Genomic DNA, 72,089 nt, shown 5'->3' on the forward strand with positions numbered 1-72,089 from the left:
AATATCATATCAACAACCTATCACATTACATCTTAGGTTGTGATCTTGATAATACAATGATAACCTATCACTCTAAGTCTTAGGTTAAATTACAAGACAATCCATCCTTGTAACACAGTCTGTAGAAGCAATTTCTGATAGGCTTTTATTGTCCGTTGCAATGCAATCCCAATAAGCAAGCGAAAACAATTTTGCCTTCAATCACAATCTGAAATTTTTGATGCCAACTACATTTAAAATGAGTTTATTATCTGTAGTCTGCACACTTAACAAACTTCATCAATGCATCAAAAACAACAATAAAAATATCATAAATATGCAAAACAACCAAAATCTTAACCTAGCAATCATTACAATATCTAAGGCAAGTCCAATCTTTGTCAAACATACTTATCAACTACAAACAATTGAAATTTCAAATATTTATTTGAAATACATTAAGAAATATTTTGACTTTTCAATTTTCAAAACATTTTATTTTCTAAAATAAACAACTTTTGTATTAATTAGAAAATCCATCTTTTAAACATTTATACCGTAAGCAACAAGACTTATATAATTCACTGAGAATTATAATTTTTAATGCTTATTAAATCTCTTGTGCAATTAGAACTAGTTTGACATACAAACTGACACTTATTACAAGAATAAAAATAAAAAGAAACAAAACAAAAATAAAAATAAAAAATAAAAATAAACTAAGCTACTTTATTTATTTACAAGAAATTCTAAGTTTTTGCAGATTAGATCAGATTAGCATTTACATAAGTCTGCAAGTGAGAAATAATTCTCTGATTATTAATTATGAACAGTGATTCAACCACGATTACCGGTATATTTGTCCTCTTAAACACTCGATACTTCCAGTTTCCTTTGAGTTATGACATTTTCGACATAACCTGGCCAAGGACAGTGACCATGTAACCCGAGTAGCCTAATATACCATTGAATAGTTTGCGAACTTATGTGACCCACATTCAGATATACTTCCATAATCGATACAAGCACTAAGATAACAAATATTCAATATAATAATCAAAAACATCCTTAACAAAACATGAGACACTTTTTAGATAACAGAATTCAATTACTTTGTGATTTAACGTATTTGCTTTTGCATTTCATTAATTATAAGGAACCCGTGATTTTCTATGAGACCCATGTAGCGAACTTTCTGACAACCTATCCCAAGCTGGACGCTTTAGGTAGGCTAGGCATACAAAGACTCCCCGAGGACATACTTGTCCGAATCTCAAAGACCACATTAGCCCCTTAATTTTCATTCATTTCATTTGCATAAACAATATCACATTTAACTTTCATGCTCATGATTGGTAGAAGTTTTTGCCTATATATTGAACAAATCTTATAGTAATGCTAGATTTTTCACAAAATTTAAGGACCAGATCAATTCATTATTGAAAAGCAAGCATTCTCAGCCATATATCTGAATATGTTTCCCACAAGCACATTGTATAATTTAAATTCAGATTAAGGAAACCTTGCTACTTTGTGTCTACCAATATATCCCAAATTGTAATCACTGAACTAAGCAGTTATATTACGAGGTTCGGCAGTCTCTCTTCTTCTTCTTCATCTTCTGAATCCTCAATAACATTAACCGGGACTTCAGAAGGACAACCATTAACATCAACTGGAGCAGAGGTAGAAGTAGAGACTCCAGTAGATGATGGTACAAGATTTGCGGGATCATCAACATCCTACATAAGAGCATCCATATCTGGATCATCCTCCAGATCTCCAGCATACAGAGGAACATCATTGAGTCCCTCAAACTGATCAGCTCGCTCTTCTTGAGGATCTTCTTGAGCCTGATGATTAGCAGCAGCTGCAGCAGGCGCTTCATCTTCCCAACCTTGTCGAGGAGCAACATAGCCAGGATTTATAAGATGTCCGATCAATGGTGGATTGGCAACATTATCAGGAACACCATGACCTGCAAAGCGCTTCATACTCTCAACAAACACCTTATGAGTCAGACTACCCAAATTGAAAGTAGGACCATCAAACGGTAAATCTGCTATTCTGCGCCAAATGATTATCATAAGAAATCTTGGAAATAAGAAGAATTTCTTATCATTTCCAAATGCTCTCAACTACTTTACAAAATTGTCATATATGTACTGAGAAAAGCTGTAGGGCTTGTTCAGCATAAGAGCAACCACCTGAGAAGCAGTAAAAATGTTCATCTGATCATGACCTGCACTCCAATGACTAAGAGACCTCAATAAGTAGTAGGCAAGCAATCTCCATTTGCCTAGAAGACGATTCTTGCGATAAGGATGAGTAATATCACCAACATATCCCATACGCCTGAGAGCACCGTCACAAAAGCTTTCTTCAAACTCAACAGGACCTTGCTCCATATCATCAGTTCCTAAGTCTAAAATGGTCCTTAAGTCTCCAGCAGTAAACTGAATGTTACATCCAGCAACAGTAGTGCGAATCATAGTGTGATCACCAACTTGCACCAATCTGGCTGAGTTCCAGAATTCAGTAATAAGATTTATGACCAACGGAGGATTCTCGGTCAAAGCAAAACGAATACGAGAGTGTGCTAAGTACTGAAGGACACCATAAAACTAAAGATTCAATCCTTAGTTCGTTCGTGGTACTGTTAACGCGAAGAACAAGTCAATCATTGGGCATTATAACGACTTATAATCGTCAAATTTCCATAGTCAAAACATCAATGATCTATCGTAGATCATGAATTTACCAACAAATCTGAGTGAAAAACACGAAAAGAGGGTGAAATCAATCGAAAAAGAGACGAATGAATAGTGGCACGAGGTAGACGAAGTTCGTGTGGTTATTTAGGGTTAATTTTCGATTAATGGTAATTAATGAATAGTAATAACCCATATATATATATATATATTCGTGGGCTTCGTGATGACATCAGCGCGAGGCATGCTGACGTCAGCACGAGGTGATTTCGAATTTTCATGCTTAAAACCACATAAGTTTCATTCGTTAGCCAAATTTTGCGAATTTTCCAGAAATTTAAACAAGGAAAAATTCCAGAAATTCCAGAAATATAAACCTGTAGATACTCGTTACTAAAACCTGTATCTACTCGAATATGCAATCAAAAATCATCCGTACTAACTTGTCTTCACAATAATGTATCAAATAAATCTTACATTATCATCTTGACACAAAATCGATCATTTCTTCATTGATGTTTAACTCAACAATGCAAAGCATTTTAATGTATAATGCATTACAAAATATCATATCAACAACCTATCACATTACATCTTAGGTTGTGATCTTGATAATAAAACTATAACCTATCACACTAAGTCTTAGGTTAATTACAAGGCAATCCATCCTTGTAACACAGTCTGTAGAAGCAATTTCTGATAGGCTTTTATTGTTCGTCGCAATGCAATCCCAATAAGCAAGCGAAAACAATTTTGCCTTTAATCACAATCTGAAATGTTTGATGCCAACTACATTTAAAAATGAGCTTATTATCTGTAACCTGCACACTTAACAAACTTCATCAATGCATCAAAAACAATAAAAATATCATAAATATGCAAAACAACCAAAAACTGAACCTAGTAACCGTTACAGGATCTAAGGCAAGCCCAATCTTTATCAAGCATACTTATCAACCATAAACAATTGAAATTTCAAAAATTTACTTGAAACATATTCAAAAATATTTTGACTTTTTAATTTTAAAAACATTTCATTTTCTAAATTAAACAACTTATGTATTAATTAGAAAATCCATCTTTTAAACATTTATACCGTAAGCAACATGACTTATATAATTCACTAAGAATTATAACTTTTAATGCTTATCAAATCTCTCGTGCAATAAGAACTAGTTTGACACACAAACTGACACTCATTACAAGAATAAAAATAAAAAGAAACAAAATAAGAATAAAAATAAAAATAAAAATTAACTAAGCTACTTTATTTATTTACAAGAAATTCTAAGTTTCTGCAGATTAGATCATATTAGCATCTACATAAGTCTGCAAATGAGAAATAATTCTCTTATTATGAGTTATGAACAGTGATCCAACCACGATTACCGGTATATTTGTCCTCTTAAACACTCGGTACTTCCAGTTTCCTTTGAATTATGACACTTTCGACATACCCTGGCCAAGGACAGTCACCATGTAACCCGAGTAGCCTAATATGCCATTGAATAGTTTGCGAACTTATGTGACCCACATTTAGATATACTTCCATAATCGATACAAGCACTAAGATAACAAATATTCAATATATATTTAAAAACATCCTTAAACAAATCATGAGACACTTTTTAGATAACAGAATTTAATTACATTGTGATTTAACTTATTTGCTTTTGCATTTCATTATTTATAAGGAACCCGTGATTTTCTATGACATCCATGTAGCGAACTTTCTGACAACCTATCCCAAGTTGAAAGCTTTAAGTAGGCTAGGTATACAAAGACACCCCGAGGACATACTTGTCCGAATCTCAAAGACCACATTAGCCCCTTAATTTTCATTCATTTCAATTGCATAACAATATCACATTACTTTCATGCTCATGATTGGTAGAGGTTTTTGCCTATATATTGAACAAATCTTATAGTAATGCTAGATCTTTCACAAAATTTAAGGACCAGATCAATTCATTATCGAAAAGCAAGCATTCTCAACCATATATCTTAATACGTTTCCCACAAGAACATTATATAAATTAAGTTTAGATTAAGGAAACCTTGCTACTTTGTGTCTAACAATATATCCCAAATTGTAATCACTGAACTAAACAGTTATATTACGATTAAGCAGACTTAAAAGCTAAGTATCCTCACTTCTAATCAACTTACATCATTAACTTAAATCTTCCCATATTTTTGTCATTTTCTCATTTTCACATTTTTATGGTTTTTATGACACTAAGAACTCTTTTTGTATTTTTATGACTCTAGCTATTTATAGACACAAACTTACAAAATTAGTTCTTTGAGAGATTTAATATGAATCAGCATTCTTCATCCCATTGAGAAAAATTAACTTCTCAAATCGAGTCTTATCAAATGCTTGGTATAAAAATCAGCTAAATTATCATCGGTTATAACCTTTTCCAAATGAATTAACTTCTTTTAGGCACAATCACGCAAGAAATGATGCCTAATATCAATATGCTTGGTGACCTTATGCATGACAGGGTTATTTCTAATGTCTATAGTTGACTTATTGTTTATTCTAATAGGAGTATCAAGAAAATCCATACCGTAGTCACGAAGTTGTTGCTGAATCCACAATACCTGGGAACAACAGCTACCAGCAGCCATATACTCTGCATCACATGAAGACTGAGCAACACATGTCTGCTTCTTGCATTGCCACGATACTAATCTTCCTCCTAACAGTTGACAACCTCCAGTCGTAGACTTTCTGTCATTGTTACAACCGCCAAAGTCCAAATCAGTATATGCAACAAAATCAAACGTTCCTCCCATTGGATACCATAGTCCAAGCCCTTGGTTTCCCTTAAGATAACGTAGAATACGATTTGCTGCAGTCAAATGTGACTCTTTCGGACTAGCTTGAAATCTAGCGCAAAGACAAACAGCGAACATGATATCTGGACGTGAAGCAGTCAGATACATCAATGAGCCAATAATAGCACGATAATAAGTTGCATCCACAAGTTCATCTTTCGGATCAAGAACTCCTAAACCATGATTTTGTTGAATAGGAGTACCATATGTCTTGGACTCTAGCATTTGAAACCTCTCCAAGATGTCATCGACATACTTAGACTGGTGAATAAAGAATCCATCTTTCCTTTGATCTACTTGTAGTCCGAGGAAAAATTGTAATTCCCCCATAGCACTCATTTCAAATACATTTTTCATGCTCATTTCAAACTCTTTGCACATCTTTATATTAGATGAACCAAAAATGATATCATCCACGTAAACTTGTACAATCAGATAACCTCGCTTCTTCCACTTGATAAACAATGTGTTGTCTATCAATCCTCTAGTAAATCCATTTGTCAACAAATGTGTCGACAATTTTTCATACCACACTCTTGGTGCTTGATACAATCCATAAAGAGCTTTATCCAATCGATATGCTCTTCTTGGATAATTCGGATCTTCAAACGCCGGTGGTTGGTAAACATACACTTCTTCTTTAACTTCACCGTACAAGAAGGCACTCTTAACGTCCAACTCATACACATTTATACCTTTGAAACTTGCAAAAGCTAAAAATAACCTTATAGCTTCAATCCTAGCAACTGGTGCAAAAGTTTCGTTATAGTCATATCCTTCTCGTTGTGCAAACCCCTGAACAACCAAACGTGCTTTATTTCTAGTAACGATCCCTTTGTCATCTCGTTTGCATTTATATACCCAACGAGTTCCAATCGGTTCTTTACCTCTAGGCACATCTACTAACTCCCAAACTCCAAGTTTTTCAAATTGAGCCAATTCTTCTTGCATAGCTTCAACCCAACATGGATATTGAAGTGCTGCCTTAACATTCTTAGGTTCTACTTGTGAAATGAAACCAGAATATAAACACTCAGTTATCAATTCAGTATCTTTCACTTAACAAAACAAACTAGTCGGATCCTTATTCAACTGATTTCTAGTTCGAACAGGTTCTGTAGCATTTCCAAGAATATTTTAAACCGGGTGATCCTTATTAATTCGATATTGAGGAACCGAATCAACATTCAAACTTTCTCCTAAATTTGTTCTAATCTGAAACTCAGGAGAGCTGAAATCATCTTCCGATTCTTCAGAAATAGGATCATCATCAGGCAGTGTAACCTTCGATGGAGTAAGTGGTGTAGTGTTTGCGGGTACATTATTTTCTGAATCTGGTGTCTTATCCATGTCCTTACCACTTTCATCAACATCAGTAGTAGACTGAACGTTGGTTGGAGTGTTATCAACATTCCGAGTAGGCGGAGATATAGGAGTATTATCCATGTGATCTCTTAAAATAATCACATCATCAATTGTCTCAGGATCTGAATAAGAATCAGGACCATGTAGTGAACTAAACACACTATCATAATCGAAGTTTTTGCCACTTCCAGAATGTATAGCGGGCTTATGACTGACAATCTTGACATTTGTTCCCAAATCAACTTTGCTGGTCTGTTTGTTGTCAACCCGTCGAATTGATGTTCCCGGTTTATAACCCATGAGAAATCCCTCTTCAACCTTTGAATCAAACTTTGACTGAGGTAGATACCTCAAGAAAATACACGGTACACCAAATGGTTCAACATTCTGTGAATTCGGTTTCTTTTTATGTAGAAGCTCATAACAAGTCTTATTATGACACTTAACTACAGTAACCCTATTTAAAATATGACAAGCTGTATTCACCGCTTCCGCCCAAAACATAGTAGGAAGCCCTGAATCTGCAAGCATAGTTTTGGCTGTCTCGATTAGAGTCCTATTCTTCCTTTCAGCAACTCCATTTTGTTGTGGTTCATACGGAGAACTGTATTGATGTTGAATTCCCTTTGACAAACAAAAGACATCCATCACATTATTCTTAAATTCAGTTCCGTTGTCACTCCTGATTCTCTTAACACGAACTCCATAAATATTTTCAGTTTCGACAAAGAAATTTATCAAAATCTATGGAGTTTCGTCTTTCGACTTAAGAAAGAATACCCATGAGAATCTCGAGTAATCATCAGTAACCACCAAACAGTAATACATCACACCGATACTTCTTACACTTACTGGACCAAATAAATCCATGTGAAGTAACTCGAAAGGATTGGCAATAGAATTTTCTTGTTTCGGTTTATGTGCAGACTTTTGCTGTTTACCTTTCAGACACGGTACACATTTGTCTTCCATTCCAAACCGTTTCATGGGAATGCCGTCAACCAAACCATGTTTGACTATGTCATTCATCTTTCGGAAATTGATATGTCCCATTCTTCTATGCCAAAGTAAAGATTCAGATTCATTTGCTTTTGATAACAAGCAAACAAACTCTTCTGGATTATCAACACCTAACACAAGGCCATAGATGTCTCTCTTCCTAGGAGCTTTCAGCAGGATCCATTCTTCAGGAATAACATATCCCGGTTTCAATATAAGTGCTTATTTCTCATTAAAATGGACAGTATTACCCTTGTAACAAATCTGAGAAACACTTAATAGATTATATGATAACTGTTCCACATAATTGACTTTCTCCAGCGTAATCTTCCCATTGACAACATCACCTTGGCCCGAGATATTGCCGCCCTTGGGACCTGCGAAACTAACGTACGAACCATTTACATCTTCATAGTTGGACAAAACGTTCTTGTCCCCTGTCATGTGCCGAGAGCATCCACTGTCAACATACCAAAGACTAATAGGCTTCCTTGGTTCTCCCTGCACATTAAACGATAAGATGGTTAGTTTCTGAAGGGAACCCAAACCTTTTGAGGTTTAGGTTTGCCGAATTCATCTCTAATGATTAATTCGGTCCAATATCCATCGCTCTTTAATGGAGCCTTGGATGAAGATGGTGTCATAGACTGTTTCTTAGGTGAGGTGAAACGAGTCTTAGGAGGAGAATTCCTTGGTGAGTGGGTACCAAATCTAGGTTGACTCCCTAATCGATCATAGAATTTAGACAAACTATTAATTCTAACAGGAGGGGATCGATTTTGTTGAGTCATCTTCCTAGGTGAATTACTCCTTTGAGGTGTACGAGAACGACTCGGACTTTCACTACTAAACGTAGTATTCTGTGAAGGTCCCTGTCGTGTTGGAGTTTTAGACCTATTATTATGACCAACAATATCTAAGTCACTAGATCCACCGGAAGACATACCCTTATCAGGACATCTCCGTTTCCTATTTGGACAACAACTATAAACATGTCCTACTTCATAACAATAGAAACAAGATTTTTTAGCTCTTGCTTTCTTAGCTTTAACATCAAACTCAGCTCTGAAGTGATGCCTAAACATTCCTTAAGTTCAATTGTGGCTGACTCCTCTTTTGATAAACCAGTTGACTCATTTTTACCCGAAAAATGTACTTTCTTTTGACAATTTTTATGAGTCTTGTATGGAGTTAAGGGAACTTCACTAGACGTAGATTCATCCTTATTCCATACTTTATCAATCTTGTCATGATCGATCTTTTCAAAATCAATTTCATTTGATGTGAAAATAGTATCACATCCTTTGATGGTAAAACATTTAATGTTCTTATCTACAGGACAAGTTGATTTTACTTTACTAGATCCTTTAGAAGTACTAGCATCATAAATTCCATTCTTAGGATCCACTGGTTTAACAAATGAACTTTCAAGCTTATGTTTCTTGTTAAGCTCCTTAATTTTATCAATTGAGTTTTTCGAACTTTTAGGGGTCTTTGGATCAACATTTTGTTTTTCTGAAATTATTTGATCAATTTCACTACTGTCAATCTTTTCAGTAAGCTGTGTTAGAGATTTTGTATAATTATCATTGAACGGACCTCTAACTTCATTATAACTCATACCCAAACCACTTTTATCTTTTGAATCCCGTAGTACAGGTTTTTGCATTTGCATTGATCGTATTAAATCAGATCCCCTAATTTGATCTAGTCTTGTATTAAGCTTAACTATCTCCAATTTTGCGTCAACTAATTCTTTCTCCTTTTTAGAAAAATCTTTAGTTAGTTGTGCAAATTTTCTTTTAAGGCAAGAATATCCTTATCAGATGCACGAATCTTATCTTGATAAAGACTTTCTTGTTTTACCAATCCAGAATTTTTGGCAAATAAAGAGTCGTTTTCCTTTTTAAACATGTTGTTCTGACTAGTTAAGTTAATAACTGACTTATTCAAAATAAACACCTTAAGTTTTAAGTCCGACACCATTCTACATACATCAATTATAGAAGATAAAGAACATGATACCTTCTGATCTGCAGCCTTGCAGTCTACCATGTATGCAACGAAGTCTTCGGTTGTCATACCTTCAGGTATCTCAAAGTTCTTCATCTGTTCTTCGATGCTCTGCATAGAAATGTCATCAACAGGATTTGATGACTCTTTCTTTTCTTCAGATGCTTTAACTGCAGTCATTTGTTCACTCTCAGATCTTACTGTCTCAGCAACATTACACATATTCTTCTGTACTGTCTCAGATGCACTTTCTTCACTTGAGTACACAGCATAATCAATCGTTGCGGCTACCTCATCATATAATTCTACCATATAGGCATGATTCGAGGTATCATCGGATTGTGTATCCCATTGATAAGTACCATCTGGATTTTGAACAACAACAGCCTTTGAATCCGAAAATGGTGACGAAACAGGCTACTGTGGAGTAACAGGATATGTAATCATTGCTTGCGTCTTATGATTATTTGGTGTAACACCGCCTTGATTATAATTTTGATGACCAGCAACAGTATTATCAATCCTTTTAGGCCTTTGACACTCTCTTGCAAAATGACCAAATCCATCGCAATTATAACATTTCACCTTGGATTTGTCAAAACCTTTAGTGCCATTACCTATAGGTCTACCAGTTCTCTGAGTGAACCTTCTGACTTTAATTGTAAGCATAGCAAGCTGCCATTGTAGATCCATTTCTTCCAAATCATCAGGATCTATTTGATTGTAATCCTCATCAATTACTGCAGGATCAGTAACCTTTCCCCCAATAAATGCTTCATGAGCATTACAAAAGGTTGAGTAAATACTCATTCTTCCCTCTGCAGAACTCAAACTCATTGGCATAGAATGGAAAAATTGTGCATTGCTCTTAATATTTGAATTTGTATTGTCATAAGCAACATATCCGGCAATACCATCAGCATCTACTATTGGTGTAGCTTCTGCACCACTTAGAAATGCATTGTTTGCTGAGCTGGAACTTGCTAAATTAACAGACTTAGCATGATATAAGGATGGATCTTGTGTAAAATCCAAGTGAGTATCCTTAATCCTTCTCTTCATATCTCTGTTCTTTAGCTTGGAGACTACCTTCTCATCAAGAGATTCCCCTTTCAGTCCATTAAAGGCTTCATATTGACGCTTGAGAAGCTTGATACGGTTTTTCTTCAAAGTTACATCGCCCTCACAATATCTTTCGAGAGCATCCCATAAATCCTTTGAAGTAGTGTACTTTTTAAACAGATGTACACTATCTTGAGGCAAGGCCATAGTAAGAGTAGACAATGCCTTTCCCTCAACAGCGCATCTTTTACATTCTTCAATAGGCATATCAGCATAAGTATACCTACTAATCACTCCATTCTTCTCATATGAAGGCCAATCAAGACCTTGAGTTATCACTAGCCACATTTCCATGTCAGTGAGACAAATGTAGTATTCAAAACGTCTCTTCCACATCCAATAATTTTCCATACGGAAAAGCTTTGGAGGTGTATTACCCCGACCAACCTCATGATCGTGCATGATCATCTGGCTGATAAGTAGGGCATTTGGTGAGTTTGCAACAGCTGGTAAAGTCGTCATTTTGAATCTTTTGGTGACAAATTAAACGAAATAACAACGTAGATCGTGTGGCACGAAGTCACATGAGGAGTACGTGACACGAAGAACACGAGGTCACGCGAGAAGCACGTGACACGAAGAACACGACGTCACGCGAGAAGCACGTGACACGAAGAACACGAAGTCACGCGAGAAGCACGTGACACGAAGACACACGAGGTCACGCACCTGAGCATGAAGATCAGTTCGTGCAGACGTGGCACGAAGCTAACACGAAGTCAAGTTAGTGCTGACGTAGGCACTAAGCAAGGATCACCTCGTGCTGACGTAAGCACGAGGTCGCGCGAAGTTAGACACGAACACAAAGAAAAACACGAATTTCGAACGAATTTGCAATCAATAGCAAATCAGACGATCTTAAACCTTCTGGTAATCAACCTTAGGGCTCTGATACCACTTGTAAAGTGCCCTATTGTTGCGTGGATCGTAATAAGATCCAATTCATTATGTCAAGAGTGTGGAATCCTCTTGAGATAACTAGATTGCTATTGCCTTTTGTCAATTAATAAGTAATTAATCAACCCAAGGAGATGCACAAGGCTTGTGGTTCATGTAGGAGAACACACGAAGGAACAAATAACCTTAGCTCGTAAATTCGTGAATATCTATCAAGAATTCGTAAATCATTAACCTAATTTCGTAGATTAGGTCTTGTATTTATACTAGTTAAGTATTGGATCGTGTGAGCTTAGGCCTTAATTACGTATTAGGCCCGAAATAATAAACAACCGATTTGCCTCGTGCTGATGTCAGCACGAGGTTGTTCCTACATGCTGATGATGTCAACACGAGGGACGACCCATTGTTCTTTGTTTGACTTCGTTTGACTCGTACATAACATCCAATCACCGTTTAATTGTTCTACGACACTTATAAACCTTGATTCTATGTTCTTGTACCTGTAAAACAATATATAACACACAAACACAATACAAAACACAAACAGATATAATATTGAAGTTCAAACGTAATCATTAAATATCAACACAAGTTCTTATTTAAATGGTTACACACAAGTTCCTAAAAAAAACATAAACGATAATCAAATATATGTTGCGATTGTCACAACGAATCTGCATCTACACAGGAGTGTTTGAGTAGTGCACATGCACGTGTGGAGAAGCAGGAATAGGAGGTGGTGGTGGGGGATTATTGTTAACATGGTCAGTAGTCTGTTCAGTTTCAATAATGGGAGGAGGTCTAGTATTTAAAGGGTTTCCTTGTGTATTCTCTGGGTTGGCCATCAAAAAAATACAGATCTAGGCAAGTATATTAGCCTTCTGCTCTGATACATATTCTAAAGTCCCTCACTCGATGGTTTAACCCACAAGTGTAGAATACAACAAGTCAAGTAAGCACTAGATAGGACTAGTATAAATGCGACAAGTAAGCACTAGATTGGACTAGTATTACGATAATATAAATGCAAGAATATATATAACGTAATACTATACTTAAGCAATATAAATAGATGAACAAGTAAAGTAAATGGTGAGACACAATGTAAATTTTCAAGTTTATTTTATTTATTGATGTTTAATAAACTACAAGGTTGTTGCGGAACAAGATATTACAAAGTAAGTATCTAAACAACCTATGAATTACAAGTGATCTAATATTGCTAAATAAACTCCTTCATCGAAATACTTAAAGTTGTGAAGTATAACTGTTTAGATCGAGAGTATTTGAGCAAAGGCACCAAATTACAATAGTGTGTGTGTAATTTGGACGAGGGAAGTGACTTGGTATTTATAGGCAAAAAGAATAAATATAATATTATTTTTGCCGTACAAATATGGTTACATGCATTTAAGGAATTTACTTTAATTCCTTAAATGCATTGATTAAAGTACAAGAATAAAGTCACTTGATAGTGACTTGTCTTCTAATTAACCAACCACCTTTACATGCGTGTAAGGCTTTTAACAAAGGACAAATGGATTGTCCGGATAAAGGCATGTAAAGGCATAAAGTCAATTCCTCGTAATCAGTGTTCAGACTTGTAAGGTCTAGAACAATGTCAAGGACTCCAGTCAGGAGATCTGGTAAGTCTGCCAGTGAGCTCCGCTATTTGTCAGACTTCTTGCCTCAGACTTCAGTCTTTGACTTCAGTGAGAATGTTCTTCAGTGGAAAGATCTTGATTGGAGTGAAGTCCAGTGAACAAATCTGGTGGAATCCAGATTCCTGTACAAGTGAGTTGTTCACTGGTCTTCACATAATTTCTGGACAAATCTTCAGAGGTTCAAGTAGTCACGTCTGGAGCGAATCCAGTAAATCTGGACCTAACAAAGGTTTTTCGGATTATCGCAAAATAGCCAACAAAATCGCAACAAAAAATAAAAATCGCAACAACAAACGCGAAATCGCAACAAAAAAACGCGAAATCGTAACAAAAAATGCCAAAATCGCAACAAAAAATGCCAAAATCGCAACAAAAAATGGAAATCGCAACTCGCAATTTGCAGTTCGCAACAGTTTGACCTCGATTTTTTTTAAAGGGTACTAGTTTGAACTCACAATTCGCAATTCGCAACTCGCAAAACTTCAAATAAACCCTAAACTTTCATTAATTTTATAAACACAATACAATTAAATAAAACATAACATTTATTTAAAACGTTAAGAAATTAAAACACACAAAACATTAACCTACAACACAGATACATAAGAAATATTGCAAACTTAATAAAGAGAAACATACATAATAATAGTTCATAAAACACATTATTAAAAGAAAAACTTATTTCTTCATCTCATAAACTGCTTTGGCAGTTATGATGAAATGCTCCAAGGTGGTAACCGCACAGTCAAGTTGTTCCAGAGCAACTTGGGTCATGTCGATCTTCCCCTGCAAATAAGTAAAGTATTGACACTCAAGCTCAGTACAATACTCGGTTTGTATGTATCTGATTTGTTCAAAACACCATTGTTTCTTCGCACTTAGCTTTCGCATAACTGCAAGTTCCTCTCTGAACAATTGGTGGTCAAGGATATCAGCCATGATACTGTCATCCACTTGATCGATAGTCATTGGTGGTTTTCGGTTAGGGACATTTGATGAAGATGAATAAGCCATTTAAGATGTATAAAACTTTGTGATTTGATCAGAAATGTTTGATGAGAAGCCAGTATTTATAGGTAAAGTAAAAGACGTTCCTCCAACGTTCAAAATCAAAATATTTACACTTTCAGTCCCTTTAACGTTCGAATTCAAAATATTTACACTTTTAGTCCCTCCAACGGCCAAACATTCAAAAACATTTACACTTTCAGTCCCTAAACGGCTAGTTGGATTGTCACTCTATAAATAACAAGCTATAGCACAATTCAGTTTCATCATCATTCAAATTTTCATTATTCTAAAAACTTACTCACTCTTTCTAAGCAAATGGCGTTTTCATCATCAAAAAAGAATGTTCACCGACCTCGTTTGACAGAAGATGAGATGAAAACAAGAATCAAGGTTGATATCAAAGAGGACACCCTCCTTCAAACTGACCTCTCTGGCGTCATGGGTTACCTACGGGAGAAAAGGCGACAATGCGAGCAACAGGTTGAGGCAATACAAGCACCAGGACGCAAGGTCTCGAAACACAAAGAGACATATTTTTATTTTGTAGATGCAAATTCGTTGTAACAATCACAACATAGATTTGATTATCGTTTATGTTTTAGGAACTATGTTTGTAATCATTTAAATAAGAACTTGTGTTGATATTTATTGATTATGTTTGAACTTCAATATTATATCTGTTTATGTTTTGTATTGTGTTTGTGTGTTGTATATTGTTTTGCAGGTACAAGAACATAGAATCAAGGTTTATAAGTGTCGTAGAATACTTAAACAATGATTGGATGTTATGTACGAGTCAAACAAAGGACCAAAGGCACACCCCTCGTGCTGACGTCATCAGCACATGGGATTATCCTCGTGCTGGTGTCAGCACGAAGTGTATTGGTTATTGTTAAAACACGAGGAAACCGTCAAATCGTGATCTAAACAACTACAAACGTGCAGAATCCGATTGTAATTGTCTTTGAGGATTCTGAATAAACATGAACATATATGCACGAATTAAACAAAGAACAAGAGATATAAAACGAATTCCTTTATTAATCAGTCATCTCGATTACAATACAATGATAAATCCGTATTGAAAATATCTCAATGATTATGGATTACAATCAAGGAGACGACAATAATAATGAATTACATGGGCGGACACGGTGTATAGATCTCTACACCGATCCTATGAATAGCTTTCTGACTAGTCTAAAACCATTAACCCTAAATTGTAACCTAAGTCGTGTATATATAGGTTATCGAATAAGCTGGGCTTCTATCATGTTTGTGGGCTTCGAGCTCCTTCGCACAAACTGCTGCCTCGTGCTGACGTCATCACGAAGTGATGATGACGTCATCACGACCTTGAAGACATCTTTTCTTCTTCATAATCAGCCCATAGAATTGTATTGCAACGGACAATAATCTATGCACGAAACGTGCATCTACAGTTATTGTTAATTACAGGCCTAATACGTAATTAAGGCCGAAGCCCACACGAACCCAATACCTATTAGTATAAATACAAGACCTAATCTACGGAATTAGGTTAATCCTTTTAGATATTAGTGAATCGTTTTGATTATACACGAATCAAGGTTAATTGTTCCTTCATGTGACCTCCTATACGAACCACAAGCCTTGTGCATCTCCTTAGGTTGGTTAATTGCTCATTAATCGACGGAAGGCAATAGCAATCTAGTTATCTCAAGAGGATTCCGCACTCTTGACATAACGAATCACGTCTTATTACGATCCACACAACAATAGGGTACCTTACAACATGGTATCAGAGCAGGGGAGACATTTTTAGTCTTCAATCGTGATCGGAAATTGAGGATTTTCTGCCAAATTCGTGTTCAGTTCGTGAAGATGAAGAAGTTCGTGCAGCTTCGTGCTTATGTCAGCACGAAGAGGATTTAGCCTCGTGCTTACGTCAGCACGAAGTGGCTTTTATTTGCATGATATTTCGTTTGACTTCGTGCTTACGTCAGCATGAAGTGGATTAAGTTCACAACCACGAGTTCATGGACAAGATATCACGAATCTGATTAAGTTCGTGTATACGTCAACACGAGGAGGTTATCCTTCGTGCTGACATCATCACAAAGATAGTCACAAATATATCAAGTTCGTGCTTACGTCATGCCTTAGTACCTAACTACTTCGCGCTGACGCATGCTGAAGATGATATGTCGATCTGAAACAAGTTCGTGTTTGCATTAACATGAAGATGTCTACTTCCTTGTTTGAATCTTATAACAAGAAACAGATCGAGTAAAGAGGTTCTAAGTTGTGTGCAGACATATCCTATGAAGCACACAAGACAGGGTCTTAAAATGGCAAGATTCATGGAGATTTGAAGTTTGGTAGCGTTCGAAAAATTTTCGGTCCGTTTTTGTGCGTTTTCGGCATGTTTTGGATGAAAATTTTCGGCAATTATCAAAATTTTCCCAGAGCCTTATTAATAAAAATTTACGTGAATACCAATGTTTCACGTAAATAGGTTTTCCCATGAAAATTTGGAGGGAAAACGGGTATACCCTGTTTGGCGAAGAGCTTTAAACGTCGTGAGCTCTAAGCATTTTGAAGAACCTCAAGAATGAGAGATACCGTAACCTATTATAGGTTGATTTTCAGAGTATTTGCCGAGAAAAGGGGGGAATAAAAATTTCAAGAATGTTCTTCGGTTTTCTCCGCAAAACTCTGATATACTCGAGACAAAGTGGTGATCAAAGTGTTATTCTTTTAGAATTAACAATTGACGGTGTTTACACTTTTAAAATGCTCGAGTAATGAAGATCATAGTGTTTCCAGTGTTGATTGACACTTTTTAACAAATGATCTTCTATATAGCAGTTATGGAAGTTTTTGTCAAAGTATTGGAGCAATGAAGATACGAGACATAGCTGAAACTTTGTTGAAGTATTGAAATGATGAAACTGGTTATCTGTTGTTTAAGTATTTGAAGATTTAACCTATCTTTATTCCATGATGTAAGGATAATAATCAGGCGATATATAAGTTTCATTGCGAGATTAAGATCTTTATGTGATTGGTGGTTTATATAACTAAAGGGGAGATCCGATAAGAAAGACTTCATGTAATTAGTAGAGTTGTGGAGATACAAAATGGAGTTTGATGCTGCTATAGTTGAGACAGGGTCTATGGTATTACATTTTGTGATGCAGGTTGTAGAGTTTCTTATCTTTGTGATAGCTGGTTGATTTGATGCTGATTGTTGAAAATTCAACTTCTCTATTATATGCCGATTAGGCATGGAGAGCGACGATCCTAAGTGGAAGGTGGCAATGCTTAATTCGGAGGTGGTTAGCTGTTGAGGGGGAGAACTACAATGAGATGTTTTGGGTTGATTGGTTGTCATAAAGGGACAGGGACTTTGAAGTTTGAAGATCAGGATGTGATGTTAGAAGATCAAGTTTCAACAAGAAGAAACGATATCACTAGTTAAGGGGGAGCCAGTGGATTCAGGTTTTTCGGTAAGTATTGATTATCGGAGTTCATCTAGAATTGATTGCAACGGAAAAGGGGGAGTCTGTAGAAGCAATTTCTGAGAGACTTTTATTGTCCGTCGCAATGCAATTCTATGGGCTGATTATGAAGAAGAAAAGATGTCTTCAAGGTCGTGATGATGTCCTCATCACTTCGTGATGACGTCAGCACGAAGTAGCAATTCGTGTGAAGAGATCCAAAGACACGAAAGTGCTTGAAGTCCAGCCCATTTCGCAGCCTATATATAGACGACTTAGGTTATGGTTTAGGGTTAATGGTTTTAGACTAGTCAGAAAGCTATTCATAGGATCGGTGAAGAGATCTTTACACCGTGTCCGCCCATGTAATTCATTATTATTGTCGTCTCTTTGATTGTAATCCATAATCATTGAGATGTTTTCTATACGGATTTATCATTGTATTGTAATCGAGATGACTGAATAATAAAGGAATTCGTTTTATATCTCTTGTTCTTTGTTCAATTCGTGCATATATGTTCATGTTTATTCAGAATCCTCAAAGACAATTACAATCGGATTCCGCACGTTTGTAGTTGTTTAGATCACGATTTGAACGGTCCTCGTGTTTCAACATATTTTCCGCAGGATGAGATTAAGAGGATGAAGAGGGTGGTCCGTGATGTTTTTGAGGCCGGTCACACGTTGGATGAATGCACTTGGGCCGAATCATACCACGACAATTGCGGAGAAGACAAAACAACCGATGAAGTCAAATGTCCGCAATACGACAAGTGGTGGCTTAACGAAAGCGCTTACCGTGGCTTAGGAAAAATGTCAATAAAGGATGATGAAAATGAAGAGTAATCGTAATGTGTTTTAATTAAGTAATGTAATGTGTTTTCAAGTACTGTCTTTTTTAATTCTGTGTTGTCTTTTATTTTTTAAGTAATGTAATGTATTTTAATTATAGTAAAATGTGTTTTTTTAATTTTGTGAAAAATAAAAATCATATAATAAAATAATAGATGAATAGTTTTAGAAGTGGGTTAAAAGTGGAGGTTATAAGGAGGGGGTGCTCTTGGTGTGTCTAGAAAAGACAGAAACTGATGAATAGTGTTAGACGTGGTTTTAAAGTATATTCCTATAACGCATTTCCTTATAACGAACTACTTCTAACCCACTTCTAACACTATTCATCAGTTTATCTCTCTTCTAAACACACCTCTCCTTATAACCCCAACTTCTAACCCACTTCTAACACTATTCATCCATTATTATATTATTTCATTTTTATTTTTCACAAAACTAAACAAACACATTTTATTATAGTTAAAACACATTTTATTATTAAAAACACATTACAACACTTAATAAAAACATAAAACACATTACATTTATTTAAAAACTTAAAAATTAAACTAAAAAACATAAATTGTGAAAAATCACATTATTAGGAAATAAAGAACTACGCATCAACATTGACGGCCGCATTCCGGGATGTTCCAAACATGTTCAATCAGAGCATTGTGGGGTTCATGATGAGTCCTTCTATCGCGCAACTCCCCGTACATACGAAGCTGTGTTGAACACCTTTCATTCCACGTGCGAGTTGGGAGGACAGTATTAGCTATCAACTCTTCTTCAAACTGTGTGATTGCGAGCCCGTTATCTTCAACGATCATGTTATGCAAAATCACACAACATAGCATGATACGTTTTATCTTGTTCACACTGTAGGCCCGGCTTGTTGCTCATCAATCTGCCAACGACCTTGAAGAACCCTGACTGCTCGCTCGACATCCTTCCTTGCAGCTTTTTGGTATCTCTTGAACTTGGTGGTTTTCGGGTCCATCGGGCACTTGAAAGATTTCAAAAGAGTGGCTCATTCAGGATAAATACCATCTGCTAGGTAATATCCCTTTCCAAACCGGTGGCCATTCACCGAAAACTCTACTTTAGGAGCCCTATCCTGAAGCAAATCGCCGAACAAATCACCGAAAACTCTACTTCAGGTTGTTGATGTCGTTGTTCGAACCAGCAGGGCCAAAGTAAGCATGTCAGATCCACAAATCATATGAAGCAACCGCTTCAAGCATGATTGTGGGATGCCCCTTATCGCCTCACGTGTACTGCCCTTGCCATGCCACCAGATAGTTCCTCCACCCCCAATGCATGCAATCTATGATACCAAGCATACCCGGAAAACCATGAACCTGCTCATGTTTAGCAGTTAACCGATCAATATCTGCTTCTGTTGGCCTTCTCAAGTACTCATGTTCATACAGGTGTATCACACACTTGCAGAAAGCGTCTAAACACTGGTACCCCGTATCTTGCGCCATTTGCAAGTACTCGTCCAAAGCATCAGCTTTATAGCTGTACGCTAACTGGCGTATTGCAGAAGTGCATTTTTGGAAAATGTTATGTTTAGCAGTTAACCGATCAATATCTGCTTCTATTGGCCTTCTCAAGTACTCATGTTCATACAGGTGTATCACACACTTACAGAAAGCGTCTAAACACGGGTACCCCGTATCTTGCGTCATTTGCAAGTACTCTTCCAAAGCATCAGCTTTATAGTTGTACGCTAACTGGCGTATTGCAAAAGTGCATTTTTGGAAAATGTTAAAACCGGGACGACCAGAAGCATCCGTCGCCCCTTTGTGGAAAAACTAAAAGTGCTTCGATAGCGGTTGAACAATGTTAAAGGATGGTATATCTCGCGCTATGCAGAGAAACGTTTCCTTTCGCATTCTAATCATTCTACAAAACATGTCGGGTGGGTAAGTGCAGTTAGGCGCAAAGTAATAATCGTATAAAATTTTGCAGCACCAAGGTGATCTCGATGGATCACCCTTCTAGTCAACTTGGGTTCTGAAGAACTTGAAGCTGTTTCGCTCTGGTTTTCTTCTTCGTCAAAGATAACGCTAAGACAAGCGCCTATGGCCTCGGGATTTAAAACTTTATTCATCTGGGAAACAACCCGATTGATTGATTCGTATTCGGCTGATTCGTAATCAAAGTTAGAGGAGGATGATGCTGATGATTTAGACATTTTTTTGGGGTGGTGTGTGCTTTAGATGGTTTAAGAAAGATAGAAGTATATATGTTTGATAGTGTGATACAAAATGGTAGTGTGATAGTGGTATATATAGGAGAAGGAAAACAAAAAAATAAAAAAATTAAGAAACTAGCCGTTAGTTTATAAAAATATTTGAAAAAAACTTTTTTTTTTATGTTGGCAACGGATACAAGCTCATTGGGACCCACCACCACCACTTCTAGTTGCGTTTGAAAATGGAAGAAAGCCTCAGACGCGGCCTTCAGACACAGCCGTGCTACTTGCGTCTGAATAAGTTGGTGCGTCAGGCGTGGTTCAGACGCGGGGCTGGCGGGATATGAGGATCGGCCAAAGGAGGGGCCTAATAATCTAGATGCTTTTCATATTAAAACATTATTAGTATGTTTCTTATGTATTTGTGTTGTAGGTTAATGTTTTGTGTGTTTTAATTTTTTAATATTTTTTGTTTTAAATAAATGTTATGTTTTATTTAGTTGTATTGTGTTTTCAAAGTTAATGAAAGTTTAGGGCTTATTTGAAGTTTTTTATTCATGTCTAATATAATAAAATAGTATCCTTAGAAAATCAAAAATTTAAAAAGTCAAAGTCAAACTGTTGCGAACTGCGAGTTGCGATTTCGTGTTTTTTTGTTGCGATTTCCATTTTTTGTTACGATTTTGGCATTTTTTTGTTGCGATTTTGGCATTTTTTGTTGCGATTTTGTGTTTTTTGTTACGATTTCGCATTTTATTACGATTTTCAAGTTTTGTTGCGCTTTTGTTGGCTATTTTGTGATAATCCGAAAAACCTTAGCTATTTTGGTACGATCGCAACGAAAATTAGCTTTTGTCGTGATTTTCTCTCTTTAAATTAAGCTTAGTGTACTCACCATTTAGAAAACCAATTTTCCTTTTAGGCTTTTAGCTTCTAAAGCATTTTTGATTGCTTTTTTCACACATATATCATGGTTTTCTCCATTCATATATTTTGTGAGAATAGTACCTAAACCTTCTGCAAGATTCAGATATTAAATGGAAGACGGATCGTCGTGGGGAAACGACTTTTGCAAAGCTTGTCCCTCCTTTGTAAATTGTAATCACCAGTTGTTCGTCCTTTGCATTCTGGTAACGAAGTTAAAAAACTAAAAAGTAAAAACCGGAAGCAATATAGTCATTGAAGATTAGGCTTTCCTGTTCTGATGTCATGACAAAATTTTGACAATAATCGTTTGGTTCGTCTAACATTTAGAAGGCCTTATTTATAGGGAAATGATATTCGTATATGTGTTTTTGATATATTTACCATTACTATGCACTAGCTTGTTGTGAAGTATGCATAAACTATTGTATTTTGTTGTAAATGCATCAAAATTGTTGTACTAATATCACTACCCTTATTTATAAGCATGATTCCCAAGTTAATATCAACATAACCAGTCAAATTAAACATAGTTTAACGCTACACTTACAAACACTTTCTTACTAATTAGTTTTTCAAACATATAATAAAGAAAGGAAAAGAGAGTGAAGAAAGAGAAATGAGAAATAATTTTATTAATGTCTATTCATGAGTCATGTCATATGTGTTTGTAAAATATGTTAGTATAGATTTGTTTGTTAATGTAACATTGCTCATAAACAAATACTAGCCATTAGATTAAATCGATGGTCAAAATCAAAATATAGTTAGTTTTGCTTGGGTAAATTCATCAGGGTTTGAATCTGACTTTCTATATTTGTATTGGTGGATTATTAGGAGGGTTTTCGAGAAATCTAAATTTCATCTTAGACATGCTTGATTTGAGCTTCGTATATTGCATAACTGGATGTCATTGTATTGTCTCGAATGCTAACTAATAACCATTAACTACTACCTCACTTCTAGAAAAAAGAAAATCAAAACATAATTATTTTTCCTTTTTTAAAAATTGATATAAATTCTTTCCAATTTCCCTCCCAAAAATTAGTCCATTTCCCTCCAACTCTTTCGTCTATTTTCCCTCCATATTTTTATCTTCACTATATATTTTTCTCATGGATAACTCATATGCGTCTTGCACATGAATAACAACTTGACAAAAATGAATTCACATAATATCGTTATTGTTGATTGTTATTACTTCTTATATTATTCTTGCTAATATATTTTTTTGTCCATCGCATTTTTATACTGAACTCGTGAGTAAGTTACATTCTGAAAATCCATGGCAGTTTTGATTGTGAGCCTTGTATCGGAATGGAATTTGATATAGTGGAAAATGCATAGCGGTTTTGGATAAACCATGGTAAACATTTTCAAGTATGTAAAAGTATATATAATTGTTTACATTTACAAGTCTAGAGATAATTTGTAACATCATATTCCCTTGCACAAGAGAAAAAGTAAATAAATTGAGTGTGACAATTTATATCTCGCATTTTTTAAATATAAAAATATAAACATCCGTTTAAATGTGAACATTTTGATTTATACGGTAATAATTGTGGGGAAAAAAAGACTTTTCAAAAGTATGTAAAAAATTTGTTTATTTTTCACACTTTTAAATTTATTTTACCAAAAGAAACTTTTCTAAGATTCTTTCAACATCTTTTGTTTGTTCGTTTTTTTAGCAGGTTGGTAACTTGGTATAATAAATTTATAATAATAATATCTAGCCCAAATATGAAATCTAAGAGATCTAAGAGGGGAAGGAATGGTCATTGGGTATGGGATCAAGTAGAGGGACCGTAGAGGGACCACGATCGGCTACACCATTTCACATGTTCGGGTACCATTCGAGTTAGGGAAATCGGGTAGGGAATTATGGAAAAAAGCTGAGGAGCCTCCATCTATATATACACTTCACATTTTATTTTAAAACACACAACATATATACATACTAATTATTCACATACCACCACTACCAAATAATCAACACTTTTCTACACTACAACTTAACAATGTCTTCAAGTTCTTTGGAATCTCGGTGTGTCGTTGTTGGATCAGAATCTTTATCCGAGTCCGATGGTGTGTTTAAAACGCAATTCAATGGATGCAAGACACGGCATCCTCCAATGCGGTTCAAAACCACCGAACCGTAAATCGGCAACGGGAAATTGGTCATCAAATTTTACTAAATGATTGGTTTGTTGACGAACCAAAATACGATGAAGCTTACGTTCGAAAGTAATTTCGAATTGATAAAAGCATGTTTTTTAAAATTGTCGATGACATCGAGGCGAATTTTTCATATTTTCAAGACGGGATCGATGCACGTGGGAGAAGTAGTTTCAAGCCGCTCCAAAAAGTCGCCTCGGCCGTACGCCAACTCGTAATAGGCAATCCGCCCGACGAGTATGATGAGTACTTACATATGGCTGCTCAAACCGGGCACGAGTCCCTTGATCATTTTTGTGACGCCATCATTAAGTTGTATGGTTGTGAGTACTTACGTAGGCCTACTCAACACAACGTGGCTTGTATTTTCCAAGCACACGAAGAGCGCCATCACATGCTGGGGATACTTGGTAGCATCGATTGTACACATGTCGAGTGGTTAAATTGTCCTAGACACTTGAAAGGACAATATGCGAGAGGCGACCATGGCGTTCCCACTATTATGCTTGAGATAACCGCTTCTCAAGATACGTGGATTTGACATGCTTATTATGGTGCTCCTGATTCAAACAACGACATCAACGTGTTGAACCAATCCGACTTGTATCTTATGGAGCGAAATGGCACGGCACCGGACACATCATTTTATGTTAAGAACCGCTATTACAAACGCAGTTATTATCTAACCAAATGCATCTACAACAAGTACTCGACGTTTGTAAAAGCATACTTGTATCCTACTTACCCGAAGTAGAAAAGATTCAAGAAGTTACAAGAGGGGGCGAGGAAAGATGTGAAGCGTGCTTTTGGGGTTCTAAAAGGAAAATGGAAAATTCATAGACGTTCTCTCCGACCCATGATCAAAGCCAAGATTGGGCAGTATGTTTACGCGACTTATATTTTGCACAACATGGTGATAAAAGGTGATGGCAGAGCCATCTCACCGGTTCACATCATGGACCAGTCAGTCCAGCCGGTGTTCGACGATAGTGTGTGAGTGGAGTTACTAAACGAAGACATCCATCATCATATCTCGACGATTAGTTTTTTTTTTTTAAATAATTGTTGTGTTTTTATTTTAATGTATTTTTTTATTATGTATTTTTTTTTAAAGTGTTTTATTAAGTTTTTAATGATATGTTTAGTTAAATTATTGGTGTAATAAAAATAATGAAGAAGAAAATGAAATTGGGTAAATTTAATGAATTGGATATTTATTGCGAATGCTTTAGGTAAGAATTGGATAGTTTTGAGTTAGAAGGTTTTGATTGGATGAAAGATCGGATAACTTAACCTATTATGGTACCATTCCCTCCCCCTAAACACTAAACATCAGAATCAGTAAACTATAATAAAAAAAATTGGATGCATTGTATTTTTTGGGGCTTAAACCCATGCCTAACACTATGTATTGTTATTCGGGCAATAGCGATTTGGTGGCACCCCAACATATACTATTTACTTCAACGTTAAATATGTTGCTGGTACCTTAACAAGTTAACATATATAATTTATTCCAACGATAATGCATAGGGTGACGATCCTCAACCAAAATAACTAAGCAAAATATAAAATATGTGAATGATGAAAACTAATTTGCAGGTCATAAAATAACTGTTTTAACTATTGCATTAGATTGGGTTCCTGAATTAAAGGTACAAATCAGAACTCCTTTCAAATATTTCTAAACAAACATAGTAACCTAAAGTACACCTGATATGACCTTGCTAATCGCATCTAACTTCTACAGATACCAAGGCCATTAAAGGTTGAAATAGAAACATTACAACAAAACTTTGGTCTATCACGCAACACTTAATGTCATTCATCTTTAGCACTGAATACAGGATCTGTCATTTCGACTCACAAAGCAGCGATGAATCTCTGGATCTTTAATTGCGCCTTCTCTTTCTCATCTGGCCCATCCAGATCACCAATGTTGTCATGATATTCCTATACAGATACCAGAGCATAAAACATTAGAAGATAACTGGATTAAGAGTGAACATTCAGAAAGTTATCATCTCTGGAACAAATAAGTCAAGTTGCATACTAGAAAGCACGACATTTTCATGCAATCCAATACTATCATTAGATGTAGATAAATACCTGCAGAACATTCTTGACATCCTTCTTAGTCAACTTTTGTTGCTTGAGTAGTAACTCTATTCTTGATCTTATTCGAGGATGACTACAAATTTGTGGTTAAAAATGACAAGATTTAGCCAAAGATTCTTTGAAGAATAAGATGAAGAATCAGGTTTGTTGGCAACTTACTCAGAGGTCCAAAGATGACCTAGAATAACTGCAATTAACTGTAGCAACACAAAGAAAAGATCTTAAAATACAAAACATAAAACAGAAAGCCATACAAAAATGCGATTCAGAGTCTTCATAAAGTAAGGCTCAACATGGTGAACTCCTTACCTGAAGAGAATACAGACCAGATTCCAGCTTTCGGTTGTACTTTTCATCTTCATCCATCTGAAACAATGAAATGATAGCATTAGCTGCATGTTCATGAAGATCACCCGCAAAATCAGTAACTGAGAAGTAGAGATGGCAAGTTGTGAAGGTTGGATAATGGGTCACCACAACATGTCATCTTCAGTATGAGGGAAAACACTGGCCAGGATGGATCGGTTTAGTTCGCAACCACTTCATTTCCATTTCAATTCCTTAAGGATAACCGAAGCATTTACAAGGATTACAAGATAATATTTGCATCTAACTTATCTTTGACTAAAAATAAATTAAAATCTTTAAATAAAATGATTTAGAAGATTGGATTCCTTAAAAATACGCTTTGGTTAACATTTAACCCATTTTCCTGTGTGATTTATCCGGTTCGATGTTAAATTTAAACTACCTGAGATAAACCACAACCCAAATTAACCCATTTATCGATAAATGGGTAGAGTAAAGATCATTACAGAAAACTACTGTTAAAAAAGAAAATCAGGATAGTAAACCTCTAGATCGTCCAACTCTAGTTCGTCCAGCCTTTCAGATTCTTCTTTCACTCTGTTTGCATACCTGTAGAAAAAATTGAATTATAACCAAGGTAAGAAAAAAATGCATAGAAGTCTCAAAAGTAGATACCTTGATTGAAGTGTTAGTTGTAAGAGGGTTTTTGTGTAGAACATATTTATAAGAGAAAATAGCCTAGATACCTCAAAACCATCTTCAATATATGAAAATACCCAACTTTTTTCAAAATTCACCAAAAATACCCATAAAATCGCAAGACCGCAAGGAGGAGTTGCGGATCGCAAGCACTGCTTGCGGATCGCAAGGAATCCTTGCAATGCGCAAGCAAGTCTTGCGATCCGCAAGGAGTTCTTGCGATCCGCAAGTAGTGCTTGCGATCCGCAAGCAAGGCTTGCGATTTTGACTTTTTTTGACTTATAAATAAGATTTTTTGTGAGATTTTCTTGTACTTGTTAAGATAGCAATCAGATTTTTATGTACTTTTTTTTTACTTATGAATTTACAAACAACCTTTCACCATAAACAACACCATAATTTTTTGTTCCTTTCAGTTTGCAAAGTAAAAGATATGTTTTTCTTAGCTAATAAGTATTTAGTATTTAATGCCGTTGCAAAAAGTGGCAAACCACGAGGACCAGTTTTGTATTCACAATGTTGATAAACAACTACTAAAAAGATACAAGGGTTTTTGAAACAACAGTACCAACTACCAAAAACCCAGCCAAGTAATGACCTGTACAAAATTGAAACTTTCTTTTATCTCTAGTCAACTAAAAAACCTGCTTGCTCAAAAATATTTATCATCGAGTTTCTGTAAGTTTCAAGCACAGAGCAACAAAATATTGACCAGTTTACCCTTCTGACTCGAGTCCAGTATAACGTGGTCCATTTTCTTGATAAAACCTGTTGAAATTACTATTTAATGAATTTTAATCTTAGCTTTGTTACTAGATTTATGTCTTTCAAGATTACCATGATCAAAGAAACACAAACAGGTAGCAAATTTCACTTGTTAAATAACAATTTTCCATAATGAAAACATGGAAACCATCTCAGTTCTTAGTGACACACCAGTACCTAAGAAGACTCAGAGTTCAGCCTCAAACTTCCATCCTAACTCTACGTTTCAAACAAAACTAAATTAAATACTAAATACTTATTAGCTAAGAAAAACATACCTTTTACTTTGCAAATTGAAAAATAAACTATGGTGTTGATTATGGTGTAAGGTTGTTGGTAAATTCATAAGTAAAAAAAAGTACATAAAAATCCGATTGCTATCTTAACAAGTACAAGAAAATCTCAAAAAAAAAATCTTATCCATAAGTCAAAAAAAGTCAAAATCGCAAGCCTTGCTTGCGGATCGCAAGCATTGCTTGCGGATCGCAAGCAATGCTTGCGGATCGCAAGGATTCCTTGCGATCCGCAACTCCTCCTTGCGGTCTTGCGATTTTATGGGTATTTTTGGTGAATTCGAAAAAAGTTGGGTATTTTCATATTGAAGATAGTTTTTGGGTATCTAGGCTATTTTCTCTATTTATAAACATGTGCTGCTGAAAATTAAGAGTAACAGCAGAGAATTACCTCATATAAAGTTCCATAAGCCGGTCTATCTTTTCGAACTCATTTTCAACAAACTTACTTAGTAGTCTTTCCCTTCTTGAACCCCTTAGCACTCCACCTATTTTAGCAACATAACGTGACAATGCGTCAATGCAAATTACTATTTACGGGCATGATACATATTGTGCAACTAATTTAATTATAGCTAACAAAAGGCAGAAACTAAAGAGCAAGTATAACCTTCAAAACCAACTACTCTGTAAATTAACAATACAACCATTTCTGAAGTAATTTTTTGTTATACATTGAAGTTGTTACTTTATCAACTAGAAGTGTATATTTAACTGAAAACTCAAAGAGCAACTAAAAGATAACCCCTCCAACAAGACAAGAAATATAAAACCAAAAAAGTCCACTCCGTACCCCGAACACATTACTAAATAAAAAGAATACTATGTGTAAATTCTCATATAGCACACTGCCCTTAGCCAGCTGAGCATCATAGAGTGAGGAAGTACCAGGAAAGGGGACAGGTGTGAGCACTAGCCACCTCAAAACGTTTGTAGAGAGATCTATATATGGAATACTAAATTTATACTAATGTCATGTAATGATATAAATAAGGATAGGACTTAGAAGAAACAAATTTACAACGGCTGATACATTAAGAGAGTTTCTAAATTAGAAATATCTGAAAAATTATGGATTTTTACTAAATATTCTACCAAAAAGTTACAATCTGAAAATCTAATTAGAAGATAAAGTAATCCAGGGAAAAAAAACCTCAATCATATGACCGGACACAGCAGAATATACACCCAAAATTTTTTAACATTCATATCTTACACAGTCACAAAATTCAAAATGCATTATCCAAAAGACTCATGTGCTTCCAATATTTACCCAACTATTCAAACACACTCTCGATATGGGGCCTCCAAAAAAACATTTAACTACGTGGAGAATAAGACAAATCCAAAACTGAATCTAAGAAAAGCACCAGCTAGAAAAAAGGTAGAATCAAAAACTAGAATAGGATAAAATAGATCATCCACAGTTCCCTTGTTCCTTAAGAAACAAACAAAGATCACCTAGACTTCTAAAAATGTTAAAAACTTTCCGCTTTTTATAATATCAACTACCAAACTATGGATATGATGTGCCATGAGAAACACAGTAAACCATTCACTTAAAAGCGAAGTAGTATAGCAGGTCTTGAATATTTTAATTTCAGCTTTACAACATAAACACAAACAACGGAACACATAAAAGATATAATTGACAAAAATATCTCTAGAAATTAAAAGAATAACAAGAATAGAGTCAAAGAATATATGTAAATACAAGATCAAAGTTGACTTGCCTTCTTACCAAAAAGTGATGCGACTAGTGATATAAGACGCTCCTCCAACTCTTCTTTGGATCTCTTTTTCTTGTTTTTGGTTGTTGGAATCTGAAGTTAAATCAAAGCTATAGATGTCATGTCAAATAACTTAAACTTGATGAATATAAAGTATGCCATTAAAAATAATCTGTTCAAGCATGAAAAATATAGCAAGTGCTATGGTAATATTATACAATTCATTCAACAAAAGAAAAACAATTGTATGAGCTTTTCAGCAATCTTTTCATTATCTGATAGAGCAAGTTATAAATATATTTCTCTTCATTATATGATAGAAGAAGTTATAAATATACAAAAAATACCAATCAAATGATGGAAATTAAGCACTTGAATACCATTACAAATAATATAAGGCAACCTTGTATATGTGTAAATTGTACCAATTAGAATATTTACAAACTTAAGACAGAAAAATGATGAATCATAGATGTGACTAATTTGATAGACCTACAAATGCCAAAAAATCTTGTGCTGGCATGTGACATGGTCAATGTTAATGACTTTATGAAATTTTACTTTCTGAATCTTCGCTGCCAATCAAGTCATGTGTCAGCCTAAGTAGTTAAGGACCGAAATTCTGGTGTTTCGGTCAAGGACTGGTATTTAAAATATCAGTTATTTCGGTGGTATTTCGGGATTTTTTAATTTATTCAAAATATTATAAACAATTATACGTATACCAAAAAAATTGCAATTATAAACAGATAGCAATTATATTAAGTTAATACTTGATCTAAATATCAAAAGTCAAGCTTAAAAGTGTCAATATTTGATAGATTGTGTTGATACTTGCAAAAATTAGTGTTTCTTATGTTGTTTCTAAGTTTGGACAAAAAAAAACTAAATAAAAGAAAGCCTGAAAAACTGGTATACCACGAAATACCACCGAAATTTGACCAATTTCGGTGAGATTTCGGTAAACTTAACCGAAAATCTTTAAATTTTGGACAGAAATCTGAACCGGTATACCAGTGGATGACCGAAAACCGAAATACCACTGGTTTACCACCGAAATTGACTACATATGTGTCAGCACCAAATTATTAAGACGATTTCGGTGCACCAAATTACTAGGCATATTTGAAGGCCAACCAATTAGTCATATACTCATATGTATAATTACTCTAAGACAGATGAAGGCTAAAGTACCAATATATGCTTTATAGTTGGATAAGCCCTTAATTTACATTTTGCGCAAACTATCACACACTTAAGTTTAAGAAACACTACCAGATTTATGATAATGCGATAGTTACAGAAGAAAAACCAACTTGCCTTTTAGGTGTAACACATGATAGATGTTATACTTAAACTATTAAGCATAAAAATACGGATATAAATGTAATAATAGGAAGGAAAATGAACTTGCCTTACCCATGAAAGCAGGGAAAGCAGTCTTAAGCCCCATAACATCAACAAAGCGTTCACAAGCAGGCGGATAATTAGTCATAGCAAAATCAAGCGCCCTAATGGCAGACCCATAACACAACTTCTTCTGATTCATAATAATAATCATCAACTCAACACCTTCCGCTTTCAAAAACCTCTCCTTATTCTCCAAAGGCATCAACATACAACACAAACAATCAAACAAATTCTCAACCATCTCTTCCTCATCCAAACTCTTAGGATCCCTCGACTTATACATGGCAACAGCCTGCAGAATCACATCCACGCCGTTCATCTGTCCTAACCTCTTCTGATTCGCGACACTAGTCTGCAACAAAATGGCAAGTATTTCGGACGCATACTGCTTATTGCTATCAAACTCCCTAACTTTAATCTTCCCCACAATCCACCTCAACAATTTAGTCTTTTCACACACTAATTCAGCCACTGCAGGCTTCACCTCAATCAAATTCTCGATAGTCGTTAAAGTACTATAAACAGCCGAAACCTCATCTGGGTCAGACTCATTTAGCCTCAACAAGTTATTAACTAAACATTCCAACACATTATTCTCTAACAAACAATCAACTAACATCTTAACAGGTTCATCATTTTCATCATAAACATCCTCATCAGTTAAATCTTGTAAGAGACTTACCACGTCAATCGAGATATCCGTGTTATCGTGGTTCAAAAGGTCCATGAGAGAAGGCACTGCATTCAAATTTATCAACTCCGGGTACAGTTCAGGGGCGCCTGCAAGGATCTTCATGTTTTCGATGTCTTGATGGAGTTCGATTTCAGAATCAGCGAACTTTTCTGGGTTTTCTGGGAATTTGAGACGGGCAGCGATGTTTTCATGGAACCGCCGTTCAAAAGAGAGAACGAGTTTTTTTAGGGTTTTTATGTCGACTGATTCGATTGAATGTTGGGATTTTTCGATTTCTTCCAGTAAGGAAAGGTCGATTCCGTTGGTAATGGCTTCGTCGCTATCGCGTTTTCGTTTGGTTGTGTGTATCAAATCCATTTGTGTTGTGTGTTTGTGATGGAGTCCTCGTCGGAAAGTTTTCCAAAACCCTCATAAACCTGCTTCTGAGGGTGTATGTATACTTTGATATGTATGTACATGTATATATGGGCTTGTTTATGGTCATGGTTTTAGGCCCATTTAAAATAGGGATAATTGCATACATATATATATATATATATATATGGTAGAGATCCTGGAAGAAGGTGTTTTAAAAAGAGAAGGAAGAGAAGGTCCTATGAACCAATCAGAACACGACATGTGTCAAAATGAAAAAAATGTGCGGTGGCATTTTGGTAAATAAATCAAACTTTTCTGAAGTGATCAGTCTGGGTTCCGATCAGCTTGGGTCTAGGTCAGCTTGGGTTCTGATCAGCTTGGTTGGTCAGCTTGGTCAGCCTGGGTTCTGATCAGCTTGGGTCTGGGTCAGCTTGGTTGGTCAGCATAATCAGTTTGGTCAGCTTGGGTCTGGGTCAGGTTGGGGTCTGTTCAGGTTGGGTCAGCTTGACACGATTTACACATAATCTACACAAATGTAGATTATGGGTTTTGGGTCAGCTTGGGTTCTGGGTTGGGTCAGCTTGGGTTCTGATTAGCTTGGTTGGTCAGCATGTTCAGTTTGGTCAGATTGGGGTCAGGGTCTGATTGGGTCAGGTTAATTGGGTCAGGTTTGGTTAGCTTGGGGTTGGGTCAGCTTGGGGTCTGGGTCAGGTTGGGTCAGCTTAGTTAGCTTGGGTTGGGTCAGGTTGACACAATCTACACAAATGTAGATTAATCTACACAAATGTAGATTATGGGTTTTGGGTCAGCTTGGGGTTGGGTTAGGTCAGTTTGGGGTCTGGTTCAGGTTGGGTCAGCTTGGGTTGGATCAGCTTGACACAATCTACACAAATATAGATTAATCTACACAAATGTAGATAATGGGTTTTGGATTAGCTTGGGGTTGGGTTGGGTCAGCTTGGGGTCTGGGTCAGGTTGGGTCAGCTTGGTTAGTTTGGGTTGTGTCAGCTTGACACAAAACTACACATAATCTACACAAATGTAGATCCCAAGCTGACCCAGATTTCAGGTTGACCAAGCTGACCCATAACCCAGGCTGACCAATCTGACTCAACCAAGCTGACCAAGCTGACTAACCAAGCTGATCAGAACCCAAGCTGATCAGAACCCAAGCTGACCAGAACCCAAACTGATCAGAACCCAAGCTGACCAGAACCCAAGCTGACCAAGCTGATCATAACCTAAGCTGACTCGGACCCAGGCTGACAAAAGTTTGATTTATTTACAAAAATGCCACCGTGTTTTTTTTTTAAATCCACATGTCACGTTCTGATTGGTTCATAAGACCTTCTCTCCCTTCTCTCCTTAAGATACCTTCTTATTTGATCTCTCTCCTATATATATATATATACTAGTGCTTAGACCCCGTGCGATGCACGGACAACCCTAAATAATTTTTCTTAAACTTTATTTTAAGATTGTATCAATGAATAAATATAACTGAGTTGGACATAATAAAAATATTCTTATGAGTTGATTAATTTAAAGAAGAAGAATGCTACATATACTTTGGGATTTATTAATGATATACGAGGGCTTAAAACGCATACATTGCACGCCGGAGAGAAATTATAAAATTGATTGCCCATAGTAGGTGCATATAAGAAGGATTATGTTGGTTACCGGGATGTGATAGGTATTATGAATTTTCCTCCACTTTGATATATAGACCCACGTGGATGCGCTATAACCTTAAATAATTTATTTAACACCAGTTCAAGCATGCATGTAGCGAAGTAAATGTACTCCTATTACAACTAATGACCATTTAAAAAAAAAATAATGACTTAAAATGCATAGAAAAGTCTTATTTAGCACTAAAATAAACCAAATATACCTCATAATTTTCATCACAAATTTGATAGGCTGTTCTTTGTATAAGATTTGAAATTTGTTGATCATTCATTTTAACTCCAATAGCACCAGTGACATCTACAATCCTAACTTGCACATTAAACCTACCAAAAAAAAAAAAAAACAGAGATACAATTTTACCACACAACTTAATGATTATAAAGTTTTAATATGAAATATAAATACATACCTAAGATTGATGAGAACTCCTTCCTTGTTACATGAACAACAAATCCACATTTTGTTGTCCCTTAAAGCATCAATAATGTCGACTGCATCTATGTAGAGATCGATCAACTTAACTTTTTGAGAACTGTTCACACATTCCATTGAATACCATAACTGGTCGGTTGGAATAAAACCGATTGTTGTAACAACAACCACTTTATCAAACTGTCAAAATGAAAATGTTTATACATTAGAATGTTAAAAAGCTAGTTATAAATTCGAAAGAAAGTTATGTTAAAAAGTAATCTAATCAAAAAAAAAAAAAAATCACAAACAATGAATACTTACATGTTCGTCCATCAGGATCATCTCAATACTACCTATGTTATTAACATCTCCATATAGAGGTTGCTTCCATAGCCACAAATTCTAACCGTTATCGTACATGGCTTATTATTTGGACGCAAATTTCTAATTAAAACATGGTTTAGTGAAGCCATGCTAAAATTGATCTGTTATGTGTTTACGTTTTAAAATGCCTTAAAACTGAATGGAATTGACCTTATATAAACATAGACATGCAAGGAAGTAACCGCCACAAGCAATACACGAATGGTTACATATTCAAATTTTCGAAAATTTGAACTTCTTGAAAGCATAACTAATCCGTTTTTGAAAATTTGAACTTCTTATAAAAGTAAATAATCCGTAGACCTTCCAAGGAGCAATATTGTAATGATTTTTGGGCTTTCTTGCATTTTTAAGCATGCCACATAGGCAATAACTAACAAATTTTGAAGTGAGATTTATATAATTTAGGGATATACCCAAATTCACCTAATTTAATTATTTCTCCAACTAAAATTTTAAATATACCTAATATTTTGTATGACTACCCTTCTTCATCATTTTTGTTTCTCCAGCAACATACAAAGTAAAGTTCTGCAACTTTTGCAAAATTTACAAATGACCCAACACACAAAACAATTTCTCAAAAACTAATAAAGATGAACACATACATAATCTTTATGTAGCTATTAGACGTGAGCATATATCAAAAACATTGATATAATGCCATAATAATCAAACTCATATCTTTATGTTGAGTTTCAAAAACAACCAATCATTATAACTTGAACAAACAGGTGTTGTCAGCGGTACGGTGTTGATGAAGATAAGATGGTGCCAACATCAGATGGTCCAGGCGTCTGATGGTGGCTGTGGTTGGATTTCGTCATTGGAAAATTCGTCACCGGAAAATTGCGGTGGTTTTATGTAGCCGGAAAATCAAACAAATGGTTAAAGGTTTAGATCTATTTTTTTCCTTGCAGATTCGTTTGTAGGTATAAGATTTCCCATATATGTTCGTCGTTTTATGTGAGATATTTGAAATTAATGAACTTGTAGATATATATCATATGGATATATAGGGGGTGTTTGGCCTAGTTTTTTTTTCATGGCTTATAGCTTTTTTGCTTATTTAACACAATAAAAGCCATTTTGGGTGTTTGTTTGGGCTTATTTGCTTATGCTTTTTTGCTTATCTAAGCACTATAAAAGCCATTTTTCATAAGCTATAGATTGAAGCTTTTTTGCTTTTTTCCCTCATTTGCCTTTCCTTTTCCTAATAAAAGCCATAAACTTATAAAAGCTAATACAAACACTACATAATGGCTTATAATCTTAAAGCAAAAAAGCCAAAAGCCAAATTAAAATATAAGCATAAGCCATGGAAAAAAAGCTAGGCCAAACACCCCCATAGATGGATAAATAAAAACGGATGGTGGTTATGTTGATGATGACATACATTGCTGTGTATCTATCTTCATATGTTTGGGTTTGTGTTGTACGAGTATAATTTTGAGAAATTTAATATTTAATGAAGGGTATTGTAACATCCTAAACTTTTCGATCTTTGACTTTGACTTTGTCGTTAGTCAATCGGCAACTTTTATCGTTTGATCGTTAGTTGATCTTTAACGCCGTTAGTTCGTTAATTGCTAGGCGATTAGTTTGATGATAAATGATGATTAATGTGCCTATATGTGAATAAGTTATTGAGTTATGTGATGCTAATATGGTGTGTCGGTTCACCATTATGTGTTTAAGACGTTAATTAGTCGTCCGTTAGTATACGTATTAGCTTCGGGCCTTAGTTTTTATGCTAAAATGACATTTTGGACTTGTTGGTGTGGACTTTAGCCTAGCCCAATCCTTATGCACGAAAATTAAAGACAAAACCTGGTCCATTAGGTTAAACCAAATATGCTAACCTCCTTTTAAATAATCATTATAATCTAATAACCTATTTTTCCTTAAGTTTTACCATTCTCACACTTTTCTTCATTCTTTTTCTCTCAAATTTCGTGGGTCACTTCCTGGAAATCAGTAGGTATTATATTCTTGTTCATTATGTGTTCGTTACAACGATCCTTGCTTGTGTCTAGAGATTTTCATACCAAAAATTAACGTTTTCGGAGATATTTTGGGATCTCAATGATGACGAATATACAAGAAGGTTTAAGCACAGTAAAATCATTCTTTTTTGATTTATTTTAATGTTATGTAGTTATTTAAAATGATCTTGATTCACACATATGGATTTCAAAGCCGATTTGTAACGTGTTTAACATCTTTTTCTTTAGATCCGGAGAAATAAACATTTAAAAATGGATTTTCTTCTGGAGTTTGATTCTCTACCGAAAATCATGAGTTTTGCAAAAAGAATCACTTGATTTGGTTGAATAACGAATCGAGAATCTTGTTTTAAAGTTTTATAAACGTGTTGTAACGTTTCTATCGTTTTATTTTTAAGCAGAATATTAAAACGAAATATTTTCTGAAGTTATATTCTTTATCGAAAAGCAAAGATTTTGCAGAAAGAATCGTCTAAATCCGTTAGATAACAAAGTAGATATCGTGTTTTGAAGTTTCACATACATTTAGCAATTGTTTGGAAAAAAAAAAAAAAAGGAAAGCTGCTCAATTTGTTCCAAAGCCCCGTCGAGAACCATGTCACATTAGGTGACATCATGCTGCATCATCTTGCTGATGTCACCATGATGTCAGCAGTTTTAGTCCCTGTAGTTTCATATTTGTCGTTCTCGGTCCCTGAAGTTTTTGATTTGGCATAAACGGTCCCTGTAGTTTCAAAAATGACAGTTTTGGTCCCTGAAGGTTCTGATTTGACATAAACGGTCCCTGTAGTTTCGAAAATGACAGTTTTGATCCCTGTAGTTTTGAAAGTGACGTTTTTGATCCCTATAGTTTGAAAAGTGACAGTTTTGATCCCTACAGTTTTGAAATTGACAATTTTGATCCCTGTAGTTACGAATTGACATATTTGGTCCTTGCAAGATTGAAATTGTGTTTTGAATCTTGTGAGATTGAAATTGTAACTTTTGATCTTTATGGTTCAAGATTGAAATTATCATTTTTGAATCTTGTGGTTCGAGATTGAAATTGTCATTATTGAACTAAAAGTTATTGAATATTTAAGACCTTAAATTAAACGTATTTACTAATAAAAGCATGATGTTTAGTCCTCATTAAAAGACAATGATAGTGAGTAAATTAGCAATTAATTGGACTCTTTTGTACATCGTAGGTTCTGAAGGTTTGAGCATTCATTGTTGAGTCTTAATTGGTGTGACACTTTGTTATTGCATTCTTATTGAGGTAAGATAACATCTTTCGTCATCTGAGGGTACAACAAAATATAATTTTTATAAGTTAAAAACCTCAAATGGATATAATTGCATATTTGTATGATTATGGAATTATATGAGAGATTTTATGGGATATGCATGATTACCATTGATGATGTATGGTAAAATATTAATGCTTCAAAGGTATGATGTTATGCATGTGAAATGAATTGATGAAATGTTTTATGAATATTTGCATGGCTTGAACACCTAGTCAATAGACATATGAATAGGATTGCCATGACACGTGCACGATTAAGGGCCCTAAAGTAAAAGATGATGTATGTGATTAGTTTAGGTGAAAGTGTAGCCTAAGCTAATATAATTAAGAAGTCTCGAGCATATTTAAGATGTTGTGTTAAGCTTAACCCGTGCTAGTTCCTCGGAGCTAGGGCGTACGTGGTCACGTGGTTTGGGAATCATGATACCTCCTGTGGCATAGTTACGTTTGAGTATTCCGGGTGGAGTAACTAACCACCATTGCGTAAAGGCATAAACGGTTTATTCAGTTGGAAATGACTTTGTCAATTCCTTAACGACGCCGATGGACCACCGAAAGGTTTATCCATCATGTCGGGTGTGAGGACTCCATGTATGGTCTACGACCACCTGCACACAAACCCCACATCCCTATGTAAGTGGCGTAAGTCACTTAGCCTACGTCTAGGTAAAGAAACAAAGTAAAGAAAGAAAGATAAGAAAGAAATTCTAGGCACATTAGGAATATGATGATCCTATTGTGTTATGTTTATCTTCTGATGTGATATGTATGGGATATTAACATTTATGACATGTTTTGTTAATATATTATGAATCGGCAAATGTTTTCAAATTATGTTATCTTACTTAGCTAATTTATTAGCTAACACTTGTTCTTTGAAAATGTTGTGCCTTCAGGATAAGCAAGCTTGAGCTAGGAAAGGATTAGCTCGGTGAGATGGGTATAATTAATAAAGAAGACTAGCATAGATTGTTGAATGCTTAGACTTCCCTTAGCCTTACGTTTTGGCTACTTTCATTTATGATTTATGAACATGTAATAATGATGACATTTATGTTGGTGCCATAACTTGGATTTCATTTATATTGTTTTGATGATGCACGTTAGTAACACCATTTTATAAAGGTACCATCCGGTTACGGATGTGGCAGTTTTAAAGTGATCCTTTTCCGCTACTTTTTAAACGCCGTTTGGCAAAGTTTTTTGAAATCCAGACATTTAAATGACGGGTGTTACAGGTATAATTGCCAAATCCATATAATATAATAAGATTGCGCATATTTGTTATTTAAAATTTTGGTTGGGGATATATGTAACTAGAACAATATTCGTGCGTTGCTCGAGTTATACTTAATATGAAACTTAATATATAATTATAACTAAACTACCGTTTTTTACTCCAATTATCTTTATATAAAAAAACTTACCACTGCCGCCAACAGTCGCCACCCATACCAACATTGTCGTTGAATCACGCAGTATTAAACAAAATTTAAAAGTTAAAGATCCACGCATAACCAAATATGACGGTGCATTTGTTAAAATTCTTTGAAACTAAATTAGCATTAAGAAAGAATATAAAATACACTTTATTGTGGCATAACGATGTTACTTTTTTTTTTTGTGAACATTACGTTACTTAGTTTCCAAAAGCTACTCTTTAATTTCAATTAACATATTCAGTTTACACTTTATAGAATTGAACATCACCACTAATTACCCCAAAAATATTGATTTCATAATGTTAACCAAGAGTTTTATTTAATAAAAATTAATTTCTGATAGTAACCCAATCCCAACCAAAAAAAAAAAGAAATACAAGATTTTCTTTAGTGGTAATAACATACTAGCTTTGAGATTTTTTTGTTCTAACATACTTTGAGATTTTTTTTGTCAAAAATCTTTTGGATAAGTTGCAAAAAAATTAGCATGTTCCTATTATCGCATGACTATACCTACTTCTTAAATGAAAGTGTTTGTACGGATCTGATTAGTATACAATTTGTTTGGATGAATAAGATGAAATGCCGTCAACAATATGTAAATGTATATAAATATAAAATATACGTACGAAATAATCACAAACAATACAACATGATCACGTTTTATAGCTTACAGGATCAAACTCAAGTTTCATTGGAATCTAGTAAAGCTTTTCCATTGTACATCAAAATGGCAAAAAGAACAAATAATTAAGGATATGAAAGAATGTGTAAATACATGTCCATCAAAGATAGCATAAGTAATAGACACACACATCACACACACACACACACAAACACACACACATATCTATATTAAAACATAGTCCGTAATTCTCAACACGGTGGGTACTAAAGTAAACGTCTACTTCTTTCATCCTTAATACACAAATTGTTAACCTTTTTGCTTCTTCATTTGAAAGGATATCATATGTGAAGTGGAAAATTAGAGCCTTGTAAAACAAAAAAGAAAGGATAAACATTAGTAGTTGTCGATTCTCTATTCTGCATGCGACATTTGAACGACGATCTTCGATGTTGGATTTTTTGTTTTTTATTTTTTTCTGTGTAGTGTTCCCCAGTAAAAAAAAAACATATGAATGATTTAAACCAAATATACACACAAGTAACATGTAGTCATGGAGCTGACCGGTTTTATTAGTTACTGGCCTACCATGTAAACCATGACTCAATTATACACACAACACAGCCACTTGTATGTATATAAGGAGTATATATTTGCAGAAAGAAAATGTAAAAGAGAAAAAGTTTACCCTATTGAACCACTTCAAAAAGTCTTATATAGGCAAACATATTGCTGACTATTTACCAATTCGTAAGGAAACTCCAAAATATCCGTTCTATTTCCCTTCAAACTTGGTCAATAGATTCAATACCTTATGACCTTTTTCGCATTTTATTTAACAACCTTATCTTCAACTTAACAGTTTTCCATGCTATACGTACATTAGTCAATATAAAGATGAAAAATAATTCAGCACGTTTCCATTATCCATGTAATTAACTATTTGTTTAAAAAGGAGAGTTTATACGGCTTTGCTTAAAAGATAATTTGATCGTAGGGACATTAATAAAAAAAAATCTCACGCACTGGAAATAATAAATATACACACAAGTAACATGTAGTCATGGAGCTGCCCGGTTTTATTAGCTACCAGCCTACCATGTAAACCATTCCTCAATTATACACACAACACAGCTACTTATATGTATATAAGGAGTATATATTTGCAGAAAGAAAATGTAAAAGAGAAAAGTTTACCCTATTGAACCACTTCAAAAAGTCTTATATAGGCAAACATATTGCTGACTATTTACCAATTCATAAGGAAACTCCAAAATATCCGTTTTATTTCCCTTCAAAGTCGGTCAACAGATTCAATACCTTATGACCTTTTTCGCATTTTATTTAACAACCTTATCTTCAACTTAACAGTTTTCCATGCTATACGTACATTAGTCAATATAAAGATGAAAAATAATTCAGCACGTTTCCATTATCCATGTAACTAACTATTCGTTTAAAAAGAAGAGTTTATACGGCTTTTTGATTAAAAGATAATTTGATCGTAGGGACATTAATAAAAAAAAAACTCACGCACCGGAAACAATAAATATATATAATTTAGATGATGAAATTAGGCATATATGCAATTCACCCTTTAAAATAAATATAATTGAAAAACCATGACAATGAACTATATTGACCACAAGATCTTTCATTTATTTTTTTTTAATTGTTAAAACTTATTTTATTAAAATAAATAAATGAAAGATCTTCGCAAGATACCAGAAAATGAAAAGACTTACATCAATTTGACAACAAAAAATCAGATAACAACACAAACAAACTAAACACCTCGTGCATGCTTAGGGTCGTAAACGAAATAAACAGTTCATGATAGTTCATGAGCCGTTTAGCGGGAAGTCCGTTCGTGTTCATTCGTTTAGTTTTATCACCGAAGATGAACACAAAATTTTGTTCATTTAGTTAAACGAACGTACATGAACAAAGCTCCCGTTCATTCGTTTATTTTCATGAACGTTTGATAATTTGTTCGTGACCAGTTGTTCGTAAACATTCTTTCATTTATATTTGTTATATCTGGTTACATATATTAATACCTTATGAACTATTAGGTACAAAAGATTTGTTCATAAAATATTAGAAGTCTAGTTGCAATGTACAGTTGATGCAACTGGTGACTTCCTTCGGTTGAAGATCTGACCAAATACAACAATCATTCTAGATAAAGTCGAAGACAACAAATGGAAGATAGAGAATGACAATGACAGCGAAGCCCAGTTGACATTCTACCTAGATCGAGAACTGGAGAGAATCAGTCTAAAGTACTTACAAAGCTTTACACTGATTACGAGGAAGAACTTTTTGCTTTATGTACCTTTATCTTGACAATAGCAATTGTCATTTATTAATGTACAAAAGTGCATAAAGCAGGTTAGATAAAGTAAGACATTGTCTTACTTTATCTAGCATTTCAAAGGATTTCAAATTACATCCTTAAATGCTCTCAACTATATTTGAGCGGCAAAGTTGGAATCCCAATGCCAACTTTGCCCATAAATAGAGGTCTTTACAGAACCAAGAAACAAATTTGCATATTCTTGGTGAACTTGTGCAATAATCTGTCAATCATAAAAGGGAACACTTCACAACTTTAAGTGTTTCGATTGTCAAGGAGAATTTCCAAGTACTAGATCATTTGTATTTCATAGGTTGTTAGGACATTTACATTCGTATATTATCTTGGTTCCGCAACAACTTTGTATTTTATTTAAGTTAATAAATAAAATACACTTGAAAAATTACAACTTGGTCTCACCATATTTACTTATTTGTATTTACTTATTGCATTGTCTTTACTTATTAACTTTGTCACCCTAATAAGTAATCTAAACAAGAACTTGGTTTAGATTCACTGCAATTGGTCATTTCCAGTTTAGTGTTTATATTGTAAAGTAATCTCACCATCGACATAAAGGTGTTTTCAGTTAGTACCATCTCTTGAGTTGGGACTAATAAGTGGTATCAGAGCAGAAGTCTAACATACTAGCCTAGATCTGCTAGGATGTCTACTAATGAAGGTGAGAATGGTTCTGGTCATGATGAAACTCATGTTAATATTCCACATGTTACTCCTTTACAAAATGTTAATACCAACCCTCTTAGAATATGATCATGTAAAATGAACGTATGTCCGAAAAGTATTTAAGCCTACGGGGTCACACCTCAACGTGAATGTAACTATAATTAATTAATATATTAAATATAATTTATTGATTAATTTGATCATGAAAAACTAACGAAGGTCCGTTAAAAGAGTTAATAGTTAACGGTACTTAACTAACGGACTTAACGAAGAAGAGTTGGAATTAGGAAACAATTAGGAAACCCCTCTAGAATGTTCTAGGGGGGAGGGGACGGTCGACCAAGGGTTTCAAAACCCTAAACTTGGTCATCAAGTTTCCTAAACACTATACATAGAGACCTAACCTAATTGATTTCTACACACAATTAGGTTTTCTAAAACCCTAAAAATCTCTTCTTCTCTCTCTCTCTTTGGTTTGATCAACTACAACAAGAAAAAGGGTTCCAGGATTTTGTTTGGGTCGAATTTAAGAGCAAGTAACAAAGGGTTATTCGGTTCGTGATCAAGTACTAGCATACATACATTCCAACGTTGTGTGTGCAATCGTAGAGAGGTTTAATTCAAACCTTATCATAACGGTTTCTTGCTTATTCTCCAATTTAAGGTACACGTTTTCTATCTTGGTTAATTAAATAAACTACATAGATCTTGTCTTCCGTTACGTGCTTTGTGATTTGTTTGATAATAGTTATATAACCCAACAGTGGTATCACGAGCCTATTATATATGTTTTTTGATTCCCAATATATCAAAACTTGAAGGGGGGTTAGGGTTCTTGATTTGTATAAATTTCGAATATATATATATATAGTTAAATTGATTTTGTAATTTAATTACATTATTTAAATAAGAAAAAGGTTTTATTTAATATATATATGGTTCAAAAATTTATCCAGAAAATAAAAAAAAATGTTTTTTTTAGGGTTCCTAATCCAAGTTTTGATTAATTACATATTTATCTGATAAATTGCATGTGTTTATATGTATTCCTTTATTTTTAATGGTTAAAAAGAAGTAAAAATCATGAATTTTTCATGCAAATCATTCATGATTCTTACCTAGATATATTGATATGAAATCTTGATCATTAGGGTTAATTATGCTAGATAATTGGATAATTAATTGTGTGACTATGTGAATTTTTCGTGTAAATTTTCTGTTTTGAGACAGTTTACTAAAAAATTCATATCGTTTAATCCGGAATGAGTTAACTGTAGATGCTCAACATATAGGGCTAAAACTTTGTAGTTCTGGTCGAAGTCTGAATCGGACCAGAAACAGGTCTAAATAGGTCATGAAGCTACTGGAATTTCCAGTGAGCAACTTTGTGCTTATATTATAATTGTTTGTTTTGTTTAAGGCTTACGCAATCAAGGCAACTTGATGTATGTGGTCATCTTCTTTGAAGGGGGAGCCAATTTAGACACAAATAAACCATAGTGACATGTTTAGGTGGCCTACCATAACTCGCTGCATGCTTAATAGTTATAGTTTATGATTTTACATATTTATTGTGATATAAATTGTGAAGTAAAATTGTTTTTGAGAAAATATAAATTTGACTAAGCAATATCGAAATAGAGATTTTTTAATAAAATTGGAGTCCTACAACCTTGAGATACATCGGCTCACCCATTTGAACAAACTCTAAGAGAGGTATAAGTCGGAGTGCGCTAGCCTTCTAAAAGGGTGGGTTTTTAATTGCGTTCATCGCAAACCTTTGCCCTTGCGCTTCTTTGTGAGTTTAAATGGAGCTACCGAGCTCTCTTGTGTTGCTAAGACTATACAAATGATTTTATTAAATATTATGTTTAGAAGATATGCATGAATCTTCGAAACATAACTTTTTGATCACATATCAAATTGAATGACACAATAAACTTAAGTCATTTGCCATCCAATTTGTCAAGGACACATGGGATCGTTGTTTTACTCATTGGTACACAATGGTGAAATGGCGATTGCATGGCGAAACCCATTCACTGGTACACAGTGGTGGTCAATTTTGCGCGTTCTTAGTTGGACGACTTAAAGCGAGTTAAGTGGTGAGACCTTGACCCGTGGCAAAATATGGGACAAAACATGACTACAAAAGATCACTTGATGAATCAAGTGTCTTACGTAGGTTCCATACTTTCTAGGAATTGCACTTGTAATGCAATTATTGCTCGTCACTTACCTTTTGAGTGCAATCATTTCTAGCAGATCAACTGATGAAATGGTTGCATGTCAATTGGATCCTAGCCTTAATGAAATTAATTGTTTATTCTATAAACATTGAGAAATTAATTTCTTAAGGACTTATTATCGAAAATACTGATTTTTGAACTTAATCTGTTTTGTAGATGGCAATGAATCCCTCCACAAACACCAATGCTTTTCGGCAAAAGTTTGAAAGAAAAATTCTTTCTGGACAAAACTCAAATGATCTCATTCATAGAGCGAGAATGGTTCTAAATGACTATGAAGTCCTTGATGAGGAGAGATCAGTTGTTCCAAGAATTGGTGCTGCAACTGATGAGTTGAGTGCAACCGATACCGCGTTTGGAAGGCAATATTTGTATGAATTGCATAAAGCAGTTTTTAGCCTACAACACGAGCAGGGAACACCGGTTGGACCTCATATACTAAACTGAAAATGTATTTTGAGGAATTGGAAAAGCTGAATAAGGCTTATGCTCCTCTGATTATGATTGGAATAATTCTCAAGTCTCTTTCTAAGGATTTTGAGGATTTTGTGAGCAACTATCATTTACATGGGACGGGTAATACCGTTACTGAACTCCATGCCATGATAATTGAGTATGAAAAACAGCTTCCAAAGAAATTTCCAACACCCCAAGTTCTTGCAAACAAGGGGGGGAAAGTCTATAAAAGAAAACAACCAATCGCCAAGGGCAATGAAATGCCATTAACAAAAAAGGGTACAACGGCTAAAGATCAGAGCTGTTATCATTGTAATGAAGTCGGGCACCGGAAGAGGAACTGTCCTAAGTATCTTGCCGAGTTGAACGCGAAGAAGAAGAATACTAGCGGCGCTAGTACTTCAGGTATCTTCGCCATTGAATTATTTTCCTTAACTAAGCGTAAATCGTGGGTTTATGACACTGGCTATGGAACTCATATCTGTAATTCATTACAGGGGCTTAGGAAAAGGAGAAAACTGAAGCTCGGAGCTTTGCAGTTGATAGTGGGCAATGGTTTACCAGCAGCTGTTGAAGCAATTGGAGAATTTCATTTAGTTCTTCCTTCTAGTTTAATCATTGTTTTAGACAATTGTCATTATGCACCTTCTATTACTAGAGGTGTTATTTCAGTTTCTTTGTTGAAAGACAACGGATTCATTAATGTTTTTAATGATATTGGTATTTCAGTTTCTAAAAATAATGCTCATAATTTTGATGCTATTGCGTATGATGGTATTTATGAAATTGATATGCGTGCTTGTGTTTCAAATAATTCAATGTATAATGTTAGCAAAAGAGCCAAGATGGACTTGGACTCTACCTATCTTTGGCATTGTCATCTTGCACACATTGGCAAAAATCGCATTGAAAGACTTCAACGTGAAGGGATCTTAAAATTAAATGATGAATCATTTGATAAATGCGAGTCATGTGTTTCCGGCAAGATGACACGAAAACCCTTTAAGCATTCGCCAGAAAGGGCTAAAGATCTTCTTGGACTCATTCATACCGATGTTTGTGGCCCATTTAGACATGTGTCAAGGAAATGAGCTAGCTACTTCATAACTTTTACGGATGATTTCAGTCGTTATGGTTATGTTTACTTGCTTAAACATAAACGTGAAGTCTTTGAAACATTCAAAGAGTTTAAAAATGAAGCTGAAAATCAACTCGGTAAAACCATCAAGATTCTTCGTTCGGATCGAGGTGGTGAATACTTAAGCCAAGAGTTTAAGGATTATCTTAAAGCATGTGGAATTGTCCAACAGCTTACTCCTCCATATACTCCTCAGCATAATGGAGTATCTGAAAGGAGAAATCGAACCTTGCTAGAACATGGTAAGATCAATGATGACCGGTACAACTCTCCCATTTTTGTTTTGGGATTATGCTCTAGAGACTGCTGTATGCATTCTCAATATGGTTCCAACCAAGAAGGTTGACAAGACACCGTACGAATTATGGCATGGTGATGTCCCTAATTTGTCTTACTTAAGAGTCTGGGGATGTGAGGCACTTGTGAAGCGCGATACGCTTAACAAACTTGAACCCAGAACTACTAAGTGCATCTTTGTCGGATACCCTAAGGAAACGATAGGTTACGACTTCTATATTCCCGCCAAAAACATTGTTCGTGTTGCTCGATATGCTGAATTCTTTGAAATGAAATTAGTTCAAGAGAATAGTGGGAGGGTTGTAGAACTTGATGAGACTCAAGAGGAAGATGTGTCACCTTCTGAAGATACTAGCAATAATCAACTTGGGGGGGGGAATGTTCAAAGTGATGAACCTCAAGTCGATGATAATGAAGCGATTCCACTTCGTAGGTCCGAAAGGACAAGACGTCCTACCGAAAGACTATGTCTGATGGTAGAAGAAGACGTTGTTGGAGATCTCGATGAGCCTCCGAATTTCAAAGATGCATTATCTGATCCGGAATCTGACAAATGGCTTGAAGCTACAAAGGTGGAAATGAAATCCATGAAAGACAATCAAGTCTGGAGCTTGGTTGATCTTCTACAAAATGCTCAAACTGTTGGGTGTAAGTGGATCTTCAAGAAGAAGATGAACATGGATGGAAATGTACACACCTATAAAGCTCGTCTCGTGGCGAAAGGTTATACTCAACGTTTCGGTGTTGATTATGATGAAACCTTTTCTCCGGTTACGGACATTAGAGCTATTAGGATTCTCTTAGCCATAGCAGCGTACTATGATTTTGAGATATGGCAAATGGATGTTAAGACTGCCTTCTTAAATGGTTACTTGGATGAATAAGTCTATATGGATCAACCGGAAGGTTTTATTGATCCAAAACATCCCAACAAAGTATGCAAGCTTCAAAGGTCCATTTATGGACTAAAGCAAGCTAGTGGGAGTAATGTTACTTTCCTTGTCTTATATGTCGATGACATATTAATCAGAGGAAAACACATTCCAATGTTGCAAGATGTTAAATCCCATCCTGAAAAGTGTTTTGCCATGAAAGATTTAGGAGAAGCGGCATTTATTTTTGGAATCAAGATCTACCGAGATAGATCAAAGCGGTTGTTTAGATTAAGTCAAAGTGCTATATTGATAAGGATCTTGAAGCATTTCAAGATTGAGAATTCTGAGCGTGGTTTCGTTCTCATGCAAGAAAGACTTAACTCATCTAGCAAGAACAGTGCTTCTACACCTAATGAGGTAGAGCGTATGCGAAAAATCCCTTATGCTTCGGCTGTGGGATCTATTATGTATGCGGTTAGATGCACTAGACCCGATGTGGCATTCGCGCAAAACATCGTAAGCCGATATCAACAGAATCCTAGTGAAAGCCATTGGACTGCTGTTAAAAATATTCTGAAGTACCTACGAGCTACTAAAGATATATTTTTGGTGTATGGAGGAAATCCAGATTTAGAGCTCAAAGTGACCGGATACTGTGATGCTGGATTTCAAACTGATAAAGATGACACGAAGACTCAATCAGGATTCGTCTTCGTTCTTAACGGAGGTGCTGTGGACTGGAAAAGCAAGAAGCAAACCACAGTTGCCATGTCTGCAACAGAGTCTGAGTACATTGCCGCCTCAGAAGCCGCAATGGAAGCAGTCTGGATAAGGAAGTTCATTAGCGGGCTAAACGTGATCCCCTCAAATGACTTACCCATTGATTTGTACTGCGATAATACTGGTGCATTAATCATTGCCAACGAACCCGGAGTTCAGAAAGGTGCCAGACATTATGCTAGACGATATCATTATGTTCGTGAGCAGATCGAACTAGAGGAGATCAAATTACTGAAAGTTCACACAAATTTTAACTTAGCTAATCTTTTCACAAAAGCTTTGGCTAGGCCCAAGCTTGAAAGGCATGCCGAGGGCATAGGACTTAAATTAGCTAGTAATTTCATGTAAATCTGTTGTTTCGGTATTTGGATAAGGGATGTTAAACAATTAGTATTTTCCATAATGAAATAAAGTACTTGATATGTTTAATTTCATTTAATATTGATTGTATCCTATATTTGCATGTTTAATCCTTGAATATCTTATTAAATATTTTAAATTGTCCATTGTCGATTAATTATATGGGAATATAATTAAATTAAGACAAATCTGAGTGATTGGTTATATTCTTGGAATATATAATGGATGGTCCCACCAAACTCACATGATATCCATGGTTGATGCATATCGGACTACCCCACTAACGAATTATCACTTTATAGATCGACGTCATTAAGTGAAATTCGTAAATGGTTACTTTATTGATCCTTTAACTTGAGATACAAGCAGGTCAGCATGTATGAATCACACTTACTAGATGTAGTTCTAACTCACCTAAATAAGGGGGTACATAAAGGGCTATTTTCAGAAAGCGTCGTGAAGTATGATGACTGACACGTGTAGTCAATATAGGATTTGTTCCTTCAATTTAAAAGTTGAAGCATGATACCATTGGCGCCCTCATTTGACTAATTAAGATGTTTGCATGGCCGTGCCCAAATAAATCCAGATGGTTCTCGATTATATTTGGTAATCATTAATTAGTTATTGAATGAGAAACATAATCGTTAACTTATGAAATGACCTTGATCCATATTCATATTTAACAAGGTATCTGAACAAAGGGATAATAAATGCCTTAACCGTTTAAATATACTTTAAGAAACTATAATTAAATTTTTTCGGGAGCATTGGCGTGTTGCTAGACGCTAACCAATGTTATTACCTTCATTCATTACGAGCTCAAGTGGGAGCTGTTAGAATATGATCACGTAAAATGAACGTATGTCTGAAAAGTATTTAAGCCTACGGGGTCACACCTCAACGTGAATGTAACTATAATTAATTAATATATTAAATGTAATTTATTGATTAATTTGATCACGAAAAACTAACGGAGGTCCGTTAAAAGAGTTAATAGTTAACGGTACTTAACTAACGGACTTAACGAAGAAGAGTTGGAATTAGGAAACAATTAGGAAACCCATCTAGAATGTTCTGGGGGGGGGGGGGGGGACGGTCGACCAAGGGTTTCAAAACCCTAAACTTGGTCATCAGGTTTCCTAAACACTATATATAGAGACCTAACCTAATTGTTTTCTACACACAATTCATTAGGTTTTCTAAAACCCTAAAAATCTCTTCTTCTCTCTCTCTCTCTTTGGTTCGATCGACTACAACAAGAAAAAGGGTTTCGGGGTTTTTGTTTGGGTCGAATTCAAGAGCAAGTAACAAAGGGTTGTTCGGTTCGTGATCAAGTACTAGCATACATACATTCCAACGTTGTGTGTGCAATCGTAGAGAGGTTTAATTCAAACATTATCATAAAGGTTTCTTGCTTATTCTCTCCAATTTAAGGTATACGTTTTCTATCTTGGTTAATTAATTCAACTACATAGTTTTTGTCTTCCATTGCGTGCTTTGTGATTTGTTTGATAATAGTTATATAACCCAACACCGTCCTCCTCCTCCTAATGCCCCTAACCATGTCCATGTCCATTACTCTAACACTCCTGTTCGCAAGTTTGATGGAAGCAGTTGATATCGCCTATTTTATACATAGTTATTTTACGTGATATCGTTTCTTTTATTTATTTTATGTTTGTATTATTGTCACTTTTATAGACTTTATATTTAATATGTGATTTTATATGATTATAGGTATGATATGAAATATGATAAAAGTGAGTTGAATAAAGATCATTTTTGAAGAAAATAAAGATTCAAGCGGAAGAGGCGAAATGTGATACAATGGAAGATTTGGATTGATAAATACACTTGGTTTCGGCTGGAAGTAATATCATGGAACAATAATGTTGTTACTACATCATATTAATGATATTAGATTCTAGAAGAAGAGTGGTGGTGTTTCACGTGGGCTGTTGGCATCAAGAGTTCATCAAATACTAATATTAATATTGCTAGATTGGATATGGGCTGTAAAATGAATGTTGGAAAAAAAATAGGCAGCCACATATTGAAGACCCATGTGGACATTAAGCCCAAAATCAATGTGGCCCATTTAGGTGAAGTCGGTGGGAGCAGTGCATGGACATCAAAGAAAAGAACCATATAATGCACCTATATAAATACATCAATATTATTGGTTTTTGGTGTGTGTTCTCGGTGGGCTTTGTTAGCCGCAATGTACGAGAAAGAAAATAATTCGTGAGAGGAGTTTTGTGGGGTTTTTTGGTGCGTGGCAGGAGGTGAGCCGCACAAGGAGAAACACCTCACGAAAGTGAGGTGCTTGGAGGGATTATTGTTCGTAGTCGGCAGAAAAGTGAGGGAGCAGCTAAGCTTTTGTTCGACTTCAACACCATAGCCGCAAGCTAATAGCTTTCTCGTTCGAATTTCTTTTACTTTCTTTATTTTACTGTTAGCTATATTATTGCAAGACTTCGTTATCACACATTATTAGTATGGATTTTTTTATATTGATAATTGTTAGTTTTATTTGTCTTGTCATGTCTAGCTTAATATTTAATCATCTACTAAAATGAAGTGATACAATTGAATGATGATTACACTATTTTTATAATTCTAAGTTGATTTGATTTAACGTTGTGGCGAAATCTTAGCTTATTAATTTTTTGTTATTTAACTCTTGATTGCAGATAGTTTTTGCATGATCTCAGTGGTAACTTAGGTTGTCTAGAAGCTATTTTGATTGTTTGGTTAGAAGCGATTGTTTCTATGACGGGTACGGTAGAAAGTAATTAATAGTTAATAAGAGTTAACGGGTTAATGGTTGGGTACAATCAATAGACACAATTGTTATCTAAATAACCAAAACAATTAGTTGACTAGGAAAGTTATAAAAGGCGTCTCGGGGTACCGGTCTTAGTAATGATTTAGTTAATTAAGAGGATTGAATAAAATAACGAACTTGACTGATACGGGGTGAGTCTTTGTTTAGTTCTCGTTTATTAATCAACATAATTGAATTGGTTTTAACTTAAAATGCAAGCTAAATAAGTTGTGTCATGGAGTCGAAGTAGATGACTTTTAATTCTTATTGATATAAAAACTCTCTTTTCAATTGCATTCTTCGGAATTGCTAACTTTTAAATTAACTAACTATTTTTAAAATCCAATATGACGGGAGTCTTTAAAATCCAAAACTCTTTTCTAAACTAGACTAAACTTGTAGCTTTTAATCAGTCCCTGCGAACGATCCTGGACTTACTGGTAGCTATACTATACACTATAAGGTATACTGCCTGTGTGTAGAAGTCTAATTATTAGTATTTTCTTGTTTATAAATTTAAGACTAGATTTTACACATCAGCAGTGAAACGTTTGGGACATAAAAAGCCAGAATGCTTTTGCATTTTGGTGGAATAGAGAGGTATATGCTAAAACTCCTTAAGGATGGACCTTATATACCCATATCTCTTGGGGTAAGTCCTTTTCTAGATCCTATTGGATGAAGAGGCACCAGAGAAAAGCCTAAAGACCATTGGTCTAATGAGGATCGCAGATTGGTAGACTTGGATACCAGACTGAAAAACATGATCCTTGTGGCTGTTCTTGAAGACTTATTTCCAACACTTGTGTTGTTTCCTAGTGCCAAGTCTTTGTGGGATGAATTAGTCATTCAGTTTGAAGGAGGTGATGATACTGTTATCACCAGAAAGGTTTCCCTAAACAAGAAGTATGAATCCTTCTTTGCACTGCCCAGTGACAGTTTAACTGGTACTTACACCAAATTTACTAGTCTCATTAATCAGTTGAGAGGCTTAGGTATGGCAAAGGATAAGGATATTCGATCTTCTTCAGAAATTTTGTGATATTTTTCCTTCCAAATGGGAGAACATGGTTCTTGTCCTAAGACAAGGTAAGACCCTGCATAGTCGCACTCTTGCATCGCTCTATGAAGCCTTAAGATTCACTGAAGATAATAATGCTACAAGACTTGTGGCTGAGCAGGATGCTTTAAACCATGCTCAGAGTTCCAAGGTTGCTAGTCTAACTGAGCGACCTTGTGCTGCTTTAATATTTACTGAGAATGTCCAGTCACATTCTATCAAGGAGATGTTGAACAGTTTCTTGAACTCTGGCCTGACCACTGAAATCAGTGATGGTGGTGACGAAACTGATGATGATGATCTGGTCGCCATGATTGCTAAAACCTTCAACAGGTTCAAGCATAAATCTAATAGATTTAATGGCTCCAACAATGCTTGCAGCTCCAACTTTCTGGATAAAGCCATTCTTACCTGCTATATGTGTGGTAAGAAAGGTCAATTTATGAAGGAATGCAGATCTAGTCAGATGAACAACCAAATTGGTCCCCTTGTCCCAAATTATAATCGGCCTGATGATAGCTGTAAAGCTAAATATAAAAAGCTTAAGGGCCAGATTACCCTCTTGTCACTTGAAAGAGAAAAGGAAAAGAACAAGTGCATGATGGCAAAGACTGAAGAAAAATGGGAATTCTCTTATGACTCATCTGATGATGTCATTACTAGGAGATGGGTGGACATTATTTGACAAAGGTATGTGATTATGACAACCAAGTCGACCCAAAACCGAAACTGGACCTTGCCGAGTCACTCATCAATGGTGATTTAGTGTTTGTTGAAACTATAAGAGCAGACAGTGAAAGATATCTTGAAACAATATTTTAACGATGTTTGAGAGCGTCATCCTTGCATCCAAACTTCTCCCCCCGAGATTCAAGATTTTTGATCTTGTTGTGTAGCTCAGCAGACCTCTTACCTAAGCTTTCGAGATGCTTAGCCTGACCTTTCAGCAATTTGTGGTGCACCCCAATGGAATCAACAATCCCATTAATAGAGTTGATTGTTGTTTCTTGGGCTTCTTGTAGGTCATACTGGCTATTCTCCAGCTCTAGGTGACTTTGTCTTATGAGGTCAACATCTCTTCGGTGTGACTCTTCTTTTCTTTTTAGCTTGTCAGACAAGCCTGCAACTAGAGCTCTCATTTCCTGAATGTCAGCAGCTAACTTAGAAAGACGTTCCTTGTTAGTCCGAGAAACTCCTTGCTGTGAAGAAGTCACTGATGGTCTTGATGTAGATGGTGGAGTCATCGACGAAGACATGATTGGTGTGATTGTAGCGTTGTGAGGTCTTACAGTCATCAAGGCTGGTCTATCTCGAATCTTGATTCCCAAAAGTCTAACAATTTTGGGAGGTGACTGGTCATCTTCGGCACTAACCAGTGATACTACAGCTGGTTTAATGACAGCAGGAGTGACATGAACTAGAGGAGTTGATGGTGCTGTTAAACTAGAGAAAGATGTACCAATCAATCCTTTACCTCTATCCGCAGACAAAAGAGATCCTTCAGTCAACTCTTCTGCCAAGTTCTGCACAGCCTCTTGAAATTGATATGTCCAAACTTTGTCTTGTCTCTTCCACCTCAGAGTCCTGACGTTGTCTCTTTCGGCTGAGACTTCGCCCTAACCTAGAAGGATCTTCTTCTTCTACAACGAGCCGGGAATCAGCTTCGGCCATGGGAGATCTACTAATGCAGACGAACTACCAACACCTTGACCAATGGGTACTCTACCACCGGCATTAGCTTGACCATCATCCCCATCATCATCTCCATCATCATCCCCGTTTCCTCCTTCTCCAAGATTGACATCTCCTCCAATGTCATCAGCAATGATGTGACTAATTTATACCCATTACCCACATCGTTATTGACCATTTATTTAAGTGTTTTAAGTCTATTTTATGTGCATTTGGCGCGTTTATGGTGTTTGTTAGTGTTTACAGGCTCTAAACAGGTTACGCGTGCATTTGGTGCATTTCCGGAAGATATTTGGTCAAGAAGTGATTAATCATAATCGAGAGTTGTTTCAAGTGGAGGAGATGGCGAAGCTCAGCATGTATTCGAGATCGAAAGAAGATTGTTCGACATAAGCGTTGACTACGCCGCAATGAGTATGATATATGACCACTGCGCTGCAACCATTATCCACGGACCTCAAAGTGAATTAACCCCACTGCGCCGCAGTGGGGATTGCAAAGAGAGACTGCGTCGCAGTCATAACAAAGGAAAAGGAAGCCGAGGAAAAGGACTGCGCCGTAGTGGAGGTATGCATTGCCACTGCGCCGCAGTCATTTAAAAGTCAAAGTCAAACTCAGGCCACTGCGCCGCAGTGAGGGAAGGCACATCCTACTGCGCCGTAGTGGGAGCACGGGATCTGAAGTCCTGGGATGTTTTCTGCATCAGATTTTGAAGAATATATATAGATAAAAAACCCTAATTTCAAACTTATCAAAATTCTTTCTAGGAGCTATTCTACAAGGGATATTCAATCTCCAATCAAGATAATTTCTTAGGCGCGAGCACCTATCTAGATCGTATCTACTTTTACTGTCTTGCAATTTCAATTTCTCAACTATTGGTACATCATGTTTCTCTTATATTTTAATTATTATTGTGGATTGATCAAGAGTGGCTAAACGTTTAATCATCCACCTTGATGTAATGAGACGAATGATGTGATTGCAATATTTTTAATTCGAAAGGGTTTATTCAATTATCGTTGTTCTGTGATCTTGATGATCTTAATTCTTTTTATTAATTAAATATGATATTGGTTGCATATATTTCTTCGTCGGTGGTACCAGTTGAATATATATGTGATTTTAAAACGGTTACTTGTCTATGAGTAATTATCACTAGTTCATGGTATGATAGTGAATGTCACTTTAAGAAAAGATTAATTTTGTCAACGTGATTCATAGCGGTTGGTGGTACCACGTTGTTGTCACATATGTTCAGTTGATAATTCGATAGTCAAATAAACTAATTGTTATAAAAAGTTGTCTTTGCTTTGGTGGTACCGGCTTGGGTAATTCAACTGGCAATTAGGTGATTCGGTAATTTGTTCACGGTTGGTGGCACCACGTGAGCATCTTAATCTTGTTACGATTATCTTTAAATTCTAAAGAATTTGGTCTTAATCAAATGCAATCACATTTGAAGTCGAGTGAAGTCAAGGTGGATAACTCTTAATTATATTGTTTGAAGTTCTTTTCAAATTTATGCAATTAGTTTGCAAATCAATTTTACTTTAATTGTCAGAGAGGATTTTCAAAGCAATACCCGTTTTCCAAACCATTTCATAAAGCAACTAGTCATTTCCAATCCCTGAGAACGAACGCGGACTTATCTCTTAACTATATTACAAACGATCGGGTCCACTGCCCGTGAGTGCGTAGTAGTGAGTTTTTAGGTAGTTCTACTTTATAAATTTAAAGCTCAATTTTGCACATCAAGTTTTTGGCGCCGCTGCCGGGGATTGTGTGCCGATTTAGTTGTTAATTTAGTGGTTTGATCCTTCCTCACGGGTGAGGAAAGTATTTGCTTTAATAGTTTAGTTCTTTTTCTTGTTTATCACAGGTGCATTTGACGTGTGGTGTTAGTTGTGTTTTGCAGGTTTGCTTTATTAGTTGATGAACTTGCGTTCTTCGCGGTTACCTTTGAATCGTCCTTTAAGAACTCCACCAAGACGTAGGATCAATTTCATAGCACCACAACCGTATTCACCTCTAGCGTTACCCACTCCAGACTCGGACGAAAAAGGTTTCTATTTGGAGGAATTCTTTAATCTTTCACTTATTAAAGACGAGATGGGTGATGAAAGACCGAGAGACCCAAATGACATCCAGTATGGTGTCCGAACCCGAACTATTCCTACGGCTCGTAGTTCCGCTATTAGAACACCGGGTGTTGATCAAAACATCAATTTGAAACCGAATCATCTCAAGAGCATTGAGGAGCAAAAGTTTGATGGCAAAAAGAAATGGGATCAACTCAAGGAAGCGTTTTCCCATTACTCTCACCGGAGATGTCGAAGATTGGTTCAATGATCTTCCCGAAAATTCCATAACTACTTGGGATCAATTCAAGGAAGCGTTCATTGGTGAGTTTACTCGGTTAGAACTCAAAGGCAATTGGAAAACTTGATAAGGTCCTTTATGCAAGAAGATGGGGAAGATGTTGATGCATGGATCCGCTTTAAGAAAATGTTGAGAAATTGTCCGGGACATGAGTTAACCAAGGAAAAGTATGTCGAGTTATTCTTTGATGGTTTGACTAAGGCTTCTAAAAGAGAAATGGGGTATGCTTTTGGTGGAAGTTTTAGCAAGATTGCTCCAAATGAAGGTTATGACATCTTGGAAGCTATGGTGAAGGATAATGCAGCTATGGATGATAAGAGATTTCTAAAGAATGAGAGTAGATTCAACCGAGGGGCTAAGGAAGGTAAGGTTGCAAGAACAGATGGAAGCAACAATTCCAATATCATTGATGAGATTCAAGCTTTGTCTTCACGTATGGATAAAGGTTTTGCCAATAAAGAGTCTAGATTTAGTTATCTTGAAAGAGATGTTAAGGTTCTTGCTGATGGGTGTGATCAATGTGGAGAGACACACTATTCTGAAGATTGTCCCAACCGGGGACTTGAAGATGTTAGTTTTGTGCAGAATCAACAAGGAGGTTTCCAGCGCAACACCGGTTTTCAGAACCGGTCGTCAGGTAATAACTCCTATAACTCTTCTTTTCCTGCTAATACTACTCGTTTTTCTGGTAACAGGTGGCAAAAGAATAATTATCAAAGTCAGCCACAACAGCAGGAGACTCAACAAAGCCAAGGATCGGGTTCTTCTTTTTCTACTACCGATCCTAATGCCGAGTTGAGAGAAATGATGAAGCAGATGATGAGCAATCAGATTGAGACAAACACAAGTATTCAGAATATAAGGGAGGATACTAGGCAGTTGAGTGAGAGGCTGGATAGGATTAATGGTAAAGTGGAGATGAATGCCAAGAATCAGGATATTAACTTCAAGGATCTTTAGAGTAGGATGGCTGCTATCACTAGGCCCCAGGGTGCTTTGCCTAGTAACACTCAGCAGAATCCAAAGCAGAATCACGGTCCTAACAATGGACAGATGTACACTCCACCTCCTGTGCAGGATACAGGAAATGATGAGGAAGCTGAAGTTGATGAAGAGATTGATATGGAAGATAAACCGACTGTGAAGACTCCGTTTAGTTTACTGAAACTGACTGTGACACCCGAGGCTAAGCCATGCAAGCCTAAGGTTCCATTTCCACAGTGGTTCAGAAAGGCTAAGTTGAAGGAACAATATGATAAGTTTGTTAATGTGATTAAAAATGTTCACATTAATGTTCCTTTAGTTGATTGGATCCAGGGTATGCCAAATTATGCGAAGTTTATCAAAGAACTTTTGACAGATAAAGGAAAGATGGATGAGGTGAAAGCGACTTATTTAAATGCCGAGTGTTCTGCTATCTTGCAGAATCAACAGATTCCACCTAAGCTTGAGGATCCAGGGAGTTTCCTTATCACTTGTTCTATTCGTTCTTTGACTTATAAGGCACTTGCCGATTTAGGTGCTAGTATAAACTTGATGCCTTACTCAGTTTGGAGTAAGTTGGCTTTCGGGATTTTGAGACCTACTCGCATGATTATTCGTTTAGCTGACCATTCTTTTCAGTATCTCTTTGGAATTGCTGAAAACATGACTGTTCAAGTAGGTCATATTGTTTTTCTTGTTGATTTTGTGATCCTCGAAATGGAGGAAGATACTAAGGTACCCCTTATTTTAGGTAGACCATTCCTTAATACCGCGGATGCTATCATCCGGGTGAAAGATAAGGAAATTTCTTTGGGTGTGAGTATGGATAGAATTGTATTTAATGTTGAAAGATCTATTAAGCATTCATATTCTGCTGATGAGTTTTGTTTCAGGATAGATGTCATTGATGATGCTTTGGATCAAGAATTTGAGGAATTCATGGAGACAGAGGTTGATGAAGAGCTCACTTGCTTAGGAGCTTGGAGAAATTGATGATGATGATGAGCTGTTTGCAGAGGTTATGGCACTAAGTTTGGGTGAGACACCTCTAGAGGATGAGAGCTTTGAAAAGGTTGTTGCTGATGGAAGCTCAAGGGTACCAAATTCTGTTGATGTACCACCTACTGACCTGGAGCTTAAGCCATTGCTTGCCCACTTGGAGTATGCTTACTTGGCAGGTAAATCCTCTTTACTAGTTGTTATCTTGTCCTCACTCTCGAGTGACGAGAAAAATCTTCTTTTGGCGGTGCTCAAAGCTCATAAGCGGGCTTTTGCTTGGAAGACTACCAACGTTCCAGGTATTAGTCCTGATTTTTGCATGCATAAAATTGATTTTGTTGATGATGTGAAGCCCATTGTCCAAAGACAAAGGCGGCTTAATCCGAATATGAAAGAGGTAGTTAAGAAAGAGGTGATTAAATTGTTAGATGTAGGGATTATTTTCCCTATAGCCGATAGTTCTTGGGTAAGTCCAGTCCACTATGTGCCCAAAAGGGGGGCATGACCGTGATTGAAAATGAAAATAAGGAACCTTTGACAACTAGAACTGTCACTGATTGGCGTGTTTGTATAGATTATCGTAAGCTTAATGATGCCACTCGTAAGGATCACTTCCCTCTTCCCTTTATTCATCAAATGTTAGAAAGGCTTGCAGGAAATGAATATTTTTGCTTCTTGGATGGGTTCTCTGGGTATTTCCAAATACCCATCGATCCTAAAGACCAAGAAAAGACCACCTTCACATGTCCATTTGGTACTTTTGCCTACCGGCAAATGCCTTTTGGCTTGTGTAATGCCCCGGGCACCTTCCAAAGGTGCATGATGGCTATTTTCCAGGACATGCTTGAAACCTACATGGAGGTTTTCATGGATGATTTCTCGGTTTTCGGGGATTGTTTTAGGTCTTGCTTGCACAACTTGGATAAAATGTTAACACGGTGTGAAAGGGCACGCCTTGTCTTGAATTAGGAGAAGTGTCACTTCATGGTGACCGAGGGGATTGTTCTAGGTCATAAAGTGTCAAAAGCCGGGATAGAAGTCGATAGGGATAAAATAGAGGTTATAGCAAAACTACCCCCGCCTTCCAATGTGAAAGGGGTAAGACGTTTTCTTGGTTATGCCGGCTTTTTCCGTAGATTCAGCAGATTGTCGGCCAATAGAAACCTGCATCAAAAACCTTTCTACCTATAACTGACGGACCATAGTGACCTCCGGTTGGGCCGTAATGGCAAGCATCCAAAATCTCTCTAGTTTCAGCTCCTGCAACACATCTTCTAACCATACCATTTGCACAAATTTGAAACAGATATGGATTATCCCAGAAATAGTGCTTAGCATCCGATATAAGCTTCTTTTTCTGTTGACCCGAGAAATAATTTGGTATTTCACCTGCAACCAAATAATTAGCAATGTCAGCAAACCAAGGACCTTCATCAGAATTAGAAATGACATTTAAACATTCATCAGGGAAGTTATCCTTAATCTCCCCATCCTGAAGCTCCTCCCGGTTTGGGTCCTCCAACCGGCTCAAGTGATCAGCTGCTAAGTTTTCGGCACCTTTCTTATCCTTGATTTCAATATCAAATTCTTGCAACAACAGAATCCATCGAATCAGTCTAGGCTTTGCATCTTGCTTAGAAAACAAATACTTCAAAGCAGAGTGGTCAGTGAAAACAATAGTTTTACTTAGTACTAGATATGACCGAAACTTATCAAATGCAAAGACTACCGCAAGCAACTCCTTTTATGTAGTAGTGTAATTTTGCTGGGCGGGATTCAAGGTTTTACTAGCATAGTAAATCGGCTTGAAATGCTTATCATCCCTTTGCCCAAGCACAACTCCAACAGCATAGTCACTCGCATCACACATCAGCTCAAACAGCAAATTCCAATCCGGTCCAACCATAATGGGAGAGTTGGTCAACTTCTCCTTCAATACTTGAAAAGCACTTAAACAAGATTCATCGAAAATAAAAGGGACGTCCTTCTCCAACAAGTGGGTCATCGGACGAGTAATCTTAGAGAAATCCTTAATGAATCTCCGGTAGAAACCGGCATGGCCAAGGAAACTACGCACCCCTTTCACATTGGAAGGCGGGGTAACTTGGCTATCACATCAATTTTGGCCCTATCAACTTCTATTTCGGCCCTAGACACCTTATGACCTAGAACAATTCCCTCGGTCACCATGAAGTGACACTTCTCCCAATTCAAAACTAGACAAGTCCTTTCACACCTAGTCAATATCTTATCTAGGTTATGCAAACAAGACCTAAAAGAATCCCTAAAAACCGAGAAATCATCCATGAAAACCTCCATTGAGGTTTCAAGCATGTCCTGGAAAATAGCTATCATGCACCTTTGGAAGGTGCTCGGGGCATTACACAAGCCAAAAGGCATTCGCCGGTAAGCAAAGGTACCAAATGGACATGTAAAAGTGGTCTTTTCTTGGTCTTTCGGGTCGATGGGTATTTGGAAGTACCCGGAGAACCCATCCAAGAAACAAAAATATTCATTACCGGCAAGTCTTTCCAACATTTGATCAATAAATGGGAGGGGAAAATGATCCTTGCGGGTGGCATCATTCAACTTACGGTAATCTATGCAGACCCGCCAACCCGTGACAGTTCTAGTGGCCAAAAGTTCATTATTTTCATTTTCAATAACCGTCATGCCCCCCTTTTTGGGAACACAGTGGACGGGACTTACTCAAGAACTATCAGCTATCGGGAAAATGATCCCTGCATCTAACAGTTTAATTACTTCTTTCTTAACCACCTCCTTCATATTTGGATTAAGCCTCCTTTGTCTCTTGACAACGGGCTTAACATCATCAACAAAATCTATCTGATGCATGCAAAAATCAGGACTAATACTTGGAATGTCGGTAGTCTTCCAAGCAAAAGCCCGCTTATGAGCTTTGAGCATGGCCAAAAGAAGATTTTTCTCGTCACTCGAAAGTGCGGACGAGATAACAACGGGTAAAGAGGATTTACCTGCCAAGTAAGCATACTCCAAGTGGGCAGGCAATGGCTTAAGTTCCAGATCAGTCGGGGGTACGTCAACCGAATTTGGTACCCTTGAGCTTCCGTCAGCAACAACCTTTTCAAAGCTCTCATTTTCACCATATCAAGTGCCATCACCTCTGCAAACAAATCATCATCACCAATATCTCCAGCTCCTAAGCAAACGAGCTCTTCATCAACTTCTGTTTCCATGAATTCCTGAAGTTCTTGATCCAAAGCATCATCAATTACGTCAATCCTGAAACAAGATTCATCAGTCGAGTAAGAATGCTTAATAGATAGTTCAACATTAAACACTATCCTATCCGTACCCACACCCAACAAAATTTCCTTATCTTTCACCCGGATGATATCATCCGCGGTGTTAAGGAATGGTCTACCTAAAATCAAGGGTACCTTAGTGTCTTCTTCCATTTCTAGGATCACAAAATCAACAAGAAAAACTATATGACCTACTTGGACAGTCATGTTCTCAGCAATCCCAATGGGACACTGAAAAGAGTAGTCAACTAGTCTTATACTCATACGCGTAAGTCTCAAAATACCGGAAGCCAACTTACTCCAAACCGAGTAAGGCATCAAATTGATACTTGCACCTAAATCTGCCAATGCCTTACAAGTCAAAGTACGAATAGAACAAGTTATGAGAAAACTCCCTGGATCCTCAAGCTTAGGTGGAATCTGTTGATTCTGCAAGATAGCAGAACACTCAGCATTGAGATATGTTGCCTTCACCTCATCCATCTTTCCTTTGTCTGTAACAAGTTCCTTGATAAATTTCGCATAATTTGGCATTCTCTGTATCAAATCAACTAAAGGCACATTAATATGAACATTTTTTATCATGTTAACAAATTTGTCATATTGTTCTTTCAATTTGGCCTTCCTGAACCGCTATGGAAATGGAACCTTAGGCTTATATGGCTTAGCCTCGGGTGTCACCGCCGGTTTTGATGGGGTAACCAGAGTCTTCACAGTCGGTTGATCTTCCATCACAATCTCCTCATCAACATCTTCAGCTTCTTCATTTCCTGTATCCTGCACATCTGAAACAATAACATTAGGATTAGGAGGAGGGGCATAGGATCTACCTGTACGAGTAGTAATGGCCTTCGCTTGCTCCTGACGAACAGGCGGTGGAGTGTACTTCTGACCACTGTTGGCCCCTTGATTCTGCTTTGGATTCTGCTAAGTGTTACTAGGCAAAGCACCCCGGGGCCTAGTTAGAGCAGCCACCCTGCTTTCAAGATCCTTAAAATTAATATCCTGATTTTTGGCATTCATCTCCACCTTACCATTAATCCTGTCTAGCCTCTCACTCAACTCCCTATTATCCTCCCTTATATTTTGGATACTTTTGTTTGTCTCAATCTGATTGCTCATCATCTGCTTCATCATTTCTCTCAACTTGGCATTAGGATCGGTAATAAAAGAGGAAGAACCCGATCCTTAGCTTTGCTGAGTCTCCTGCTGCTTTGGTTGACTTTGATAATTGCTCTTTTGCCACCTATTACCAGAAAAACGAGAAGTATTAGCAGGAAAAGAAGAGTTATAAGAATTGTTACCTGATGACCGATTTTGAAAACCGGTGTTTCTCTGGAAACCTCATTGCTGATTCTGAACAAAATTAACATCTTCAGGTCCCCGGTTGGGACACTCTTCTGAGTAGTGTGTCTCCCCACAATGATCACACCCATCTGCAAGTACCTTCACATCTCGTTCTAAAAATCCAAACCGTGATTCTTGGTTAGCAAACCCTTTATCCATTCTTGCCGATAAAGCTTGAATCTCATCAATGACACTAGAACTGTTGCTTCCATTGGCCCTTGCAACCTTACTTTGTTTGAATCGGCTCTCATTCTTCACAAACCTCTTATCATCCATGGCCGCATTATCCTTCACCATACGCTCCAAAATGTCAAAACCTTCATTTGGAGTAATCTTGCTAAAACTTCCACCAAAAGCATACCCCATCTCTCTTTTAGAAGCCTTGGTCAATCCATCAAAGAACAATTCCACATACTTCTCCTTGGTCAATTCATGACCCGGACAATTTCTCAACATTTCTTTAAACCGAATCCATGCATCCACCACATCTTCCCCATCTTCTTGCATGAAGGACCTTATCAAGTTTTCCAATTGCCTTTGAGTTCTAACCGAGTAAAACTCACCAATAAAAGCTTCCTTGAGTTGATCCCAAGTTGTAATCGAATTCTCGGGAAGATCATTAAACCAATCTTAGGCATCCCCGGTAAGAGTGATAGGAAAGGTTTCAAGTTTCACGGCATTCATTTGGTTTTGGCCATATTGGTAAAGCCATGCCAACTTCACAAACCTCTCCAAGTGCTTATATGGATCCCATTTCTTCTTTCCATCAAACTTTTGCTCTTCAATGCTCTTTAGATGATTCGGTTTCAAATTGAAGCTTTGATCAACCGCCGGTGTTCTAATATCAGAACCACGAGCCGAAGGAATATTGCGGGCTCGGTCCCCATACTTGATGTCATTCGGGTCTCTTGGTGGATTGTCACCCATTTCTTCTTTCACAAGTGCAAGCTCAAAGAATTCCTCTAGATAGAAGCCTTCTTCGTCCGAATCCGGTGGTGCTGTGAAGTTGATCCTGCGTCTAGGTGGAGTTTTCAATGGACTAAAAAGAGGTCTCCCCGAAGAACGCAAAATCATCAACTATTAAAGTATCCTGCAAAACACAACTAACACCACACGTCAAATGCACCTGTGATAATTCAATAAAACAAGTCTAAACTAATAAAGCAAATAACTTCCTCACGCGTGAAGGATCAAACCACTAAATAAACAACTAAATCAGCACACAATCCCCGACAGCGGCGCCAAAAACTTGATGCGCAAAATCGAGCTTTAAATTTATAAACTAAAACTACCCAAAAACTCACTACTACGCACTCACGGGCAGTGGACCCGATCGTTTGTAATATAGTTAAGAGGTAAGTCTGAGTTCATTCTCAGGGATTGTGAAATGATTAGTTGCTTGTGAAATGGTTTGGAAAATAGGTGTTGCTTCGGAAATCCTTCTGACAAATAAAGTAAATTGGTTTTCAAAATGATTGCATAAATTTAAAAGAACAATTCAGACAATATAATTAAAAGTCATCCACCTTGACTTCCCTCGACTTTAAATGTGATTGCATTTAACGAAGAACAAATTCTCTGAAGTTTAAAGATAATCGTGACTTTAAATGTGATTGCATATAATTAAGCTACTCACGTGGTACCACCAACTGTGAACAAATTATCGAATCACCTAACTACCAGTTGAATTACCCAAGCCGGTACCACCAAAACCAAGTCAATTCTTCTAACAATCAGTTTTACTGACTATCAAATTATCAATTGAACCTATGTGACAATAACGTGGTACCACCAACCGATATTAATCACGTTGACAAAATTAATCTTTTCTTAATATGATATTCACTATCATACCATGAACTAGTGATAATTACTTATAGACAAGGAACCGTTTTAAAATCACATACACATTCAGCTGGTACCACCAACGAAGAATCATATGCAACCAATATCGAAATTAATTAATGAAAAGAATTAATATCATCAAGATCACAGAACAACGATAATTAAATAAACCCTTTTGAATTAAAAAAATTGCAACCACATTCTCCGTCTAGTTTCATCAAGGTGGATGATTAAACAGTTAGCCACTCATGATCAATTCACAATAATAAATAAAATAGAAGAGAAACATGATGTACCAATTGTTTGAAGAAAATAAAATGCAAAACAATAAGTAGATACGATCTAGATGGGTGCCCATGAATCTTCAACGAATCCGCCTAAGTAATAATCTTGATTGGAGATAGAAGAACCCTTGTAGAACAGTTCCTAGAAAGATTTTTGATCACTGGAAAAATTAGGTTTTGGTTTATATTTATACCCTCTCCAATCTGATGCTTAAGTCGGCTAAAATATTTTTCAGATTCGACCTTCCACTGCAGCGCAGTGGCTATGTGGCCTCCTACTGCGTCGCAGTCTATTTCCTCTGACCTGGGTACACGTTTTCCATACTGCGGCGCAGTGGACTTGTGTTCCCCTGACTGTGGCGCAGTCAGACCTTTGACTTGGGTTATCGTTGACTTCCGTACCACTGCGGCGCAGTGGGACGTGATACCACCCACTGCGGCGCAACCTATATCCTCTGATCAAATGCTTCTCATGCAACGATTACCACTACGGCGCAGTGGGTATGTGTACCCTTCCACTGGGTCCCAGTCAAGCATATCTTTAGCCGAATTCATCTTTTTCCAGCTTTTAACTCCAAATTACATTCTATCCACCACTTCAAAAAACTCTCATCATCAAGAATCTCTATCTTGGCCAAAGATCATCCGAAAATGCGCCAAATGAACGCGTAACCTGTTAAGCGCCTGAAAACACTAACAAACACCATAAACGCGCCAAATGCACATAAAATCAACTTAAAATACTCAAATAAATGGCCATTAATAATGTGGGTAATGGGTATAAATTAGTCACATCAACCCACTTGTTGGAAAAGGACGTCCCTTTTGTTTTTGATGATTCTTTTTTAAGTGCTTTTCAGGTGTTGAAAGAGAAGTTGACAAACTCTCCCATCATGGTTGGTCCGGATTGGAATTTGCCGTTTGAGTTGATGTGCGATGCAAGTTGGAGCCGTGCTTGGGCAAAGGGATGATAAGCATTTCAAGCCTATTTACTATGCTAGTAAAACCTTGAACCCCGCCCAGCAAAATTACACTACTACAGAAAAGGAGTTACTTGCGGTAGTCTTTGCATTTGATAAGTTTAGGTCATATTTTGTATTGAGTAAAACTGTTGTTTTCACTGACCATTCTGCTTTGAAGTATTTGTTTTCTAAGCAAGATGCAAAGCCTAGACTTATTCGATGGATTTTGTTGCTTCAAGAGTTTGATATAGAAATCAAAGATAAGAAAGGTGCCGAGAACTTAGCAGCTGATCACTTGAGCCGGCTGGAAGAGCCAACCGGGAGGAGCTTCAAGATGGGAAGATTAAGGATAACTTCCCCGATGAATATTTAAATGTTATTTCTAACAATGATGAAGGTCCTTGATTTGCTGATATTGCTAATTATTTGGTTTCAGGTGAAATACCGAATGATTTTTCGGGTCAACAAAAGAAGAAGCTCATATCGGATGCTAAGCACTACTTTTGGGATAACCCATATTTGTTTCGTTCTTGTGCAGATGGTATGGTGAGAAGATGTGTAGCAGGAGCTGAAACTCGGGAGATATTGGATGCTTGTCATTACGGGAGGTCATTATGGTCCTTTGGTTATAGGTAAAAAAGTTTTTGATGCAGGCTCAAACATTGGTTGAAACTTGTGACATTTGCCAACGACAAGGGAGCATCACTAGAAGGGATGAAATGCCACAGCAAGGAATTCAGGTATGTGAAGTATTTGACATTTGGGGCATAGACTTCATGGGACCATTCCTGCCGTCTAATAAGTTTAAGTATATTTTGGTTGCTGTTGACTACATGTCTAAGTGGGCTGAAGCCAAGGCTTTGCCTACAAATGATGCAAGGGTAGTCATTGATTTTTTGAAGCACTTATTTAGTAGATTTGGTTGCCTTAGAGCCTTAATTAGTGACTGTGGTACACATTTTGCTAATCATCAACTAGCTAAGGTTCTTAAAAGGTATGGTGTTTGTCATTAATTTTTGACTTCATATCATCCACAGACCAGTAGTCAAGTGGAGAACACCAACAGGGCATTAAAAAGGATTTTAGAGAAAACAGTCGGGGATAACCCCAAGGTTTGGTCTAAAAAGCTAGATGACGCCTTGTGGGCATTTAGGACGGCTTTTAAGACGCCGATTGGCACCACGCTAGATGACGTCGATTGGCATCTAAAAAGCTAGATGATGTCTTACCGGTTGCTCTACGGTAAGACTTGTCATTTACCGGTTGAATTAGAGCATAAGGTGTATTGGGCGTTAAGGATTTTGAATTTAGATATTATGGAGGCTGGTGAACTTAGGTTGTTGCAACTTCACGAGCTCAATGAGATTAGGTTGGGTGCATATGAAAATTCTAGGATTTATAAGGAGAAAACCAAAATTTACCATGACAAAAGGATCCATAGGAAGGAGTTTAAGGTTGGAGCAAAAGTTTTGTTATTCTTGTCCAAGTTTAAAATCAAATAACCAAAGTTGACTTTTAGATGGATATGTCCTTTTGTGATTAAGTATGTGTATCCGTCCAACTATGTTGAGCTGTTTAAAAGAAATGGAGATGGTTCTTTTATTGTGAATGGCCACAGGTTGAAGCTGTATTTGAAAGAAGACGAAGAGGAGGGGATGATCGAAGAAATCCCCATTTTTGAGCATGAAACTTAACTGATGATCGAGTCTAGCTCTCGACTCGTAAATAAATTAAGCGCTTCTCGGGAGGCAACCCGTGTTTGAGTCTTTTGCATTTTATTTTCATTTTGTTAGTTAGATTTGATTTTGTGTTGTCAAGAAAGTGCAGGGTCAGATTTGGTGTGAAGCGGAATGAGGTACATTTTTCATTGAAAATTTTTCTAAGTAAATAACAAAAGAATGGAATTTGGGTCGTGGATCCCCACTGCGCCACAGTGGAGAGGTAGGTGGTGACTGCGCCGCAGTCCAAAACCACGGCCTTGGAATGCGTTTTGCCCCACTACGCCGCAGTGGGGGTGTGAAGAGTTGACTGCGCCGTAGTTTATTTGCTCGGCACTCGAATGCATAAGACCTCACTGCGCTGCAGTGAGGGAGGTCGAAACCCACTGCGCCGCAGTGAGTCAATTGTCTGGTCAATTGGGGAATAGGTTACTTAGCCAAAAAAGGTTACTTTTCCACCACAAAATCTCTATCTCTTTTTCTCTCCATTTCCAAAAACGAAATTTTTTTTCCAAAACCCCCAAGAGCTCCATTTTCCATCTTTGATTCACCCAAAACTTGCACTTTTCTTCTTCTTCTTCTTAGATCATCACTCATTCATCAATATCATGGGAAGAAGAGTAAGTTTCTGGTCTATTTTTCTTTTTAATTTCTCTAGTTTTTGTTTTTCAATTTCTAGGGTTTAATTCTTGAATTAACTCGTGGGTTTTGATTGGTATGTGTTGATTATGCTAATGTGATGTTCAATTTCACGATTCAAACACTTGTTCATCCGAATTTTAGTAGAAATTTAAGCTAGGGTTTTTAAAAATTAGGGCTTTTGATGAACAAATGTGGGGGGGGGGGGGGAGTTTAAGTGTGATTAAGTAGTTATTATTGCTTTTTATAGCTGATGGAATGATGAATTACCCCTGTTTGTTGATTTAAATTCGTGATGAACAAAGATGAACTTGCCCAGAAACTCCAGCCACTGCGCCATAATGGTGAAAGGCCTTGGCTACTGCACCGCAATGGCAATCCTCGTCCCTGTTGTCCTTATGCCTCACTGCGCCGCGGTGAGGTGGTGCTTATGCCCACTGCGCCGTAGTGGGGTGACTTCCCTGCCAGAGATTTATCGTTTGTTTAACATGATTTTAGTTGTGCATTCCTTATATCTCATAATTGTTTGTTCTATTGTTTGTGATTACAGGATGCTACCGGAGCTGACAAGAGGAAGCAGACGGAAGTCGGTCAAGCTAGCGGGACCGCCGAAGTCCCCGCTAAGACAACTACGCAAGCACCTGAAGCACCTACTCTTACTTTCTGGCCGGGGAAATTGAATGAAAAGCACGCATGGCTAGAGTTTGAAGCAACCACATAAGAACAACTACCTTAATAAGTTGTTCTCTCTTCATAAGCATGTTGTTTGTCCCCCAAGGTACCTTCATCCTACAGGTGCTCAGTTTTTTGGGGTTTAGGGTGACATTGGCAGGTGGTTGAGCATTCAGGTACCAGTTGGTGGTAGGGTTGTTCATAGTGATATGTGGCAAAACATTTTCCTGAATAAAGAACAGGTTTATCGTGAGTTGTGCTTAGAGTTTTACTCTACCTTGAAATTCACTAAGGAGTTGCATAAGGTCAAGGATATCTTTGAGGAAAGATGTGTGTTGTTTTTCTGTGGGGGAACCCAAAGGAAGCTGTCTATAGCTGAGTTTGGGTATTATACTGGTATGTATTCGAGGGAGGAGTTGGATAACCGGGAATTCAGAGGAGAAAATGGATGAGTCAGTTGCAAATACCATAAAGGAGCAGTTGAGCGAAAGAGGCATAACGCCGCTGTTTACCAATAATAATGATGTTCACAGGGGCCAGAAAGACTCGGTCATAGGAACTTAGACCACCTACGCGCTGGTGAAAACCACCTCGACCACTATCGGGAGAGGGCAAAAGTAAGCCTATATTCTGGATTGGATACTGCGCGAATTACAACTGTTGAGACAGGGTTTGTATGTGAAAGCTGATTTGGGTGATGGTGAGTCCATAGAACAATATTGGACTCGGATTTCTGGAGGAGAAGCTTGGCCTACTGGTGGGTCAGTTAGAGTTTCGAAAATAAGGAGTGTTAGTTTGAGGTTGCTGCACAGGATGATTGTTACATTTCTGGTACAGAGGTCCACACATTGGGACAAGGCGTACCAGTTAGATTTATGGTTGATCAAGATATTCTCTAAGGGGGCACCCAGGAAATTTGCATTGGCCCCTATGGTTGTTCTTGATCGGATGTGTAATCATTCTGATTCGGAAATGGTGTTGGGGCACTTTATTACTCGGATTTATAGGCGGATGGGTATATTTGACTCTGATGAGTGCCAGACCGATCTTTCCCCCCCGGTTAATCAAGAGAGTTTGACCGAAAAAGAATTGATCCGGGGGAAGATTGTTAAAAAGGGGTCGGGGGGTCAGCCTGCCCGGTTAATGGATGACACCGGTGTTATTGGAGCGCTACCTCCAGTTGTGGAGGCGCCTGAAGATGTGGAAATGGGAGATGCTCCGCAAAAGCCACCGAGGAGGCGGGGTCCTGTTGGGATTGATTTGACCCTATTGAGTACCCAGCTCCAGCAGATCTATGAGGGGCAGCATGCCAGCCGCCAGGTTTTTGATGATTATCAGCGGCGTATGGATCAGGAGATGACATGGATAGGGTCGCAACAGGCCCATACAAACAATACTCTTGATTATTACCAGCCGATGTGGCAAGCCCAGTTTACAGGGACGGAATTTGTGAGGCCTGACCCGATTCCAGCCTTTAGCCCACCACCTATCTGTGTTCCACCTTATCGACAAGATGGTGGTTCTTTCTTCTTTACGCCTTCCCAGATGTCCCCACGGCCGGTTCAGTTTGGTCGATATATAGGTGGTGATGCTGGGATTTCCTCTTCTATGCCTAGTTTCTTTGCAGGTACTAGCTCTGGGTTTGCTGATTTTACCGGAGGCTCGGGAGGATTTACTGCTGGTGGTTCTGGACAGGCAGGTGATCAGTCGGGAGGCGGCTATG

The 72,089-nt window shown here is 36.7% G+C and overlaps 2 protein-coding genes across 2 annotated transcripts; one reads left to right on the forward strand and one right to left on the reverse strand.

Annotated features, from left to right (window-relative positions):
- Nucleotides 1-24,323: 24,323 nt before the first annotated feature.
- LOC122610269 lies at nucleotides 24,324-24,773 on the forward strand. The gene has a single exon (XM_043783263.1). The coding sequence runs from the start codon at nucleotides 24,324-24,326 to the stop codon at nucleotides 24,771-24,773; it is 450 nt and encodes a 149-aa protein (XP_043639198.1).
- Nucleotides 24,774-25,827: 1,054 nt separating this feature from the next.
- Nucleotides 25,828-32,675, reverse strand: LOC122580224 (beta-catenin-like protein 1). Its single transcript, XM_043752500.1, has 8 exons — nucleotides 31,561-32,675; nucleotides 30,158-30,239; nucleotides 28,808-28,904; nucleotides 27,205-27,268; nucleotides 26,660-26,716; nucleotides 26,510-26,547; nucleotides 26,342-26,423; nucleotides 25,828-26,185 (listed from the first exon to the last, which is right to left on the reverse strand). The coding sequence occupies exons 1-8, from the start codon at nucleotides 32,605-32,607 to the stop codon at nucleotides 26,096-26,098; spliced, it is 1,557 nt and encodes a 518-aa protein (XP_043608435.1). The 5' UTR covers nucleotides 32,608-32,675; the 3' UTR covers nucleotides 25,828-26,095.
- Between the last annotated feature and the right edge of the window lie 39,414 nt (nucleotides 32,676-72,089).

This window comes from Erigeron canadensis, chromosome 8 (genome assembly GCF_010389155.1).
Source record: "Erigeron canadensis isolate Cc75 chromosome 8, C_canadensis_v1, whole genome shotgun sequence".
Taxonomy (NCBI): Eukaryota; Viridiplantae; Streptophyta; class Magnoliopsida; order Asterales; family Asteraceae; genus Erigeron; species Erigeron canadensis.

What these genes read in the sequence shown, in the direction of transcription:
- LOC122610269 (XM_043783263.1), top strand. Translation starts at nt 24,324, where the DNA reads ATGTTTTTTAAAATTGTCGATGACATCGAGGCGAATTTTTCATATTTT.
- LOC122580224 (XM_043752500.1), bottom strand. Translation starts at nt 32,607, where the DNA reads ATGGATTTGATACACACAACCAAACGAAAACGCGATAGCGACGAAGCC. An exon ending in ACTAGTCGCATCACTTTTTG is followed by an intron (nt 28,905 to 30,157) that starts GTAAGAAGGCAA and finishes TTGCTAAAATAG; the next exon opens with GTGGAGTGCTAAGGGGTTCA. An exon ending in GGTCATCTTTGGACCTCTGA is followed by an intron (nt 26,424 to 26,509) that starts GTAAGTTGCCAA and finishes ACAAATTTGTAG; the next exon opens with TCATCCTCGAATAAGATCAA.